The following is a 66,165-nucleotide window of genomic DNA, read 5'->3' on the forward strand; positions in this document are numbered from 1 at the left end:
TAATCTAATCCAGGAACACTTTCACCAGACATGACTTCTATAGCTGATAGCAGAAATTGCTCATTCTACCAGAGACGAGCCAAAATGATTTCTTTTTAACACCTTTTATGGCTCAATGCTGCATAATCGGTTAACAAAGTTTAAATACGAATACAACTCTTGTTAAAAGATTACATTTTGTATTCCAGTTCCAACAGTATACTAACGTGTTATGATGTGTGTTTCTACCTTCATTTATTTCATAATATTTGTAAAACGGACATTATTTTGTATTGTGAGACCGCTGTCCTGTCTGCGAAGGATATTGTCCATATAAGGGCATACGGAAACCATGTAACATGATTAGAAAAAGCAGCTTTTGTAACACCACATATGGCCACGTAAACATGCAACACGTTACAGCAGCTTTTATAACATCAATAATTATAGTCAGCCACATCACTCTTTAGAATAAAAAAAGAAAAGCAACAGCAACAACAGAATACAGAAAAGATCTTTCTTTAAACACGAGGTCTCCTCTGAGATGATTGATGCGTGTAGACGAATCTTCAAAGGACAACGTTAGATCTCAAAGGATAAAGACGACGCGAGCAACGGCGTAGCCAGGATTTCATCTTAGGGGGGGGGGGGGCGGTTAGTCTGCGAGGGAGCGAAGCGACCGAGCCCGAGCGAGCGTAGCGAGCGAGGGGGGGGGGGGGAGGGTGTGGGAGGGGGGTGTCCCCCCTCCCACGGTAAGAAGTTTTTGCATTTTGATGTTGTAAATGGTGCAATTTGATGCATGTTTTTGCGCGTTTTATCGACGTGAAACAGTCCCACTTGTTTAAGGTAGCAGTATATTTTAGTGTAGATTATTATTGAACAATTTGCCTATAAAATGGTATAATTCAAATACACTTCTTGTATTAATTCTTTTCACTGAATATCATGAACGCGACTGAACCCGAGTGAGCGGAGCGAGCGAGGGGGAAGGGGAGGGTGTGGGAGGGGGGTGTCCCCCCTCCCACGGTAAGAACTTTTTGCATTTTGATGTTACAAATGGTGCAATTTGATGCATGTTTTTGCGTGTTTTAACGAGTTGAAACAGTCCCACTTGTTTAAGGTTGCAGTATATTTTGATGTAGATTATTATTGAACAATCAATTTGCCTATAAAATGGCATCATCTAAATACACTTCTTGTATTCATTCTTTTCACTGAACATCATGAACGCGACTGAACCCGAGCGAGCGGAGCGAGCGAGGGGGGAAGGGAGGGTGTGGGAGGGGGATGTCCCCCCTTCCACGATAAGAACTTTTTGCATTTTGATGTTGTAAATGGTGCAATTTGATGCATGTTTTTTGCGCGTTTTATCGACGTGAAACAGTCCCACTTGTTTAAGGTAGCAGTATATTTTGATGTAGATTATTATTGAACAATTTGCCTATAAAATCTTATCATTGAAATAATCTTCTTGTATTAATTCCTTTCACTGAACATCATTAACGTGACTGAACCCGAGCGAGCGGAGCGAGCGAAGGGGGAGGGGAGGGTGTGGGAGGGAGGTGTCCCCCCTCCCACGGTGAGAACTTTTTGCATTTTGATGTTGCAAATTGTGCAATTTGATGCATGTTTTTGCGCGTTTTATCGACGTGAAACAGTCCCACTTGTTTAAGGTAGCATTATCTTTTGATGTAGAATATTATTGAACAATTTGCCTATAAAATGGTATCATTTAGATAATCTTCTTGTATTAATTCCTTTCACTGAATATCATGAACGCGACTGAACCCGAGCGAGCGGAGCGAGCGAAGGGGGAGGGGAGGGTGTGGGAGGGGAGGGTGTGGGAGAGGGGTGTCCCCCCCCCTCCCACGGTGAGAACTTTTTGCATTTTGATGTTGCAAATGATGCAATTTGATGCATGTTTCTGCGCGTTTTAACGAGTTGAAACAGTCCCACTTGTTTAAGGTTGCAATATATTTTACTGTAGATTATTATTGAACAATATTTGCCTATAAAATGGTATCATTTAAATAATCTTCTTGCATTAATTCTTACACTGAATATCATGAACGCTGTCTGCAGTTCAGCAATCAAACAGAAAAAGCATGCACACGAGGGTGTAGATAGGGGCATATCCCCTCCCACACGAAGGTGATTTTGCGTTTTCAGACCTGAAATTCAGCGATCTGGTGCAAATTTTTGGTGCAATACTTTTTCATCGAAGTGTTAAAATCACGGAATTTAGCTCTTATTCCGAATGTGCACCATCTGTGTGTATGTATAAAGTCTAGTGAGGTAGAGCTTAGGGGAAGGGGGATTCCCCCTCCCGCTCGCGGAGCTTTTGCGTTTTTAGAATTGAAATAAAGCGATCTGGGTATAGCCACAGTCTACTTCTATGCATGGCGGAAGGGGGGGGGGGGGGAGGGGCGGGCGAGCAGGGAGAAGGCGTGGGCGAGTGTTATCTCCACCCTTCCCTTCCGATGGAGCTTTTGCCTTTTTAAGGTTGAAATTGAGATATCTCGTTTACGCATATTTGATGGAATCAACATTTGGGAAATCACCAAAAAAAGAAAAAAAAACTGATGGGGGGGGGGGGGACTGAGGGAGGAAAGGGTCGATTAAAAGGGGAAATTCCCCTTATACATGAGGAAACCTTGAGTTTTCGGAATATAAGTATATAATAAGTCTTGTGCACTCAGAATTATTCCTTTTTTTTGTGGTAAATCTAAAAAGTGTACTAAGCTAGGGAAAGAGGCACAGAGGGGGAGGGTTTGGGAGGGGGTATCCCCCTCCCAAGCACGGGAGATTTTGCATATTTTGAATTGAAATTCAACGATCTGGTGCACACTTTGAGTGAAATATTAAAAAAAAAATATCTTATTTGATGAAAGGTTGCAAAGGAGACCCTCTTCATGTGCATGCATACAGTATACACGCATTTTTTTTTCCGCCTCCCAAATCCCCGGTCCAAATCTTAGGGGGGGGGGGGGGGGGCGACCGCCCCCATCGCCCCCCCCCCCCTGGCTACGCCAGTGGACGTGAGGAATTACTATCATACATTTTAATATACAGTATATGTATAGCTGTTACGTGATACTTTTGCGAATACAGGAATACTGGTTTAAGACCTTAAGCCTTGCCACCTTTTCTCTAACTGCCAATAAATAATGTGAACGTCGTAAATGCTGTGATGATACGGAAATTTGTAATGCAAAATCTAAATGTCAAGGGATCCAGTTAGTTATGGAACCGGGAGGTACCGAGGTTACAAGTGATCTGCTTGGATACTCGTCAAGGTATTATGGTGGATTACCTCTCTTCTCTTTTCACGCATAGTCCAGTCTTTTAATGTGATGATGCGGTCTATCATTTGTTTCAATCTGTAAAATACATGTAAATTATTCATACTTGCTTGTTTTAGCGCAAGGGCTTGTAAATATATATATATATATATATATATATATATATATATATATATAATATATATATATGTATATATATATACATATATATAATATTGAGTCCTTCTTTCATTCTCCGTCTGTCCATCGTTTTCATATAGTGAAAAAAAAACCCTAACATATTATGCATTGTAATATTAGATAACGCTGAGAAAAAGTGTTCCAGCGAAATGATATTTTGTTTGTGGCGACCGATCAGTCATTTGTACATTGATATAAATGCTCAAAAACGTGGTTTTGAAAGATTAAGTTATCTCGGAGCACGCGCTTTCGCTTTTGATAACGGTGTTGGAACCGCTGGATGAGGAGACTGCTAGAGTTTATGTCGTCATGTAAGGACAGCATTATAAAGAAAATATAAATGAAATTAAACATAATTTAACTTTTATAGCACAATGAAAGAGCACTCGACTAACCGCTTTCAGAAAGCAGGGAGAATAATTACTACCCTTAATATAATTACACATGGTATGTCAGTATCAATTTAATGGAGTGTGTAATTTTCATGAAAATGAATTTTTGCGGAATTCCCTTTATTTTAGAGCTGTCCTTGAAGAGGGCGCTAAATTGAACGGCGTGATCATCGCCACCATCTTTGCCATCAAGATCGACGATATGATGGTAGGTTATTGTTAGTCAAGGCAGACGCTGTGTAGACGTGTTGCGCGCGATCTTGTTTTTACAAGTTCAACAGTCGTTAACAATTTGCTGTTCGTATTTTTTTTCTATGTGCCTGTTGAACTGGACCGATCATATCAATCTAATGTAGATTGTATGATAATAGTCTTATACTTCCATATTTTTTTTTCCGGCTAGATAGAAAGCAACAATTACAAATTAAACATTCCGTAGGTTTTGGGTGTTTGTTGTTGTTTTTTTGGGCTATACGCGTTACATTCAAACAGCGTATAAATTTGCATTTTCATTACAAAATAAATTATGGGACTGCCATTGTGTCAAATTTCTAATCATTATAGATTACACACATATAAATACGATACACATGAATTGCATTCAAATACTCATCACAGCCATAATGATTACATAATGGAAATCCATAGTGTCAAAAAAAAAATCAAATATATATATATACAATACATGCACATATATATATATAACAATATATACACATACTACATGTGTACATATACATGAACATATACATGTACATACATACATACATACATACATACTAATACAAGTATATACATATATATATCAAACAATACTTGTTTAATACGAGATTGACACACAAGAAAACAAAAATTGACATCGATTTATTAAAAACAACAAATATGGTATTGTCTGGCCATGATCATAGCGCAAGGTACGGGCGAGACGCTCTTTGAGAGCAACATGGTATATGCTGTAGGTCTATATACTTCCACTGAACTCCCTCCCATCTATAATAACTGCAGTATAAAACAATCATAAAACATCCCAGCACATCGTGCAACTATTTTGTTCAGGTGGGGTTTTCACTTGCTAAAAGACGAAACTGACTAATCAATAGACGGCGCTCAGCAGCTAAATAATCATATAAATGGACAAAAAACAACAACAATGTAGGCTATATAGAAATGTTTCAATAGAAACTTTCGACGTACAGTATGCGAAGAGTCCAGTGGCAATCATAGAAGCATATTTACATGCTTGTTTAATCTGCAAATCCTTGCATTATGTCATCAAAATTCAGATAGTGTTATTGGAAAGCTTTACCACCACCAGTAAATGGCATATTGGTTTACATTATTTTGGCAAATCCTTTGGTGTTGATTTCACAAGACTACCACCGACACAGGCTTCTGTTCTATCAAACAACTTCATCCGCAGGAATCGCCATTATGTTATGGTTCATGCATCCTTTCAGCGTTAAAAAGTGCGAGTAATGAGTGCCAAAACAAACTAACTATAAAAGGACATCACACACACAAACCTAACGACAACAATAAAATCAACCACAGTAATGAGACATGTTGTGGGCTTTATGGTGCGATGCTTATTTCACTGTCCATCTTGTGCATATCTGCCTCGTAAGGAGCGAGCAACTCGCCTGTTATCAGGCAAAACTACATATCTCATAGTTACGTGGTTTTGCCACATCATTTATGCTGGCGAGTAACCGGCATTGGTCCGGCAAAACTACGTATCTTTTTAAAATGCTATTTTTCCGAAATACTTGACAATTAATTAATACTCGGAGTAATATGACAAATACATGTTCACTTCTTGTTATGGAACACAATTCAAAGCTACGTAAATGAAGACATGCGAAACGGCAAGCATTCAAAGTCTAAACGTGAATATCTCGAAATCGCCAAAACCGTATTTTGCCAGATCACTCATCAACTCGTCTACGCACAGTGTGATGTCCGTCGATTTTGGCAATGGAGTTTTCTAACATTACACTCCTTATGTAAACTTGTTCGTGCGGCGCCAGTAATCAGACTTTAAACACTGTATTTCATTCAGCGGTGTCCAGATCTTTGCCCATAATAGACCTGTGGAAGTAAAACTTCCCCACTTAAATGAGTCCATTGTGCGAATTAGATCGTACGAATATATATACACTTGTAGCTGTCGTGACATACCCAGGAACAAGAAGAAAACTGTCAAAATGCCTGCTACAAACGGTATTTGAGTTGACTCGTGTTGTAATCATTAGTCCTTTTCAGCCTTGACCGATTTTTCCGGATCGTATGGCGACCTCCGTTCGATGCTAACCTCGTAGTTTTCCAGGTGTCGCCCAACGGACGAATTTGTGATCACCGTAAGAAGGTTAACGCCCTCTTTCGACGGTACTTTCTGAAACGTGTAATTCTGGAGGAGCCAGGTGAAGATGAGAAAAAGGTCCACCTTAGCAACGACCTCACCGAGACAGCTTCGACGGCCAGCTCCGAAGGGGAGAAAGCTGACGTTAGGCTTTCGAAATGCACCTTTCTCGTCGAGGAACCGCTCTGGAGTGAGATAGACATGGAGAACAGTAACTCGAATTACGGTTATCATAGTATTTATGATAATAATGATAACAATAATATGGAAAATACAGATTGTGTAGCGCTTAAGGCGAACATGTTTCAAAACACTTTACAATATCAAAAGAAAACAAACATAAGTCAAATACGAATATAGATAATGAACAATACATTATCAACAGAATTGTTCTTGAAATAAATGGGTTTCGAGTTTCTTTTTAAAAATGTCAATGGAGGTGGAAGACTGAGCATCATGCGAGTCTACACAGATTTCTGACGGAAGTGTTGTTGTTGTTGTTGTTGTTGTTGTTTTTTTTTTTTTGGGGGGGGGGATATCTAATAGCTACTCATGTAAGACAAGTTGGTGTTCCGAGATAAGGCCTTATGTACTAATATTTAAATATAATGTAGAGGATGATTACATTAAATTCCCCCCTATTGATTGTAATAACATTTTGGCCGTGATGCTCCTAAAGAATCACAAAACCGCGCGTGCTTGGGTGCAGGGCTTGATCAAGACGCAGTGTCACATTATGAAGGAATGACATCAGTATATATTTTGCCGGCAAAGTATGTGACACTGATACATATACATTGATGGATGTACCTTTGTACTACATTTAGGCATACGTTTAAATAAAATGACGTGAGCTTGTTGACACAATCTATTACTCCAGCTCTAAGTGTACGGAAAAGAAGCTCAAAAACCAAACGATTGCGACCGTGACCCTGCAAAAGCCCTGTTTAAAACAGTTTGGTCATGTGTTTCTTCTTTATCTTTTCATCGCTCTGTTATCTGCTGTAAAGGCGACGATGCCGATTTAAATAAATGATGCTTATGATTATTATCATACTAAACTAAATGAGTGACGGACGATGATAAAATTAACGATATTGGAATGAATGATAATCATGATACTACTAATACTACTAATACGGATGTACTACTACTACTACTACTGCTGCTGCTACTACCACTACTACCATTTCTACTACTGCTAATACTACTTCTACTACTATTTCTACTATTCTACTATGCTCATAATAATAACAATGATAATAATAATAATAATAATGATAATAATAATAATAATGATAATAATGATAATAACAATGATAATAATAATAATAATAATAATAATAATAATAATAACAATAATAATAATAATAATTACAACAAAAACAAATAGTTGAAATACCAATACAAATCAAAACAATTGAATATTGGGTATTAAACAATTAAACTGGTGTACATTTTCAACCAGCATAAAACGGTAATTGTGTATGCCGTGTGTTTCATGCCGAATAGAAAGACACCTTCTTACCTGGGAGAAATATGTTGGGTTTGTCCCAAACATTGGAATCAAAGTGCATGGAGTGGAGATTACACATGACGACAGTTCCCTTGGGTATGTGGTATCCTCCTGGAGAAGTGGAAAAGATCATTTCAAATATTTCAATTTTTGGAATGAGGCAGCGAAACTCACGAGATCGAAGTGAGCATTAATCACACCTTTTCGGCGACACCGAGAACATTGAGCCTATGAAATTAGTAATTAGTGTGAATGTCTATTCTCATATTTTTTTAACACACATACACACGTGTACACACACACACGCACACACGCACGCACACGCACACACACACACGCACACGCACACACCTCAACACACACACACACACACACACACACACACACACCATATGAGCTCCTTGTATCGTTATCGCAAAATCGTCCTCTGCACCGTAGACGTAATAAGAACCCATATAGTAATAGTATCATACCTAATAATCAGAAAACATACTTGTTCCTCTCACTATGACGGTGACGTAACTGCAATCCGTAATGGTCAGAATTTTTTTTTTTTCTTTTAGGGTATTCGTTTGCTTGTTTGTTTGTTATTTTCTCTTTCCTGTTGTCTATTCTATTCATGTAAATATATTCTATTCATATATAATTCCTAGATGATTATATTCTTTTTTTGAAGAGGAACTGTGCGCTCTACAAATAGTCACTATTATTATTATTATTATTATTATTATCATTATCATCATCATCATCATTATAACTATTATCACCTTATCATTCTCTGTACTTACTAAAGCGTACGTCACAAGAAGTCGCGTGGGGAACAGCAATGGGGAGGATGGAGCTATAGCGCATGACCTCGTATAAGGTGGCCTCCACGAAAGGGAGAGACCCGCGATCGTCGATCACGGGGTTGCGTCGGCAACCGACGACCTCGTCGATTTCCGCCCTGATTTTGGCCTGGATGCTCTGGTACTCCGCCATGAGGGCGATACCCCAGTACAGCGTTTCGGTGGTGGTTTGTATTCCAGCTGAAATTTGGGGACAATTGGTGATTAATGACTGAGACCAGTTAACTATGCATGCTTGAGTAATATGCATGCATGCATAATGATATCATGAATTATGAATATGATATAATAAAAAAACACTGTACTGCACATCTGCACGTTTGTGATTTTTTACTATTTCTCTGTTTTTCCTGCATGTATTTATTACTGTATGTTCGGCAAGCAATGCTTATTCGAGATGAGACGATAATCAAATCAGTGGGATCAAGGATGAGCTAATTAGAGCACATATATAGTTCACATGAAAAGAAACGTTGCTTTGCTAAGTAAGGCAAGGCAATCGCCGGTGGTTATTTTTTGTAGGTCGTCAGTCAAATAACTATCTGCAAAAAAAAAAAGTAATAACAAAATCTGGCAAGTCCTGCAATAGTCTCCCAGTAGTCTTGCTTTTGGGCACATTGCATTATGATGACATCAATAGTAGGTTTTCTCAATTTTGGTTGTTATTGAGGTAAGACTTGCAAGATAATTATGAAGGAATATAAACGGAAGTGACTTAGGAGAAGGAATATGAGGAGAAGGGGGAAGAGAAGGGACAGAAGTGGGGTGGAAGGGGAAACAAGTTGAAGTAAAGGAAGAAAGCTGAAGGAGAGCTTGAAAAGACAATTTTCAGGAATTGAAGGACTAGGAGAAGAGTAGGTGAAGGAGATGGACAAAAAGGAGAAAGAGGTGGAAAAAAAAACAGGAAAGGAACAAGAACAAGAAGTCGATAACTATGAAGAAAGAAAGGAAAGAAAGAAAGGAAAATAAGAAAATTGATATAACAAAAAAAATAAACACTGGGCAACAGGAACTAACCGGCAAACATGTTGCTAACGGTGAGCATCAGGTGAGCGTCGGTAAACTTGTCGGAGTCTGACCTGCCATCGTCGCGAGCTTCTCGTTGAGCAAGCAGCAGCAGATCGACAAAGTCCCCCACGTGATCTATTAACGAATACAAAATGAGTCGGATATTACAGAACAATTGTAATTGTTATAACGACGCCTTGACATAGCCTATCAAAACCCCTTTCAGCGTTACCATAACTCTTGAAGTGGGTCCCACCATTACCATTACGCCATCATTGTAACACACCCATTTCGATATACCACCTTAATCAAAAGGGACAGTGTGGGTATCAAGAACGAGCTTGCTTCGATCTTTGCAGTGGGCCAAAATGCTAAGCGAGGATTTTTTTTTTTACGTTTCGAGTTCACAGCCTCATCAACCGTTATGACAGGGAGGTGGCCACCTCCCTGGTTATGACGACAACAACACGTTAACAAGTTCACCTTCACAGACAGGTGGGTTGAGTGAATGCAGCTATATTAGTAGAACACATCAATGAGAGTTTGAGGAAAATCGGACAATCCGTTCAAAAGTTATGAATTTTTGAAGTTTCTGCTCAGTCACGGCTGGATGAGAAGACTACTATAGCTTGTGCTGTCATATGAGTACAACTATACAAAGAAAGTATAAAGAAAATTCAAGATATTCTCACTTTTCTCACATAATAAAAGAACACTCGACTTCTCTCTTTCAGATGTCAGGGGAAATGATATTACCCCTAGCATAAGTCAGTAACATGTCGAAGAAATGTGCACTTTATTCAAAAAGTCAAGTTTTGTGAAATTCTCTTTTTATTTTCCTTCAGTACGCATGCGACATCATACACTGTAGTAGTCTTCTCCTCCAGCAGTGATTGCACAGATACTTTAAAAATTCATAACTTTTGAACGGATTGTTAGATTTTCCCCCAACTTTTACTAATGTGTTCTACTAATATTGCTGCATTCACTCAATCCACATGTATATGAAGGTGAACTTTAAATCTGATCGACTGGACTTGCTTGCGAAAATCACGGAAAATTACGGTTTCGTGACTCGTCTGTCACTTCGTAATCTTTTTTCTGACTCTCCTGCGAGCATTCACCCGTGATGGATGAACAAGCGATGTTACTGCCCGTATTGCTTAGACATCGAGGAGTTTTTGAGGACCACCGATTTGTATGTTCGTGAAAGGTTTTGTCGGAGTCCCCCTCCTCTGTTGAGGGTAGGCTACCAACCCTCTTCGACAAAAAACTGGCACATCCCAAGGACAAGACTCCAAAACACAAACAGAACTATGTGACTTACTGGATTTGGTGTCAAGGGAAGGGTTGTAAAGACAATTATATTGACGAGACCAATGCAGCTTCTTCACAAACGTCTTTACTACCACCGCAAAACCGGATCATCAGCTAGAAACGAATCAACCGTGCTCCAGTTCACTTGAACAAAGCGGGACAACATTTTTTTTGGACAAAGAAGTTACCATCCTTGACACGGAAACCAGATGGTTTGAAAGAGGAGTCCCTGAAGCCGTATATGTAGACGCGGAAAATTTTTCCTTCAACACGGGGGGGGGGGGGGGGGGGGGGGGACCTCCAACACAACCTTTCACCTACACACAAATCGGTGATTCCGAAAATTCCTCGACGTCTAAACAATGAAGGCAATATTATCGCAGATATAACTCATCCATCACAGGTAAACGCTCGCCAGCCAGTCAGAACTGACGATAAGAAGTGACCCAAATGAGTCATGAAAACGTACTTTCCGTCATTTTCCCAAGTAAGTCCAGTCGAACGGATTAAAGTAAGGCACTCCCAGGACATCAAGTAGGATATTCGACAGCATGAGTCTTTGCGATAAAAGCGCTTGACTTGTAATCACTGCGTTGTTGTATCTTTGTCTATAAATCCAGGTTATTATGATACCGATAAAGATGATTATGATGCTGCTACAACTACTTCTTCTACCAATAATGACGATGATAATTATGATGACGATAATGATAGTAATTATTTCATATCATAACAATGATGATGATAATGAGAAGGATACTTGTACTACATGTAATACATGTACTGCTGATACTACTGATGATAATGATAACGAATTATACCTTCCAAGTAATTTCTTATTCACCGCTAAGGAATATCAAAGCACATTATCAAAAAAAAAAAAAATACAACCGATAAAGTATCTTGTTCACAGCATTGCAAGGTGCTAATATCGGTATGAATGAGATCAGTCTGCTGAAAACGGTAACTGAGAACAGCTTAAAACTTGAATCGAACTAATAACAGACTTGTAATTTTCAAAGTCATGTAATATCCCTGTGGAAAAAAACACAAAATAAAATGTTGGAAAGCCTTGTGACTAGTCTAGACTATCGGAGACGATTACCTCATTTCTTTGTCAAGTAAGACCTTTCCCAGCGGAAAATCCGGTCAGGCTCATGAGTCGCAAGGGCAGACAGCAAGATACATTTGGGGGCGCGTTTCCTATCTTACCTGTGATAACGTACTGGCATTCGTGGTACAGTATCGCGTTTGAGGTCAGCATTATCCCGTGAATTAATCATCACGATGTAGAAAAACAAAATGCAATTTCGTAAACATTGGTTTGACACAGTGTATCAAGTCTTCGGAGAATTTGTTACCGTGGGGGGAAGGCGCTAATGAGAGCGGTTAAGCAACGGTCCCTCGCCCTCGTGAACGAGATCCTAGCTCACATTGTTTGAAGTCAGTCACCATGGTAACAAACTTCTCCTAAAGTAGAGTCATCCTCGCGTCATTATTCCTATCGCTACAATACACCCAGCGATCTTTAGGGATTGTTTAACGAATAAAGGAAACACCACTCCGTATTCACATCGACATCAATAAGAAAATAGTGAAATCACACAAACTATTTGACGTTTCATTACAGCTGACATGGACGAAAAGAGAAAACATCGAACATGAAACATAAAACATGAGAGATGACTTCAAAACTTTCCAGCTAAATGATAACGTGCATTGAAATTCCTTCTTTTTTTTAATTTACAATCCAGGTATTATGACATTTCTCTTGAATTCAACTCAGAGTCATGTGTGCTCAATAAACACCACTCTAGAACACGTTGATGGAAAGGATAATCATAATTTCCTTATACATCTTCGTCCTGCGCAGAGTGATGTCAAAAGGGGGATTAATCGGAGATTTGTGTACATGTCAGAGGGTGGCTTATAGAGAGGTGACTGATAAAATCACCTCATCCAATCTGCATAATTATTTGAGTGTCACTAATATCACTGTTACGTTTAACCCAAACATCGATAGAATACTTTTGTAACTTTTTGGTCCGGTTTGTTGAAACCGTCACTCTTTCGTTTGTGTTGACCCTATATTCCTGTCATGAAAGTCATCGTGAATATGGCGTTGAGTTTTTCCTGATGATACGACCAAAGGAGAAGGAATGACGGATGGAAGGAAAACAGATTACCTGGGTCAAAGTTCCTCTTGTGGCTCTCCAGTTCATCCCAGACAAACTGGTGGAAGACATCTCTCATCCGGTACACCATTCGCACACCAGGAGTGGGCAGGTGTCTCGCCCAGGGGAAGAAATCTGCTGCCACGCCCATTCCGAACTCCTGATTTAACCGCTCGTTGTTTTCTTTCCACTCCAGTAGTTTCCCCTCCATGAAGTCGTAACTAAATTAAGAAAAAATAAATAAATGAACGGCAAATCGAAAAAAAAAAGTTGAGGAGGAGTAGAAACTGAAATGACACTGAAGGGAGCAGAAAAGAAGACGTGTAATTCACCATTATTACAATAAACGCACCCCATCCTCCTTATGATATGAAGCCTAAGATATTCACACATTCACACATTTGCACTAGTTTTGACATAACTACAAAATCATGATATTCGAACCTCCGTGATAGTGGTTTTGCTTGAATGGACAATGTACCTTTGTTGGTATGAAGCTATTTAACGATTGGTTCCAGATTATAACTTCTATGGTTCCAGGGTAGCTATAACGTTTCAGGCTCTTCCATTCCTCATATGATATACAATAGTAAAAATGTTTTGATTGGTTTTAGTAAGTATGAAGCTAAAATGTGCTAGATTGACTAGAATGTTTCCTATAAAATGTCGTGAAGGCGCAGAAGAAGATTATTTCATTTAAGGCTGGTTTTTCTCAGTGACTTGAGTACACGAAATAGTGCTGAATGTCGTAGAACGACTCGGGGAAGACGGTCCGCATTGAAAATAACCATGACTTTGGCTGTTGATAGCTTACGTTGCTTCCATCTTGCTGATAATTCCCTATTGCTTTCATTCGATCCTGGCTAGAGATGACAGGGACACCTCATCAATGAATAGGTGCGTGGAGAGTAAGCACTGTCAGTGCTGGCTGAAAATAATGTATCTAGTGATCGGGGCAAATCTAAAATGCGCTATATATAAAAACCAGCTATAACCATTATCATTATTACAGTGACGGATCCAGAGTCGGAGCGCACCGGGCTCGCGCCCCCTCTTTTGTTGTTGAAACAAAAGAAATAAAAAGGCAAAATGGGGGGGGGGGGATGCGCCCCCTTTAATTTTGTAAAGGCGCCTCCCCTTTACGGAATTCCTGGATCCGCCCCTGTTATCATACGCACAACACAATGTAGGGGTATATTGTCTTATCCATCTCACTTTTTCCCGAAGCACATGGTTGACATGACGTTGTAGAGAAGCAGGGTGATCATCAGCTTCGGGTCGACCGGCTGGCTTTCGCGGTCTGCCACGAAGCTCTCCAATTTGCCGAAGGCGGCGTGTAGCATGGTCTCAAGACGCTCGCCCGTCGCAAACTGTCTACAGAGACAGAAAATGAGTTGAAACGATGAGGAGCTGATAAAATGTAACGTATAGAATCACTTTTCGCATGCTTCTACAACATCCATCTAGTCAACCTATAGTCAATGATTATACATGACTCACAACGATCAACACATCAGTCATACCAATAACCACGGTACAGCATTCATCAAATCATTCGAGTCAATAACCGTTCTACAAGTACCATATCCATTATGTAAAACCACCCAATCCTATCAATGCCTTACAACACAATAAATCAAATCAGTAGCTTTCGAAAAGATCATCTGAATTTTAAATCCAATGGTTTCCATGCCAGAGGGGCATAGGCCTACAGAAAGAAAATGAATTGGGCTCCAATCTTTAAAAAAAGAAAGAAATACAATAGCGATATTTCCAGTTTACTGCAAAGCAAAAATAAGCTAGAGCCGTCAATTTTGTTTCCATGATCGTAACAACGTATAATATGCATAAACCGAGGTCCGCTACCTTCCATGACGTCATTTGGACAGTCATTGCATCGCAACTGATACGCATGCTCTTCCTGTTTCTTGTTAGATGCCTTTATCTTGCTATGAATTTTCAGAGATAACTGTCAATGAAACGTCAACAACTTCTAACTACTGCCGGTATTGCACGCATCGGGCAAACAATGTCGCAGATCGATACCAACAGCGTCAGTTAGCCTGATTATGACTAGGATGACGATAATATCAATAACCTCATACACGCTGAATCTTCATTTCAAGTAAAGCGAAGAGAATGGAGAGCATTTGCGCTAATAATCAACATGTGCCCTAAATTTGCTGATCTTGGACACCGTGTTGCCGGCAAACACCACAAGACATTTAAGAGAAAATTAATCGATTTTTTTTTTTACCTGAGGGCCGAACTTGCCAGCTTATGGTGTAACTTCCATGTCTCCGAAAACGTGCTGAAAATGATATCCTTGAAGCCATAGGTGAAGGCTCCAACTGACAAAAATTATAGCAATGAAAAGATATCAAGGATTATTGAGAATAAAAGCATGTCAACATAAACACACCTTGACTTTTTAGAATGCTTGATAATTCACAACAAAACAAAGACTAGTCCCAAAAGAAACAACATATCACACAGTTGTTATTCCCCATCAAACCCCTAAATATCATTGTTTGATATCATTGGTACATTAATATTCCTCACGAATCATTTGATAAATTCATACAAAGAATATTCACAAAACATAAACACTTTTGCTATAGTTATCAAAACACCGCATAGGCAGAAATGGCAGTTGTAAAAGGAACATAAATACAAATTATATATCACAAAGACAGAGAAAGAGAAAGAGAAGGGGATATGCAGGAAGAAAAGAGAAAGATTCGAGACAAGCGTGAGAGAGGGGAATAACCGTTTACATCGCAGCAGATCGTTATGCAGTAAAAATACAGTGCGTATAGGTCTAATAATCAAAACATGTCACCTCTGAAACACTGTCTGAGTGATGCTATCCTTTTCCGTTGTGAGTCGCACTGAGGAAGGTTTTCCTTTATCGTTTAATAGTCCTGATCACTTTTTCGATTTACCATTGATTGCAAAGGGAAGGGAAGCCAGACTTCTGCTTACACACACTGGAGAATTTAATGCACTTGCCAACTTCTCGTGCAACCGCGGCCGTCAAGGAAATTCCAAACAGATGTCACTCTTAGTCAAGCTTGCATGTTTTGAAATAGATCGCGGAGTTGCACTTTTGATGACATTTCGTTATTCTTATCATAATATGAGACGTACAAGGGTTAAAGTCTCTTCATTGTTTGCTAGAGAGAACTTTAAATAGCAATGAATAGTGCCATGCTTCAGTGAAACACTATGAATTATTATTGACATATGACACTCACGCCGTATATCGTATGGATTTTAATAACAAATTTCGCGTAGACAAAAGAAACGGTTGGGGAAGAATGAACTGATAAATAAAGGGAAGGAAAAGGTCAAACGAAAGAAGTGAAAATGAAAGATGGAATGATTGAAAGACGTAGCCTCTGTGAACAGGGGTTTATCTAACAAACTCCTTCAGTTATTTGTCCTTTTTTCCCTTTAAACCAGTGCAAATATCAACTATATTTAAGGCTTACACGTTTGTTCCGTTTGTTTCGGTTTCGCAATGATGACTAGTATGGTTTAACACCGTAATGCAGTTTTAGCTGTTACCATATATTATTATGTTGTGCCACGGACGATCGCTTGCTTGTCTACAGAACCCCCCTCCCTTCTTCTTTTTTTTTTTTTTTTGTTTTGTTGCGAAACGACATGTCCCTTGTGTTGGCGAAGCCAGGTGACGATGTCAGAGATATACAATCAGGTAAACAAAAAGAACAATTGAAAATACAGGTGCAGCCGCAATGTACACGATGCTCACAAACGAATACTAGTAATTAAGTTAGCAAACAAGCGATAAACTTTTTTTTCGATTATCAGGAGTAAAAGGTCGCGACCTTACACGAAAAGAAATCCGGTCTCCCGGCAAACTCCACTCCGTGCTTGGTGAGAGCTTCCCTGATGGCGTCGTGACGGTTGATGACCACGATCCACCGCTGGCCAGCCTTGAACCCAAACACGTCGCCGAACTCTTCTGACCATTTCCGGAACACTTCCTCGGGACTCGCTGTCATTGCTATATAAGATGCACTCAACATAAAAGGAGAGGTAATAATAATACACAGAGATATAGCAATAAAGAAATACCATAACATGAGCCATGGAACTACTAAAAATGTATTATATTACCAAATATATACAGAGGTAGAGAATAGAATTTTATATTACATACACGCAGAAAAGATATTAAGGCAGAAAAGAGATATATAAATGGGGGGGGGGGTTGAGAAAAAGAGTTCATTTATGACTGCATGGTAAATAGTCATCACTTGGAAAAAGAATTAAGTGGGCTATTTGGGATGAAGAACTGAATGTGGCCATTTCATTGCTGTAAGTGACGACTTCAACTATCTTATAGATTTGACCCCCCAAAAAAATTGTCTTATGTGCAACAGACCTTGTGCTTGTATACGTGGATATCAAGATTTATCTGGAACACAATTACAATGTAGTTATATTAATCAATAACTGTCATAACACTGTACGACTATATACGGATATAGGTGTTTCCGACGGGAAAGAGTAAAAATAGTACAATGTTTACGTATCATTAATTATAAGTAAATGTAACCTCGACCGGAAAGAATACAATGTTCCTAAGCCAAGAGTCGCTGAGATTGATGACAACAGTGTGCCGAACAGACTGGGACGATACGCCTCTTTCATAGCTCGTAAAGCGATTATATCAATTTAACGATTTTTTTTTCTGATCCCTAGATGATTCCATAGATTAAATGATTTATTTCTCTCTTTTTGTACAAGTTGAGGGGAAAGAGGTCAAGCAATAACATTATCGCATTCTGTTATTACCAACCGTTTTGTGGATTCACGTGAAAATCGTTTCTTTTCTCCTTAAATTCATGTCTTCCTCGATGCTTTCACCGATCTTTTTGTTTTTCTCTGCTCTTTCTCTTTTCTGAATAAACTTTACCATTAAGTGGAGCTTCCCCTTTGAAGAATCTAAGATCTCTAAGAAAAACGAAAACAAAAACAAAACAAAAACAAAAACGGAAGTCAACCAAGCCTTACAGAAAATGCTCCCGATGAACGGAAGAGGGCGTGGTCCGGGCGGGAACCCCCTTGGGCGGGCGCTGGACCACAGAGCAAGAGACAATAGGCACACAATGGTGCAGACGACAAAGAAAAACGTCCGGTCAGTGGACTCCAATAGATCTGTAACACTCGCCATGCTGGTCAGCTGCACAGACGACACGCTAGATGATGTTCTGGACAGAAAAAAAAAAGGTGGGGGAGAGAAAGGGATCCAATCTCAGCATAGCGAACCCTTTTGAAATAGGTAAATAATGACGACCTCTCAATGGCAAAAAATTATGAACGCGCAGGAACAGTTCGTGCTTGACATAAAACATTTTTCGAATGACCTCTTACTCTTGAGAATTGGGAGGAAGATATCTCCCTACCAGACTCCGTGCGAGACCCTTGTGTACAGCGACAGGACTGTGTATACGGTTAGGAGGAAGAGAGAATTTCTCAGTTATATGAACTCTTTCATAATTGTCTCGCTGAGTGGGTGGGATCACGGAGGTGTCTCACCTTACTGGTGAGATCAGGGGAGAGTATACGCTTCATATCACGAAGGTGTCTCACTAGCTCACTTTCCTTCCTGTTCATATGCAATACAATGTACAGTAATAATAATAGTTTCAGTTAGTCCAGGACGAGATAGAAAGAGACACGTACAATATATACCCACCTCACTTGTTTTATAGTAACATTCAAAACCATGGTTCATCAGTTCATATGCTATGGGCATTTATTCAAACTAATCGCAAGGGTCAAGCTGGTGTTGCGACATAGCAAATTAACGATTCCTATACATGATTTGATAAGACCTGTATACTATATGGGATAGCCCATTGGGTATTCTTACCTCTTCCAACTGATGACTTGGGTGAGATGATGCCGATCTATGCATGTAATTCACAGGAGCGAGTGAATTGAGTTATCACCACCTCATTGTATTATGAACCGCGCAAAGTAGACCATTGAGCTGCACACATGACTTACTTAACTGATAAATTCGCAACTTGATAGTCAACACATGCAGCTAGACAGTGTCACAGACCGACTCTCGCAACTGCTAAAATGATGTTCACCTACCTTACTCGTCAAATGTGCACGACAGAAATGCCTGAAGTTGTCAATGTTGAACACACTGTGTCTCCATCGCACGCATTGCTAATAAACGGCGGGTGTACCGCGTGAGCTGATATCACTGAACAAAACGCACAATATCCACAGTTTGGTTAACGGCCATCTCACACGGAGTTTTTGTGTCCCTCGACAAAGGCAAAGAACTCTGACCCCATCCAAGACTCTGCTCACACCCCAAGGGGGTTATCAGGAATCGGTCTCCCTCACCCCCCCCCCCCCTTTCTTCTACTTGTGCGTGAGCAACCAGCAAATTATTGTTGGCACCACGGAAAAGAAGAACTGAAAAGAAAAAGCAACAACTTAGGCCTACAACTGAACGAGAAAGGAGAACGAAACTGTCGTTGGTCTCTGAAGTAAATACATGCAGTTAATGTGCATCGAAGATGTTTGCATGACTTCTACAGAAATCCCTAAGCTGTAGTAAAGGATTGTTAAGCCTCACGCCATGATATCATACGTCATCGATTTAAGAAAAGAACCTTTATCGTACGCTATTTCCAAACTTCAAATTTCCTGCAGAATGAAACAATCCTCTCAATTAATTCATCTTTGTTTGTAAATACCAAGTCATTCATCAGTCCTTACTTGGGGGTTGATAAGAGAGATCTTCTTTGCCTTCTTTGCATGAGGCACCATGTTAAACACCTGCACCCTTTGTCTCAAAGAAATCTATAATTTGCAGCAGAATTATTTGATATAATTATGACAGATATGAAACAAATTGCCATCGTTTTACAATAATGTTTTTCTTGTTATTATAATTCTTATTTTTCATTGTATCATGATTTTGCAGCCACATCCCTAACATTCTACGAAGCTGTTATAGCTTAGTGAAACACATCAAACAACTTCACCATAATTTAATACGAAGGATTAAATTTCCTCTTTTTAACTTCACATACTAAATATCATGTAATGATAAATTGATTGCGAGAAGGCGTAGAGGCGTTTCGCTACAATTAAATTAAATTAAAGTCAATTCAAAAGTTCATTTCATTTCTCAACTAAAACCAATTACGTTTCACTTTGTTTGGTAACAGAGAATAAGATAACCAAAACATTGTAGAATGAAAAGACTATATTGTGGAACCTTATAGTAATTATACATTGATATGAAAACTGAAGTGATCGAAGTGAATAAACAACACGCAAATTGCGAAAAATGGAGATTCCGATTAAAAGACAGAGCTTGTAGAATGTGTGCCCTCTGATAAAGAACATGAATAGAAAGATAATTGAAGTAAAGAAAAAAAAAGGAGTCTGGAAGCCCTCTAAAAAACAGAGTAACAAAATAATGGACACACGTACACGTATACATTCACTTGTGTAGCTATGCCTGCCAGAGGGAATTAAAGGATTACGGTCAATGAGGAATTGTGAAGACATATAGATGATAAGTACAATAATTCATAGACGGAGAACCTTGTAAAAAAAAAATCCTCTCTTTTTCTTCGTGCACGTAAAGATTCTCAGTTGTTGAGAACGAGATCAAGGTGAAAAGACCGTGATTCTTCTTCCACGCCGTGACCAATCAAGCGAGTCACTTATATCACGTGACCACTTCTTTAAGTTTCAATGGGTGGATTTGGGTAGTCGCGCATTCAGTGTATCAAAGTGTGCAAGCAGAGAGGTGGCCCACACAGACTATAATAGCGAACGGACGAGAAGGAGGAGTAACCCCATGAACAGCAGGCTCTGGAAAAAGAAAATGCCTTTTAGCTGATCACCTAATTGGACGCTCATTAAACTCACCCAGGTAAATCTAGCTTAAGTCGGATTCCAGCTGTCTTTTATTAATAGTACAAGGTCCCGTTTATATTGGGTATTCCTGTATTGATGGACCGTTGAATGTTCGCCAGGAACTGAGGAACCTCCCATCTCTCGTGCACACAATTTGATTTTTGCTGGGGTATACAGAAAGAAATTATCCATCATTTTTGTGGGAATCTGTGACGGTGCGTTTCACACGAGAGGACGAAGAAGAAGGTAAAGAAGAAGAAGAAAAAAAGAAGGAGCTCAAGAAGAATGAACTTGGATAAGAGCACAAACCTTTAATGCATGGTGTTACAGCTTTACTATCAAATTCTGTTAATCAATAATTATCATTATGTCGTGGATAGTATGGAGCAAGCAAATATTCAGACCATAATGTTGTATCTAAGCTGATTTTGAATAACACCTGATGTTCCATGTCAGCCGTTTATAATTTTCTTCAATCTTTACTTTATTGGGCTGCGGTTGTAACTCTTAATTCAATGATTTTCCTGCCGAACAATTTGTACATCCTGCCCTTGTACTTATCCACACATTTTGTATATCCGTCCGTGTATCTGCCAGTATGTGCCTCTATAATCGTACTCCCAATCTGTCTGTCTATCTATCTATCTATCTATCCATTTATCTATCTATCTATCTATGTATCTATCTTATCATATCTATCTATCTGTCTATCTTTCTATCTATCTATCTATCTATCTATCTACCTATCTATCTATCTATCTCTCCATCTATTTATCTATCTATCTATGTATCTATGTATCTACCTATCTCTCTGTCTATAAATCTATCTACATGTATTTACTATTCTAATTAGTTTTTTCCGTTATTTGAGGAGTTGTGTGTTAAGTAGATGCATATACATTATCTTCAAGGTGTATAATATCTGCAGGAGGCAACTTTTTGTCAGAATGAATAACACGCCCAAGTAGCATGAAGAAGAAAGAAGATCAACGAGGGATCACCCCTGGGCAAAGAGATGACAAAGTCGACGTCATCCCGGCACCGTCATTACCATACGATCAGGGACTCGGTAACGAACTCCTGACCGCTGTCGATGTCGGCGACTTACTGAAGGTAACGTACTCGTGCTTCCGCGTCTTCGGCTGATGGGAGTTTTCTTTTTTAATCAGTTGTTCACTCGTCTTTCTCTATCTTTTTTTCGTAATGTTTTTGTTGTTTCCAATTCCCGGTTATTTGCAGCACTCACCAATTTCTGTTCAGAAACTTTCCATGTTATCAGGAACGTGGCATCACCAATCAGCAGTCGTAAATTGCCTTTCCCACGTACGGTGGGGGTGTAGAGAACTCGTCCGGTTGAACCCTCTATTAAGAGCTAAAAATAAAAGCAAACACCCACCAGAACATTGTCGTGTGACCTGTCGATATCCACAAATTATGTCATTAGATTTTTGGCAACCAGTACGAACCAGGATGGCATTGACACTTGCCATGTTTAGGCCCATGATTCCCCTCCTGGTTAGGTCTTTCCAAGAAATTCAATTGGATATCGTTTGACGACTAAGTACACTTTCCGGCCGCTTGATTAGTAATCCTGTCACGTAAAACCTTTATCGAATAGTCAATTCAATAGATTTTGTTGCTGGCAGATGACTCCACCACACATTTTGGTTAGTATAATCAGTTTGTTTGTTTGTTTTTTGTTTTTTGTTTCCTGTTTAGTAGACGAGCTTCCGAATTACTAGGTAAATCAATACTTCATTCAGGAATTGCGCCTGATGAATTCACATGAAGTTGCTTGTACATTGTAGGAGGATCATTTGACAATTATATAGAAACTTCTATAGGTAATGAAAATTCAAATGAACCATGTAGTGGACATAGAATGTATTGGGTTATCTCTGTTTCATTTGACCCTGTAAAAAAAACAATAAGGAAGAAAAAGTAAATGGAGTATGGAGCAGCTAATGGAGCCTTAAGTTGAGAGAAACATGTTATGGATCGACGAACAGACCAAGTCATGGATGGAAAGTGATTTCCAGTTTGATTTCGTTCATATTATGAATAAACAATCTCTCTGAAATTGAATCAAGGATCTACACTTGGTAAAAGCGGGTGTCACGAGGACAGAGTATTTAGAGATTTCTTATTCCTTGATCTCAAGTCCTCCATGTCTTTTTTTCTAGGTGGAAGACCTACTCACAGAACTGAAGTCATCGGGAAGAAGCTTGGATATTCGGGACAATGAGGGACTGAATGCGTATGCCCATGCTATCAGTGAAGGTTTATTGTGTAAGTAGATTAACCATAGAAATACACTTTCTTTGGGCAGAATGTTAGTCTGTCGGTTATAAACAGGATCTCTATGCAACACGTTCCTCGCGATCGTTCATATATTCCATTTCGAAATTTGTCTTTGTAACTATACATACATTTATTTATATTGATGACTTCAACTCGTGTGCCACAGAACGTGATGTCGCAATAGAATCAAACATTCTCCATATTTGTATTTCTTATATCCTTGAGGAGAAGGATATCATATTATCGAATCAATTCAAGGAAACGTATTGAGATCGGACAATGAATGCAAGCTAAACACACACATACACCCACTTGCACACGCAAGAGCAAATATCGTCCCATAAACCGCCCCTCACGCAGAATTAACGTACTTAAAAGGAATGAGACCTGAATAAAGGTCCCAAGCTATAATGCCGCTTTCAGTCGTACCACTTCATTATAACGCTGTTTCCTATAGCAAGGCCAGCATGCTTATGATTTCCACTGTAATACATGCACTGAGTTCGGCCTTTAGTGCTGAGGGCGCGCCGCGGCGGCCGCTGAATTGTCTCTCGAGGTTGTGGAGAAGAACCGACCAGCCCGATCCCTTTGTTGGATCATCACGTTGGCTCACTACATCCCATGCGTTTTGGCTGTTTATTGAAGCTATTGTTAGTTGCAACGCCCTCTTCACATTTCCTTTGAAATCGTATTTGAAAGAACCCACAGCTGCAGTCTATATGAATAGCTTTCGTATAGTACTCATCCGAAACCAACTGAATGTTTTGGTTACAGACTCATTATTTTAGTTTAATAGGAAGGATCCATCCAGTGCGTGTTCTAGTAGGTCCTATACCTTCTGTTCTCAGAATATAGCATTTTGACATCGCATAGTTTATCAAGGAATTATCGTGTGTTTACTGTTAGGTCCCAATGAATGAGCATGGGATAAGATAACAATCGCGAAATTTAGTAACAGCATGTGGTATTCCGCAGCATGTGAAAAAAATAGGAAAATCATTGTATGAATGTGTGCATGATGGTTGTCCCAATGTCTGCGCAAGACGACGAGCTTTTAACGGAACCGTTATCAAATCATTGATCGTGTATGTATGCTAAAAAAATATACACTAGTTAGGCCTACTTGTCTGGTGGTTTGGAAGATAAATGTATACAACCTGACCAACAGACAAACAAGCAGTGAAACAACACTAATGTACCTCATTTTGTAGTGATCATCAACATACTGTACAGGGTACCGCATGTAGTTATGAGGTTGAAAAATTCAAACGCTCTTGTTGATTTTCTAGCTCTTGATCCGTGCTTCGATTAACATCCTGGTCGGATTCAAGCAAGGTCAACGTTTGAATAGAAAACCATTGACATGATAGAAATTAATGAATGGCATCTCCAGATGAAAAGAAGAAAACAAACTTTAACTCAGAAGTATATAGACCATTTTCAAATAAAGGGACCAAAATATATGTTTCGTATTTCCTTGAAATATGTTTCTTATCAACGATTGAAATAACTTGTTTCATTTCATTTTGCTTAGTTGTCAGTTATTGTAATGCCACGTGAGGCATTCGATTTGCTCTCGCCATCAATCATGAATCATATTTATGTTGTGTTTCAATATGGAAACAGCGTTTTTATTCAAGATATCTATGTAGCCGACGTCAAGTTGAGTTTCCTTCTCTCTTTCTCATAAGCTGTGGTGATAAGCCTTCTGAGGGCGAAGGCACCACTCGGCGATGCCTTACTCCGAGCCACCGCTGCATCATTTGAAGACGCGGTGAAGGTCATTTGTTCATATACCAAGACTCTTCCCAAAGAGGTACGTGTAATAGAACTGGCCCGTATTTCAAGGAGAGTCAAGAGACGGAAGCGCTGTTAGTCTCAATAGTTTATTTCATGTTCACGAGACTGATTTCAGGGGCGGATGCAGGATTTCGTAAGGGGGGGGGGGTGCAAAAAAATAATGGTTTATTTTGATAATATTTCTAAAGACCGAACGTGATTTAAATTTGAAATGTAAAACTCATAATAGAGTAAATATTACTCGAATATCGAATCCAGAAATGACTCGATGAGTGTTTACTGTACACTCCCTGAATAAAAATAGGCTAACATGACAAATGCAATCATTAATATTCTGCTTCCTACAGAGCATTCACTTTGCTCTCCTTGGGCATGTTGGACAAAAGAGGAAGGGGTTTTGGATAAATGTCTTGATCAATTAAACAAGGGCCTTCAGGGGTCGTTACTACAGTAGAAAATTCTTGTTTAAAACGCGTTGAGCAATCCTAGTCTCGACCAGGTAATATGACACCTTTAAGCGAGAGGACGCGCAATGTCAAATGCTCTTTTCTTGCAAGTTTAAGAACCACTTAAATCTTTATGTATGGGCCCAAAAATATTTCGTTTTAGGAGCGAGAGGAGATTCTGGAATGCCACTGTGACAACGATGATTTCCATCGCTCCATGACGCCCCTCAAGATGGCGGCCATCAGGAATAACTTCGTGACAGTGCAGGTAAGTCCAAACGAATTGAAACAAAAATGGAGAGAGACGAATGTAGACAATAATGTACTGTATAGCTGCTAAGTGTTTAACATCCAATATTGCGTTTTATTGACAGTACTTTTTGTTGTTGTTGTTGTTGTTGTTGCTTATTGGAATGGGATCTATTGACAGATACGCATTGATTCAATTGCCATATCTTAGGAGTAACAAAAGCAGCTCTTAAAATTAAAGAGTGGAATATCCGCAAACCTGATCTTCATCTAATCGTTAAAAAAAGTATGGCGATTTTTTACGGGGCCAGTTTTCATATAATCCCATGTTTTGTACCGAAGTTATTCTGTAATGTATTGCACTGTAGACATCACAAACCCATCTTTCAAGGGAACACCTAACACCGTTATGTCGAAACATTTATATTCATAAATAATTGAAAATACAAAATCTGTTTAACTTAACTTAAACATCAAACCTACACTTTATACACGCGCTCATGTCCAGGGCCCCATTCATACACAGCCTGAAATGCATGCAGTATAGTATAGTTGAGCATAACGATGCATTGCCGAAGAATGTTCAGGATGCATCTTTGAGTTACAGTTATAGTCTACAACAAGTTGATGTGTCGTGTGTTCGAAATTACTTTTTATGACAGTCTTTTATGGATAATGCCACACATGTCAAATATCAAACCCATGACGTAAAAATTGAATTGATTGTCTTAACAGTTTTGAATTTACACATTTCTGTCAGTTGCTTCTCTCTGCTGGAGCCCGTCCTGTCGTCGAGCCGAAACTAGAGGGGTTGGCCGATGCGACCCTGTCCGAGGTGGTCGAGTATCTGGACATCTACCGGGCTCTGTCGAGCGAGGCGTATCTCGGGTTGGCCTACCAAAACGCTCTAGGGAACGCCTTCCGTCTGACGGGCAGGCTCCGGAAGATCGCTGGTGTCTGGGAGGCCGTCAACAGCGAGTTCTACGCCATGGCCGACGGGGTAGAGAAATTTGCAGCCTCGCTACTCGACTACATCGCAAACTCTTACGAGGTATAGGTTGAATTCGATGGCAAAAGCTTATCTATTCTGCAAAGAACATTATGTATTTCCTAAATCAACCCGAAAAATAATCATAGATTTTCCATCACCTCCCTTTGAGGTTTTTATTATCATCATCGTCATCGCCACGGTATGGATTAACACAAGGATGCTATATTGACTGTATTGCCTAATTCACATTGCTAACTATAAATATCCTGTATTGCATTTTCATGTGATTATTTTTTTTTCCTTTTCTCCTTTCTATTTACACAAGCTCCGCACCTTGTTCAGGCAGAGGGTTCAGAAGAACGTTACTCACGAAGTCTCACAAATTCAGACTGCAGTCGATTATCAACAGAAACAGGCGAGTCTCTATAATCAGTGATACCATTTGGCATGAAAGTGGGAGTTTACACGTGTGTGTGTGTGTGTTTGTGTGTGTATGCGTGTGTTTGCGGGTGTGTATGTGTGTAGTGGTAAAGTGCTTTTATTTTGGTAGTTGTAGTAAAGTAGTATACGGATAGGAAGGGTAGTGAGGTCAGCTAGGGGGAATTGTTTTTAAGGGATGGGTTTTCATTCAAGATGTAATGCACTTCCATTTTTTTTCCTTCGGTAATTGCTGTACTATTGCCATTTCTATTTGTTGTATTGAAACATAAAAATGTATTACTATTTCAGTTACTTTTAAAAGAATTATTCTCTCATATTGTGCAGTCATACGAAAGTTCAAGTTCAAGTTTAAGTTTGTAAAACATTTATTTTCCATCTTTTTCATGCTGTAAATCACATACATAAGGTTGTACAAGGAAGGCAGAACCTCAAAAAGCAGAGCTTGTGGTGAGCTGCCTAACAAAAATACATGAAATCACAAACACAAGAAACAACAAAAGCACAATATAATAGTTCCCGTGGCAGTATTAAGAAAGTTAATTGATGTTTTTGTGGAAGTGAATAAACATCATTTGAAAGAAAAAGTCTATAATTATGGGCGCGTGAAGAGAGAGGGAGAGCGAGAGAAAAAAAAAAACATCCAAAGATGCAGAACTATCGGTGGTATAGAGCTTCCAAGTTTCCTACACTGGTCCATACTGGTCTTATTGTAGTGAAAAATTTGTGCATGGCTTGTTCCCCCATGCAGTTTGTGGCCCATGCGTACACGCAGAAGATGTTGGGAAACGCCTACTATCGATCCCTGCAAGCCATTGGTCCTTTCCTCCTGAAGCTGGTCACCGTTTTGAGCATCATAGGGTATCCCTTCATCTGCCTGGCATATCTCCTCGTGCAGGGAGAAAAACTGGAGGCGTTTCTTCGCATACCGTAAGTTCATCATCTCAAATTATTTTGAGACCACGTCCATTTGCATAGTTTGGTTTAAAGTACGTGTATATTACGGTGTAGTGTAAAGCTGACTTCAAGAATAACAAGAGACCTGAAAACTCGGACCTAATTACCAAATAGAAATGAGGTAAAGGTCAAATATTATCATCTTATACATTGTTTTTATTTCATTTCATTCCATTTCATTTTTTATTTTCATTTCCAAAAATATATATCAATATTACAAACCTCAGTATATTTCATGTGACATGATTCATATAGAAAAGCATCTATCTTGTTTGTTTGATACTGATAACTTTCTTAATCTCTCGTCAACTATCTCACAATATTACCTGACTTCAACAGTGTTCAATCTCATTTCGATCACAAATCTGAAAATAATAATTAATTCTTAGACATGGAACCAAAATCTTTTAAGCATTTCTATACTATTCACATATAATTAACATCATCATAAAACAAAAATGAGTTTGTAACACAAATTTGAAATCTATTCTGTCCCGAACCTCTTTTTCGAAACGCACGCTGCAAAATGCATGGCAAGCTACGTCCCCATTTCTCCACACTCTTCCCTTGACTCCAAGAAGCACCGTCAGCAGCGGCTTATTTGAGAAATTGGGCAATCCCAACTGGCGACACTTGCCATCTTCCTCATTGTATCCCTTTGCTTTAACAATACTTGACCACCACTTTCCATTGTGGTGTTGTCCCAATGGAAGTGATGTTGTTTAATGGTCATTCCTGATGACCAGTACGTGGTTCTAGAACTTTCCCCCCTTCACAAGCTCATAATGTAGCCTGACGTATATTCATTATGAATTAATTAATTGAATTCATAATATTTAATTATTTAGCACGTCAATCATATTCTGTTTTATTTTAGTATCTTAATTTCCATTTTCTTTATGTAATATGCACGATTTCGTATGTTTTGCTTTTGTTTGTTTGTTTGTTTGTTTGTTTGTTTTGTTTTTTCGTTTCCTATACTATGTATAAAACGTAATTTGTAATTGTATGGTTTTTAAACTACACGGACTCTCAGAAGAACAGCCATTGGCTGAAGTGAGTGACCCGTGGTGAAATGAAATAAACTCAATTCCAACTCAACTCAATATCTAATTTGTCTTCTTCGTTTTTCTGTGTACAGTAATATAAAACTACTCATAGTTGTAGCATGATGCATAAATCCGAGTCAACATGAACTATCCCAGCCAAGTGATTCGCTGTTGAAAATAAAACACTTTTGCTTGGGTTTAACGGTTTAGAGAATAACTCCATGTGTATCATATGGATTCAGTTGGTAAAGGAAAAATGTTTTGTTTAATTCATATGCCGTTATTTTTGGGTACTTAGGAAGGCTACAACAGGTCGTGATGTCGCAGTGATGAAACGATATACAGACAATAATAAATAACTAAAATTCCTCACAATGATTCTAATACTTCTAGCAGCATGAGAGACCTTTCGTTAAATTCCTCAAGGGCAGGGGGAATGAAAACCTTAACATAATCATGCCATTAACATATCAATTGAATTTGAACTTTCACCAAACATAAAATTTTCTTGAATTCTGTTTATATTTTCTTTAGATCGTTTTACCATGGTGACATCACATATTGGTGTAATCGTCCATCCAGGGATAACAGCACATGGACTTAAAACTTTAAAAATTAGGCTCCGAACAGTTTAGTTGCCCTTCTGATATTTCTGCATCCGCTGAACTGAATAATTGTTTTGTGCAAATTTCCCTTTAACTCAAATTATTATCTGCATTTCTGTGACAGACACGTCAAGATGTGTCTCTTTTTCGGAGCGGACCTCGCCTTCCTCGCCTGCACGTCGGCCGTGATCGTCTCCGACGAGGACAATGTCCTCCTGTTCCTCCTGCTCCTCCTCTTCTGTCTAGGTAAGACAACGACGTAACAACTAGCTGTCATGGCTGTTACACTGCTGGACACTTTCCGCCAGAGTTTGTGGCTGCTGCAGAACAGGCGGGAATGCCACTGGCTAAAAACCCATCTCTACCTTAAATCTACTAGGGTTTAAAAACATAATGATTTAGCAACAATTACAACAACAGCAACAATTAGAACAAGAACAACAAGAACAATAACAGTAAAAAGAAGAGCAAAAAGAAGAACAAGAAGAAGAAGAAGGAGGAGGAGAAGAAGAAGGAGGAGGAGGAGAAGAAGAAGAAGAACAACAACAACAACGACAGCAACTATACAAGGCTTAAGCCATGCACTCGGATTTTACCGGACGCACGGCTCAGTGTGGATCACATCAGTAAAAATCAATGCATGATAATTGTGATTAAAGTGATCTCTTATCTTCGCGTGTAAGCTTGATTTATAAAATAGGCTTTAGAATCTCAGTCTGCAATCTGATTGGTCAATTATCGTGCATTGATTTTCACTGATTTTTAGTGTGGATTTTTACTGTTTTTAGTGTGGATCACATCAGTGAAAATCAATGCATGATAATTGACCAATCAGATTGCAGACTGAGATTCTAAAGCCTATTTTATAAATCAAGCTTGCAAGCGAAGATAAGAGATCACTTTAAACATTTCGTTGTGATTATGTAACGTGTAATGCACAGAACAAAGAATGAATAGCCAGTGTGTCTAATTACGACTATGATAAATCACCCGTGACATTCTCTTAGATTGTTTAAGAAAAACAACTTTTTGAATATGTGAAATATTTCGGCAGCCTGACGCCTTTGAATGTTCCAAAGATAAATGACCCTACATAAATACCGTTGATCATCATCATCATCATCATCATCATCATTATCATCATCATCATCATCATCAACACCATCATCATCATCATCAATATCATTATCAACATCGTCATCATTATCATCATCAACATCATCATCATCATCAACATCAACATCATCATCATCATCATCATTATCATCATCATCATCATCATCATCATTATCATCATCATCATCTTATTGTTGTATGTACCACACAGCACTTAGCTGGAAGCACGTCTGCGCAATGTTCCAGTTTGGGTTGGCGGACGTCACTGGTGACCCGATGATCGGGCTTGAGGTGCTTCTAGTTGGGATGACCTACGTTGTCATGATGTGCAAGGGCATCAGCGGGCTCATGGTACGTTTGCAGGGCTGGTGCACTTTTAGTTGAGACGGGCCTTGAGGGTTCCAACGTTTTTTTATAATTATTTTTGAGATAATGAAACACTTCTTATGCTACTTGAAAGAGCATTATGAGTTCAAAAGGAATTCAAAGTTGATTTGATGAAAATCGGGTTTAAACTGGCTGAGATATCCAAAACAAAGCAATCATTATAAAAGGTGGGACCCACGTTTTACTAGAATCGCTTTGTTTTACTTTGTTTTTGGATATCTCATCCATTTCAAAACAAACTTTTTAAAAATGAACTTTGAATTCCTGTTAGAATAATTATTGTATGCTCGTTATCAGTTCATACAGTGGTTTCTTATCTGGCAAAAGATCAAATACTGTCTTCTCACCTCAACCAACACTATACCATACCATCCATTTAAGTGCAGTTGAGAAGAGTTTATAACGAGAGAGAGAGTGGGGGGGGGGGAGGAGAGGAGGAGGAGGAGGAGAGAGAAGGACCATTGCGAGATATACATCGATCTAATAATGGCCGCAGCGCATAGAGGCATTCATATCAGGGAGGTGTCCCCTCCCTGTTTATATCGAGTGCCATTATGACATCAAGTGGAGACTCCTGGTTTTTGTTTTAACGAGAGATAGACCACCATGAAATATTGACAGTGTGGGAGTGTAAGGAGTATCTGTACACAGATATACAAAATATACAGAATGGGCAATTTTCCACTGAAATGTTTTGTGCGAGCTCTTGTGGCGTCCACAAGGGGACGCTAACTTACATCAAGCATTTTTCTTTTTGTCGTTTCTCCAGGATATCTACCTCGATCGAACCCAAGAGCGGTATGACGATCGTTTGTCGTTAATCGTAAATCGCTCTGTGGTATCAGCCGCGAGACGCGACTCAACGATCCAGGCTAGCCTGGACTGGGATGATCCTAACGTCGTAGCAAATACCGTCTTCGGTGAGTGCATCAGGCAAATGGTCGGTGTACACATCTACTTATTCATATACTGCTTATAGTATATACAACAACAACAACAACAACAACAACAACAACAACAACAACAACAACAACAACAACATTTACAATTATAACATGACGGTGATCATTATAAAACACCTTCAGTAACAGGAAAAAAGTGATGGTAGGGATGGATGGCAACATTAGTAACTACAATGATCATCAGAATAAGCTACAACGGTGTTGAAAACTGAAATTTGACAATTATTTTTTTATCTTTTTTTAACGGAATAATAGTCAAAGTTTTAATCAAAGTCGGGCTTAAAACGAAAGCATTCTGAAATTTTAAGATTTCAGGGTGTTTTCACTGAATAGTGGCATTTGCACAGTCACTTACTATGCCGAAGTTTTTTTTTTCACAAAGAAATTTTATTCATATAAACATTCAGGTACAAAATAAATGTTACATACAATACATGAAGACAAATGATCAAAATTAGACAGGCAACCGCTAAACAACTAAATAATGTAAATGCGATTCCAATTGATATTAGATATTAGACATTTATTTCTTGATGCATGTATTCATGGCTCAGGTGTAGTGGTCATTCTGAGCGTGATGCGGGCCTTCAACACGATTTTGAAGACGTACCACGATATGTTCTTCATCTGGGAGGCGACAGTTGGCGCTGTTCGCGACATCGCCAAGTTCCTCATCATCTTCTTCGCCTACCTCTTGGCATTCTCTGTCGGGCTGTTTGCAGTTCACTCCGTGCAGGTTAGTTTCTTTCACGTCGCTTTTGACTCGGTATCTCTCTCTTTCTCTATGTCGCGAAGTACTACCTTTAATTCGCTAGAGCAGACGCCTTAACGAAGTGTCAGAAATGTCGAAGAAATGACACAACCATTGGCACAACATGTCACAATAATTTACGGACTGATGCAAAAATATGATAAAAAGAAAGGATAAGAAGCCACCTGACAATACCTCGCAGCGTTGATTTCCGTGGAGGATAATACGTATAATTTCTTCTGGAGCTCTGTCTTAGTGGGAACTTGAACATTTACGTCCTTACAAAACAGGCTTCATTTTTTGTGACTACAAAATGGGATTAACGCCATTAATTAATCAATAAAATCAGTAAGTGATTCTTTTATGAATGGCACTCCCACTTTCCAAAAGAAGCTATAGCCATGAAGATTCCTTCAATTTGACGCGGACGATGAATTCATTGTTTTCGGAATAGAATGTATAGTAAGGAAACTGATCTGGACGCCCACTCGGAAGAAACTTGAAAATTGTAAATGATGACTCTGCCTAAGGAGCACAATTTATGCAAATATCAATATTGCCGTTGATGTTGTCATGCTTATCTGACAGGTAGTCCTGGACGATTCGAGATGTGACGACAGCTATGAATACTGTGGACTTGCGGACCCTTCGTATCGTAGGTAAGTAGTGTGTGAACAATCTGATGAGCTTATCGCTCTACCACTCCCTCTCTCCCTCTCTGCTGGTCTTTCTTTCTATCTTTCTATCTGTCCGATCTTTCTTCAATCTTGTATCACACTATTATGGAGAAGTTTATTTACATACCGGGTATATTCATTCATTTCTTTTATTTCATTCCCAACGCACCAAAATTACAACATTGAAATATATTTACATAAATGACACGAGAATGTAATAAAAAACAAGCAAACTGTGAACGGAGATACAATAATGTTGTAAAACTTATGACAAATAATAAAAAAAAACACACCACATATACAGAGCTCGACATTATCGATGTTCCGGGGCCACCAAAAATTGATGTCGGGCCACCAAACTTCCAAAAATAATCAGCTCTTGGTGGCCCGATCGGACGATTAAGATTCAGAATGGATCATTGCTTCCTTTTTTTTTCCGAGCCACCAAAATACACTGCCTATTGAAAAGATATTCAAAAACGATGAATGTCTCACTGAATGGATGAGATCTGCCATGAAAGTGTTCAAATTATTTAAACAGGACTGCCTGTACGACTGCAGGTTTGTGTTTAGGGTTATTTCTAACCTTTCATGGTCCATAACCTTCAACATCGCCACATTGTCGATAACTTTGTTACTATCACAAAGGCTAACCCATTATCCATTTTCTCTCTTCATATTCAAGATATGGTTTGTCACTGCGAGCTACGTGTTGAATGTGAACAGAGAAAAGTGGACTGTGTGGGTTGACCTTTGTAGGAGTGACCAATTAAGTTATCGGAAAGGTGGCCATGTTAAAGATTATTGACCACAAAATGTTAATAGAAGAAACCCTAAACACAAATCTGCATTCGTACAGACTGGCCTATTCATTTGGCCACTATCACTGACAGAACTCATCCATTCAGTGAGACATTCATTGTTCTTCACGATAACATTTCAACTTGGAAAAAAAGTGCAATTTGTCATTGTTGTCTTTAAAGTTCATGTGCTCTGTCATGCAAGGCATTTGTCAATAACAAGTTATGATAAGTTATGATAAGTCATAAGTTATGATGAGGTATCAATGGACAGAGGAAGAGTTTTCCCTTTCCTCCCAACCAACACTGTGCTATCTATAGATGACAGTTATGAAATACAATTTAGTAACTCTCCAAAGTTGGATTACCATTATTTTTGATACGCACTGTATATATGATAAAGGTAGTATCCAAGACAGATTGAACATACATTATCATACATTTAATGAATACAATTTCTGTGTATGTTCCTTTTGTAGCATCCCGGTGTCTATGCTGACCCTCTGGTGGTGGTTGAATGGATTTGGTAATCGACCACCGTGGCTCACCAGCGATCTCATCGGCGTCATCCACGTTGTCCTGATTCTCATCTACTTGGTCGTCGTGCTCGTTCTCATCAACACTTTGGTCGCGATGCTGGGATCGAGGTTCGCGGAAGTTGAGGTCAGTTGGAAGGTGGTGGGGAGCGAGAAAATGATGCAGCATTCGAATGATGAGATGCCGACTTTGAACATTGTTATAAATAGGAAATACCCCATATGAATTAACTACGTTTTCTGTTAACTCGATGTCATTAATTTACAAGAATGCTGTTAAACGATCTCGATCTCTCTCTTTGCCCCTCTCTGTATATATATATATATATATATATATATATATATATATATATAAATGTGTGTGTGTGTGTGTGTGTGTAAGTGTACCTGTATAGCGTATATACATTATACACGTATAACATAGGCCTGGATATCTCGAATAATATAATCTAATGTGTCATCATATGTTTTTGACACTATTAGTATATAATACATTCATTTGCTATAAGTCAACCTTACTCCTGAAGCCAATAATAAAAAGAAGGAATGTAATCGGAAAAAAAATGACTAATTTTGGACAGGGCAATTCCCAAACGGAGTGGAAATTTGGGCGAACGAAGCTGTGGCTGCAGTTTATTCAGACCGACATCTCTATCCCACCACCGTTCAATCTCCTGCCCACGTCAGGGTACGTCATCCGACGTCTGAAGAAATGCTTCACCAGCTCGAGTATTAAAGGAAGCAGTAAGACCGAACCGGAGGTGAGATATGTATTCGTATATTATGTTGTTGTTGTTGTTGTTGTTGTTGCTGCTGTTGTTGTAGTAATATCATATTGCCTGCCCATACAATCAGTCCAATCATTCCTTCCGTCTCAAAGAGCATATTCGTGCCATGACCGTGCTATCCTTGGTTATGACGTCACAAACTGCACCAACTGCCTGAACAACGGAAACTGGGGCACAATCTCGTAGTGATTTGAAATGGTCAGAAATCAGAATATTCTGATAAACGGTCTGTTACCATCCGTGTAGAATTTTTTTTATGCCGTGTGTCAATTACTGAAGTATGGGCGAAGAATTTTTTTTTTTGAATGGGAATCAGTTTCATGCAACAACTGCCTGAACAATGCAAAGTGGCAAATGGAGGCATATTCTTCTATTATTTGAAAGGTAATGAGTTGTTACATGGGACTGAGATGGACTGTCCTACTCCCAAATGACTGAAAGAGAAGTGGCCCATGTCTCTGACTAAAATCTAGAACAGCAACAACAACCACAAAATCCAGAATGACAGAATGACAAAGCCGTGTCCTGTTTTTCTCCTCTTGAATAATTCCAGAAACCATCAACACATTCTGACGAGGGTGATCCCAGGGTAAGTGTTGACTGCGGTTGGTATATCACCTCATTCTCCCCACTCTTTCCCTTTCCTCTCATCGTTTTTTGTTCGCTCTGAACGCGCCAAAGAATCGCAAAAGATAAAAAGCAGATAGTGACAACAATTATTCCTCGGATTTTCATGGATTTTTGCCAGGTTGCAAAGATAAATGAAGAGCTGCAAATATACAGTGAGTCGTATCCAACATGATGATGATCATAAAGATTATTCGACGAGAAAAAGTAAAGAGCTGCCCTTGTGCACTTTGATGATTAAGAGAAATTAGATTTTAACGGCAAAGCTAGATTGATATATTGTTCCACATCTATTCAATAATTACGCTAATTCATACAACGTTCACTTTGACCTTAGCAAAAAAAAAATATAGACTGGCGAACAATATGGCAGAAGTTCTATCAAAATCTCAAATGAACTGAGATCGTAATAATTCTTCAGTTTTCACTGTAAAGATAAGCCAGATATTGGTTGCCACCACACGTACAAATTGCAAGGATCAATGACGCCACTACATTAGAAGTCTCCAAATGGGCTGAAGTTCTTTTTTTTTTTTTCATTACATTGAGTCAATAGATGGTACTTATTTTTAGATACAATTTTTGGAAGATATTTTTTCTTGTAAACGTTATATCTATTTTGTGAAAATGCAGAAATCAAATCAAATCGAATAAAAAAGAAAAGTATGTCCTGATCTGACCGCTTCGTGAAATCATTTGAAACTAAGGACTCATTTTTTTTTCTCTTCATTCCAGCCCAAATGATATTGAAAGTAAAATCTGAGATAATTGAAAGAGAAAGAGGAATTCGAGTTTGATGTTTGATGAAACTACCTATACCATTCTGATCGTCTGATTCAGCTCTATGTAAGCCAGCTACAGCCAATTTAAACCTGGAACTTGTCCTTTAAAACCTCTCCTTTCAGGCCGTGATGAAGTTGATACTGAATCGATACAACACGACAAACATAGAGAAGCCAGCTGATGACGATTGTATCTCTACTGATGACGTCAGAGCCATCAGGGAAGACTTTGTCACCGTAAAGTAAGTAAGACCATAGATTCTGCCAATGCGACCGACAAGTCCCGCTGCATTATAAGTGGCAATGGTATCAATTAGGAGTGCGCTCGCAAAGGTTGAAAACGGTCCTGGGCCCTGTTTCATAAAGCTGTTCGCAAAGCTACGCATGGTTTTATGAACAACTGGAATATGAAGTGCCAATATGGGTGCCCATTTTTTTCCTTACCTTTCAACGAAGTATGACTGTCAATATTTGTTTACATTGGGGCAAAAATACACTTTCAACTATGTGCTAATATGTAATGATAATCATAACCATCTTCAAATTTCAACTTTAGCTATTGAAATAAACAATGATTAGGAAACTCACTTGGCTTGTCATATTTAAGTCGTTCGTAAAGTCCTGCGTAACTATACGATCAACTTTATGAAACAGGGCCCTGGCTTAAAGTCATTGCATGTGATAATAAGGATGACATCTGAGGAAATGAAAAGTTTCTCACTCACTGACATTTGCAGTCGAGGTATAACTGGGACCAAAGAAATAAGCATTTACACGCTTGTCTCGTAGTTTATAGAGCTTATATGAGTTTTCGAGAATACACATTATCTTTATACGTATAATTGGCTTGCATTAAGTTTTGTGTGGGAGGGGAGGGGTAGTCACTATGATTTTAGAACATTGCAACCCACAAAAACTGTATCTATAATTATCTCATACTCTTACAAGAGCGCTGCGAGAGCCGAAGCAGAATAATCCCCAATCATGTCCGCAATGTCAAATATGCTTGTATGAATACACAGCGGCGGAAGATTTGCTCTAACTATCCTCTGTCTAGATTCTGACCCAACCTTTAGCCGTGGCGAATGTACCACTTGACTCAACCATCTTTGAGGGAGAGAAAGGAAGAAAAAAAAGAAGGAGAGAGAGAGAGAGAGAGAGGGGGGGGGGGGGAGAAAGAGGGAGGGAGGGAGAGGGAGAAAGGGAGAGAAGGACAGCAGTAATACAATAGCAACAGGAAAAATTATTTGATAAAACTTCTCACTTCGCTGTTTCAAAAGACAGTAAACCGTCAAGAACGATTTTGCCTTGTCTCTCTAAATTAAACTATGTACAAACATGTAATCACATGACCTACTTGTAACTTACTGGTCAAATCTTTTCTTCATATGTAGCCTAGAATGCTATCCCATTGGCATGATTACTTCCAGATCTTATCGAATTCTATAAAAACTTCTACCCACAAACATTGATTGATATGACACACAATTTTGCAAATCTAAGTGTATGTGGCATTTGCGAAGGTGTCTTTTTATAGTTCGTTTTGCTTTAGATGTTCTTCTGTTTGTCTGTCGATAATCACCAAGGTTCAACATCCAAACGCAACTCCGCATCGTGGAAGAGATGCTGACGGTCATCGAATTCCAGAGCGACGACGTCCTCTCGACCCTGCCCACCATGGATGGCATCAACGACAGATGCGGGTCGACCAGGAGTTCGCTCGGCGATATATACAGTCACGAGTACCCCGTCCTAGATGTCGATATGGATAACATTCAAGAGGTCATTTTGGATGTCGAAGAGGAGCTGATGTACGAACCCAAGGTCCCAGTAAAGGTTCCGCCGCCAAAGGACCCGCCCAAACGAGTCAAATCCTTCCAAATGCCACCGAAGAAGCCACCGGAGCTCAAACGTCATGGATCGCTGGCACTGCTGATGGCTTCCATGTTTGAAGGGGGTAGAACGATCGACGTGGACCATGTCGTCAAAGAAGAACTAGAGTTGTACAGAGAAAAGGGCGGCTTTCAGAGCAAACCGTGAAAGGAATTGTTGTCTCTGTATAAAGATGATGACAGTAACTAATAATGAGCACTTAAGAGCGCAATATCTACTTTACTTTCCTGCTAAAAACCGAAAGTATTGGTAACGCTAAGATAATGAGTTGCTTGCCTTACTGCAATACGTCTCGTCAGTCCCTTTGAGTCTTTTAATACATTAAAACTGTGGTGCATGTTTTGTTTTGAGATGAAACCAAGTAGTTTGTTTTTGTTGTTTCTTTAACCCAGGTAGTGCTTGCCATATATTTCTAATGTGTTCTTCATTGACTTGTTACTTTTAATTTTTATCGGAGTGAAAAACTCTTATTTAGCTGGGGTATCTACTTCTATCAACTTACCGGTATACACTCTCTTAAATTGGCCTCATCATTATCATCATAGCAATCATTCAACTCTGTTCATCAAGTGTAGAATTCGAACTGCTAAGTGTAACATGGCGCTCCCACACAGTATGTGTGTCCTTCAAGTAGAACGACGCTGTATTGTAAACCTTACGAGTGTCTTTGACTCATATACACGTTAGTTTTCTACGAAACATGATTGCATTTACCATGATTAGATCACAGTACGGAAGATTTCAAGGACCATTACTTGCGAACATCCGCAAAAGAGTTTGGCACGTAATTCTGTGTCCGCTGAGGAAAAAAATGATATCTGGAACTGGGGATCAAACAGTCTTATGCAATGATATATATATATATATATATATATATATATATATATATATATATATAATATATATATATATATATATATATATATATATATATATATATATAATATATATCATATGTGAGATATGAGAAAGGAAGGAGAAATCGGTGCGTAGCTTTGACATCATTATTTCTCTTACTGTTTCTCCTTTTCGGAAAAGCGTAAGAGTTGAAAAATTGGTCTCCGCCGGGACTCGAACCCGGGTCTTTTGGCATGGAACGCCAACGCCTTAACCACTCGGCCACGGAGACGTCATAGCGGTACAGGCAGACCCAAGCTCGAATACCCGACGGACCCCATATATATTCCTTTCTTATGTCCTTTGCAATAATATCATAATATTGATGATGATCCACAGCATTTGTATGGCGCCACATATCTGTTTTAAAACGCAAACTGCTCCAAGAGAGTTAGCAATTAAATGCCTGGTGAAAAATGATTATTAAAAAAAAAGATAAACTAGCTTTTCAATCTAATGTGTAAACAATTACCTACATCCAAACACTCCAATTTCTTGTCATGTACTGTCACATTATTACATGTAACAATTACATATCCATGCCAATCTGTCAAACTATATTTAACATACACATAATTATATCAAAACAGTCATGTACATTATACATCATGAAATTAACTACAGTAACCTAACTGCTTCTGAAATAATTATTAGATAATACAGGGAATACAATAATCCAGCTATGAGAAGACAATGTCTAAACCATAACTATCCAACCGGGTGCTCTCTGCATGTCAGGAGTTTTTTTTTAATTTATTTCGAATGAGCCTAATTTTTTCTTTGTCATATTTCAAGGAATGATATCTTAGTTGAAACGATTGATATTCCGGAATGTCAGCGGGTTAGGGTTAAGAGTCATTACTCTCAATAAACGTACATTATTTGAACAACAAACTATAATCTCATTCAGTTTCACTATACGTGTCTGTTCCATGAGAGTTAATTGTGTTGGATGATGACCTATAGCTCACCGCTGGATTTGTACTCGCTTTACTACACTTGAGCGCTCCTATAATCAACTGTGCCCAATTTACCGTGGACTAAACAGTTTGCGCATGAGCTGAACGGTGTCGTAATTATGCCCATATAGTATGACTTTAGCCATGTCAAGAAAACATGATTTAGTTTGCTGCTTGCTTTGATTGCTTCATTCCTTAAAAGGCAAGCTTCCCGTTTTGAGAGAATTTTGAATGATTATATGAAGATGAATGTGACCATGTTTTATTTTAAAATCACAGTGTTATGAAATTGTTTTTGAACTTAATCGGATAACAGCTACTGGGAAAACGTGCATGCCGCATCTTGACGTAACGTCATTGTCACATTGTGTTATTTCTCTTATCTTCCGCCATTTATAGGAAGATGTTTCTTTTCAAAAGACTGATTAGTTTGTCAGCACGCAGCGTCATTTGTACAGAGGAGGTATCGTATCGAAATATATAGTTCAAAATAATACAAAGAAGGCGGGAGATGCAACAGAGGTGGTTGCAGAAAATAGTTGGGGACATGGGAATAGAGGGATAATGCTATTGTGATGGGAACGTTGATGATGATGATTGCCAAAATAAAATGTAAGTTTTATGCTGTGGTTTCAGCCGTCAAGCTAAGACAGAGTAAATTGCTGTTTGTTTGGTTTTACACTCAAAATGGGATAATGCACTACATTCCGATCTTATTCAACTTGCATACATTTTTTGACTGCAAAGAATTGAACAAGATGTTAAAACTGTCTAAAAGAACATCTTGATTTTGTTCGAGCCACATTTCATGATGATGATGATGATGATGAAGACGGTATTTTCTGAAGTTAGAGTTCGACGTATACACTAAAGGGCTTTTTACACTTGTAAATTTTTGCTTAGTCCCGTACCAACGGTGGGGCTAAGGGGAGGGGGGGGGCGGTCTTAGCCCCACCGTTGGTACGGGACTATCCTTAGCCCACTTTCTGTTTACAATCGTTTTTGCCAAAGTGGGCTAGCCCCACCGATAATCCCGTACTATCTGGCCCTGCAAAATAGCAGGGTTAGCAAGTGAGTGTAAACAGAACGAAAAAATAATCCTGAGCTAAGCGACGGAGACGAAGTCCGACCCTCACTGACCAATCAGAAACGAGGTAATCAAGTTCTGCCGGTGCGTGCGTGTACGTGTACAGTACACAGCGTAATCATGAATATTCATGTGGTTTGGAAAGTACCGGACTAAGAAATACGAGTGTAAAAAGGTCAATTTTCTCCTTAGCCCCGGACAAGAGCTTAGTACGGGACGAATTGGCGAGTGTAAAAAGCTGAAAAAATTGGTACGGGACTAACGATAGTCCTGGGTCAGAGAAAGTCCGGGGTTAAGAAACACAAGTGTAAAAAGGGCTTAAGCAAGCAAGGCCCACGACACCGACACATAAAGCCCCCTGTTGTATTGCCGAACTCGTGGGCTATAGTATCCAACCCGTAGGCCTCATTTGCCTAGTGTCGAACTCATGGGCTGTATGACTCGTACTAAGTATGACTCATGGACCTTTTTTTTTCTATGTCGAACTCGTGGTTTGCATGATTCGTTGGTGTCAGTCTCGTGGGATGACCCAAAATTAAGTCACAAAGCCTTACTTGTGCTCTTAGTTGACCATGATAGTCTTAATTTCTTAAGTTTATTTTCATCCTTTGACCTGTTGCAAAATTCTGATTGAATTATGACATGACACGCACACACACACACACACACACACACACACACACACACACACACACACAGCACAAACGCGCGTTGTATGGCGACTCTCGTAGATATGTATTTCTGCTTTGCCATTTCCCGAGAATAGAATATTTCTCGTGCGCTCCGCTATTCAGCCTTGTTTTTGTGTGTCAGAGTCGATATGTTCAATCATGGGAAACTACAATATGCTAAACGAGTAGGCCTTTTTAATTTTGAAATTATGTGTTCATTACTCAACTTAAACGACAATAGAATATCAGAATTGAAAAAGAAAAAGATAAACCCATAATCATACAGCATGTAATCGAGAGGCTAATAGGATCGCATTTTTCTTCTTTGAGTGCCGACAGAAATTAAACTACTAATAACTTTTTATTTTTATATCGAGGCTATTCTTTTTAGGAATTTATGAATAGACGGTGGTGATATGGTTTGTGTGAACACCATATAGAAACGATTATCGTAATAGCTTTATCATACTAAAGTGAGAAAGCTATATATATTAAAGGACAAACAAACATAGTAATGCTCTTTAAGATAAATTATAAGATTACACTGGTGATTGATTTTATATGACCCGTTAAATTTGCCATTTGCTCAGCTATTCATGACAAAAAAAGCTTGAAACTAATCAATCATAACATGGCAATTTCCCTCAGAGGGGCAAATAAAAAGCTGATGGCTGTGCTTTCGAGAAATCTATTATTTTTCTTTGTTCTCCGAAAGCAAAATGCTTTCCTTAAGTTTAGCTTGCCAGTCATTACAATCATGGTGAACAGAGTTTGATTTGAACTGCGTATCTGTATCTACATATAAGGCCGAATATATTACTCGCCGTAGGTAGATCGAGAAGAATATACACACCTCAACCATCGTTGACCATCAGGCTGTGTGCTATAAGTTCGTCATCGCACTTAAAACCTCCGACAAGATTTTTCATGGAGGTGGTGGAAGAACACGTGACTGATGATAAGGTCACCTCTGTCTATGACGTGGGAAAGAAATTGTTCGCCGCGCTCGGGGCCGCTGATATGCTTCGCGCTTCGGAGCTCATCGGCGAAATCGAGAGGAAGAATCTGCAGGGGGATTACCGCGACGAGATCGGACGCTCAGTCTACGAATACGCCATCGAAGGGGGGTTCACTGGTCAGTCCGTCCTTGAGGATGCAAACCGTGTAATTATATCCTGTAACCTGGTCATCGTACTATCTTCATTCGTCTCGTTGTTATGGTGTCCTTTAGGCCTAATAGTGGTATACTATTATCGGTGCTTGACTGAATCTTACGGTCACCTAACACTATTAATAAAAATCTTCTATTCTGTGGAAAATGTTCTGCCAAAACGCTTGTAATTGTCTGTTCATCGCTTGTCCCCGTGTAGTTTCACAGCGCGAAAGTAATGTCTTCAACATCGCTTATTCATGTTCAGATTACCTAATGATTGATAGATTTCAAAAGTCAGTGGTCATTGTGATATGTGCCTGTAATGAACGACTTTCAGTTTATGGCGTTTTCAGACGTCAGTACCTTTCGCACACCAATTTCACAAAGAAATGCAAAGATAATGTTTTCTTGGACTACAGTGTTAATGATACTCCTATCCCCAGCCCTGGTTCGTATTTAACTTGTGCTCCAGAACTAATCATTGTTGTTTTCTTCTTTCTTCTTAATTCTTCTGAAATAACTTTTTGTTTATCATAAAAGTGTGAGCTCGTAGAATATGGAGATGAAATCATTATGTCAGTGGATTTTATGGTTTGAAGCGGTATAGAAACATAATGATCTAGAAAACGTATTATCATCTTGCTGCAGAAAGAGTCGTAACGTCACTTCGTTTCCTGAATACCATTATATTTGTAACAATTATGGAAATAAAACGAATGAAAATGATTATTGTTAGGAAACCCCGCGAAATATTTTAGAATAGAATCGTCTTTTCAACATGCAATTTTAAAGAAATACGTTGATTGCCAAATGTATGTATGTTATGTGAATACGAAGGACAGCAGCTTAAAGACAAGAATTTTTGATTTTCTTGCTGTTGTTACCTACATCCCCCTTTTTCAGCACTGTTTGTCAGCATGTTGACTGCCGGAATTCCCTTACCAGATGTAGCCCTTCTCCGATGTGTTGCCGCGTCCTTCGACTCGGGTGCGCTCGCGATTTGCGAGTATGCGAGGACACTGAATTCTGAGGTATGCACTTTTGCGATGATGTTGGTTCATTTCAACAGAAAAATCTGTTCTTGTTATCACACATCAATTTCTTCATTACGCTGTTGATTTGAGAGCAGAAGTTGTAGTAACATTTGCTAATGAAATTTAATTCATTATAATGGGTTTTTTTCTCGTATTTCTAAAAAATGAGAAAATCTGTAACCATAGTTTCATGTTTTGAACGGCACAGTCCTTTTTATTTCATATCTTTATATCATTTCATGATAAAAGAATTTGCTCAGCCAGTGGCTGTTAACAGTGGAAACACTTCACAAAGAGTATAGATAACAAATGATAATCAAAAACAAAATTATGAAGAAAAGAACATTAAAAAAAGATATGTACAGAACATGGACAGAATACGAACAGAGACAAAAGATTGACATGAAACAAAACAACGATGGTAGTCGCCACATAACATAATTATTAAACTTTATCGCAATGAATACATGCATCGGACTAAATTTTGTATAAGTACGTTTTGAATGAGACTTGAAATTACTGAAACCTATGATTTGAATATCATCTGGAATTTCATTTCATCTTTACTCTCTCTGTATTGTTAACTTCTGCACACAAAATTGGTCGAGGATTTACATAACTCAAACATTAACGTGCATGGCGAGTGTAAAATAACAAATTGTATGTTTAAGTGAAAACAACTGACAGAGCCTCTTGGGGTAGGCCCTACAACCATTTTATGCATTGCATGTATACTTATGTCTGTGTCTCACTTCAGCTTTATGAATACTTTGTTGATCATATACTTATTTTGTTGCATACCTCCATGACTGACGTTCAGAACAGTATACGTAACGACCGGTTTTGTAATCTTTGAGATTTGTAAATGAACGTTTTGCCACAATTATTTCCCCACATGACTATGATCACAATAATCAAATCTTTCTTGTATAATCCTTCTAACTCACAAATGCACTCATCACATTTATTGGGAGCAATATACCAATATCGAATGACATATGAAACAGGTTTTTGGCTAAAAGAGAACTATATGATTTGTCAGTTATCTTGATTAAGGTTAAAACATTTCAAAAGATATCTCCCCCAAATCTGGTGTTGATTTCATTTGAAATGAATACAATGAACTCAAAAAGGGGTTATTCCGTGTCGAGATATAGATGGAACCAACCATCTTTATGCGTGTGTGTCTTTGCTTGCTTGTGTATATAATGTTTGTGTGCCTTACACAAAGAAGGACAGAGAGGCCATTTTGAACAGTCGCAGCAACATGACTGGGTTCCACTCAGGCCAGTCAGCATTGCTTCTTGCGGCGATGAAGAATAACTTTGTCATGGTCGAGGTATGTACGTGTATAGATCACAATCTTATCATATTTTTGTCCTCGAATGTTAAACCTTTACGATCTCGCCAAATGCCTGTCTAACATTATCTTTATGCAAAAGATTAACAGGAGCCTTGTCTATCAATATTCATGCCTCTATCACGATCGATCGCTATTGGCAGAAGCTGTATGGAATTTCGAATCGAATAGATTTCTTCCGAATGAACACTTGAAGTTATAGCCAAATACGGCCTATATTCAACCATAGACGATGCCATGAGATGGACATTCGTGTAAAACAAGTTGTAGGCCTACACGTGAACAGTTCCTTCGTATATAATAAACGCCTAAAAAAAAGTCAGGCTTCTTTTAAACTCCATTGTTCAGTCTGATACTTCTTGTAGTTGTTGTTGTTGTTGTTGTTGTTTTCAGTAAAAAAAAAAAGATAGCTGAGGGGATGACTTTCCTTTAATGGTTCCACAGAATTTGCTAGAGGCCGGCGCGGCTCCTTTGTGTCGACCAGGCAGGTGTGAGAAGTCTTCGAATGATCTCACTGACACTGTGAAACTGCTAGAGTATTATCGCGCAGTCTCGTCCCAAGCCTACTTGGCCCATGCTCACGTTGACCCACTCGGCAACGCGTTCCGGCTGACTCAGGAGCTCAGAGAGGTGGCCCGCGACTTGGAAGAGTTCAACGCTGAGCTATTCCGAATGGCCGAAAATGTTGAAAAGTTTGCTGCCTCGCTATTAGACCAAGCGTCATCCCCTACCGAGGTGAGAGAACATAAACAAACAAACAAGCAAAAACAAACAAACAAACAACAACTATAAGCAATCTTAAGAAATCCAAAATGAAAATGTACGTGATTAAATAGACTCGGTACGAAGATGATTGCTTTTTCATACGGAAAATAGAAATGAAATGAAGTACTTTTGAGGATGCACGATGTTTTCGCAATTTTAGACGAATAATTCTGGATGTCTTAACGCCTTGTAAAGTGCACTGCTCACGACGTACTTTCAAGTTTGTCAAACAAGCTCCTGGAAAGAAAAGAAAAAAAAACACAACTAAACCCATCATCCGTTTGGTCCTTTGCAGTGTCAATTGGGATGTCCTCATAGGGAACGGGGTGATTGCACTTCTTATGTAGACAACGAGCTACTCCCTCAGGATAAAGCACACAATAGATGTTTTTCCATCTAGGGCTTGCGGCAATATTGTCTGGCCATTTGGGTGACTGTAAAGCACTCATATTATGATTAAAAACAAAAATGGAAATGGAGTATTTTGACTATAAACCGGTAATTAACCCCTGTAATTACAAGAAAGTACATTACAGAAGAATGTGAATAATACCAGATGGGCTTCTCTGTAGGTTAAATCTACAGCGACTCAGTCACGAATGCTTTGCTTATTCAAAAGATGTGTGAAATAATTTGTTTGCCGTATAGTTGAATAGGTCGATAGCGTGTTAAAACTGTTCATGTATTTCTTTGTGTATTTAATGAGGCCCTAAATATTAAACTCTGCTCATCGGGGATCCTCCTGTATGGTGTACTTTGATTTTTTTTTATCACATCTCTGCCTTCTCTCACAATGATTTCCTTACCTTTCATGTGCTGAGTCAGCCATGGTTAATGATGAATGAATGTGTATGTGTATGTGTTTCGTTGATTAATTGTACCATGCAGAAACAACGAACATGTGACGAATGAATGAATGAATGAATGAAAAGATGAGTAGCATTAAATCCGTGAGAATTTAAAAATTTTAAACAAATTTAAATTTGTTCATATGTTTGTTTGTTTGTTTGTTATTATCCTTTCAGCCCAAGAGGTAAAATGTTCAAGCTATTCAACTACCGTGCAAATCTTCACCATAACCACTTCATATTTCCTACTAGCTAACAATTATTGTAATTCAGCCCTCGTATTTGATTTTCTAACTGCGTTTTTTTTTTCAGATTTATGTCATACTTGTTATTCAAGTTTCAGTCAATTGTTTTCTTGAAGTTATCTTTTGATTTCGATGTGTTTTTACTGTTCTTGTATATATTTCGTACTTGTTATTCAAATCTCACTCAATTGTCTTTCATTAAGTTATATATAATGTGATATAATCTGTTCTGGTGTTGTATTTTTTGAACTTGTTTCTTTTCATCGTAATGTTGCGATTGCATGCTCAGTATTGATTTTCAATTGTTTTATCTATTCTTTGGATTTGCTTTTGAATTTTTATCATTTACTTATGATCTTAACCTCATGTAAATAAGTATATACATTGTATGCAATCCGTATCAGTTAACCCGTTGAGAACGAGTCCCCAGTATACTCGGGCAAGCGTCTATGGGAAATGCGTGTTGTAGCAAAATCAAATCGTCCTCAACGGGGTAATAATATTTTATTATTTTCGTTTTTCTAACAACTCATGACATCTGAAATTTTGAATCAGCTCTCCAACTTATTCCATATTTCAAAATATTTCTTAAAACTTTTTACAAATTGCACTTGTTTTTATCCATTGAATTATTATTCTTTGATTTCGATAAAATCATTATATACCTCACCGTTAGTTTTCCGTAATTGACATATCACTTGCCACGAATTTGACTTTTCTGAAATTGTCATAGATTCATGTAAGCATTTTACACAAGTCTCCAGTTACTTTTTGTTTCGTTAGTACGTATTTTTATCCAAATTTATCAAAGTAATTATTTTACAACAATCTGTTTTTTTCTTTCACTGCATAGATATGTTTGAGGATTTTATTTTCAAACACTCCATTTTATATCTAAACATATTCTGATTTGGTCATTGTTATATCTAAATGCCTTTAAGACTTTTCTATTATCGGTTGTTCTTTTTTCTCTCCCTCATTTTACTGTATGTGTTTCCACCTGCATGTTTGTATAATTCGTTTTGTAGGTGTCCATAATTATTGTACTTATTGTATGTGGACCCCATGGAAGAACAGCGTTGCCATGTTGGCAACGCTGAATATGGGCAATCCACCCGTTTTTTATTTTCATACGGAAATAAATACCATACCATACCATACCAGTACACGACAGCAAGCAAATGTTATGGCGATCTGTTTCCACTCTGAATTTTAATATCTTTCTACCGCCATAGCTTTTTCTCCTTTAATACCTCGAATATCATCTTGTGTGCATGTTCTCTATGATCTTGATCGCCATAGCTTCACGCCATTTTCAAGCAGAATGAGAGTTTAACGAGCCATCCACTTCCGCTGATCAGATCGGCAATCGCCTACGAACAGAAACAGGTAAGTAGCCCGGGTTCTGAGGGTAGGAACAGGTTGCAGTTTGTATAACAATGAATTGGATACAGAGTTAAAGGTCAGTATTCTTCCAAAATTAGAATTTCTCTCCATTTTGTCTGCTTGGTATTCTTCCAAAATTAGAATTTCTCTACATTTTGTCTGCTTGGAGCATCTCGGAGCATCTTCTATCTAAGAAAGATGTAATGCATTTGTTCTTGACAATAAGGCGTCATAACAACACGTGTGTGAAATAGAGAGACAATCGATACACAAAATGAGTCATCCTTCTGTCTTTTAATTGCCGATTTTTTTCTTTTCCAGGGAAGATCGTTTATCGTTTACAAGCAAATTGTGTTGAGCAGACAAAACCCTCCTGATTTGATTTTTAATTAGTCCTCTCTCGTCCTTTTCTTCTCTTCTCTTTATTCCGTGTCTCAAGTTTGTTGGCCACGCCTACTCTCAAAAGATGTTGTCGCTGACGTACTTTAAATCCATGAGCGCGGGGACAAGTTTGGTCACCTTTCTGGTTGCACTCACAGTCGTCGTTTTATACCCGTTCATCTGCTCTGCATACGTCATCTACCAGGCGTCCTTTCTTCAAAAGTTGCTTAAGACACCGTAAAGAACATCTTAATTATAGTGTTTTGGTTTCCACTTTTTGAAAGACTTAACCCAATTAAAAAAAAGAATCGACACTTCAGCACAAACATATCACAAGCTGTTGTTTTATTCCACTAAGGTACAAACCGTTAATGTTCTATATCATGCAATTCTGAATAGTATATTACAGTACTTACAATAAGAACCATCATGCCTTAAATAAGAACGATAGCCAAGATATAGTTTAGTTTGAGAAAAATAACGGAACCATGAGTTAAACATAAGTTGAACTGAAGCGAAATGTCATTTGCAGATTCTCAAGCTAGAATAAGAAGCCAGTAGAGGCTAAGAAGGTTCATGTTCTCGTTTTCATGGTTACTTCTGGTATTCAGCAAATAGTCTGGTGTCCTCAACCGAAATTACTATAATGCTCTTTCCCAACAAAAATCGAACTGCATCGTCGATAGATTTTTCTTGATCTTTGGCTCTCCGTGTAATTGAGGCTGAATATGATATTGTCACCTCAATCAGACAAAATTAAGGGGTTATCTTTCCAGTGATTGAAACGGATTGATACATGATAATGCATGAAGCCGTCTTGCTTGATAATCTTACTTTTTTTTTGAAAATTAATGCAGATAAACAAGAGGGTTTTTTGTGATTTTCCTCAAGGTACATCAAGATGCTGATGGCTTTTGGCTCTCACGTGATGCTACTCATTCTGGTAGCCATGTACCCGGGAGTCCGTGAGAATGGATTTCATTCAGCAAGCGTCTGTTTACAAGTTCTGATCTTACTCCATGCAACGGGTAATCAAAGACATAATTTCAAACACAAAACACAAGGGAAGTAAGAAATAAATGTAAATATGCAAGAGTAAATAGTAAAGTAAATGTACAGTGAAAATAGCTTTATTAAGATCCCGTACCTTTTCCTCGATTAGGATAACACTTCACATAATATTATGGACTGCAAGAACCATCATTTAGATCAAATCTGTCAGATCTTTAGTAGGCGAGATGCTCCATTTCAAACTGAAGTACGATGAATCATTCATATTTGTTTTACAGGAATGGCTTGGAATCACATTCGAGAGCTGTACAGCAGCGGTTGCCGGCTATTCAGCAAACAGCACACAAATGTGCTAGAAGTGGTCATGATCATCGTCTGCTACATAGTTGTTGCCTGTGAATGGATTGGACGAGTGAAGGTAAGAATTTAATATTAGCACTTCATGGATTAAATCATATCAGTGACAGACCAAAGACTATTTTTTTTTCTCAATGGATTCCACTCTATATCATTTCCCTCCTTACTCCATAATGTATGAAAACTCATAATGTCCATGTCTGACAAAGTTAAAAAACAAATCAATGGACGTCAGCCAATATTGCACGAATGTCTTGCGTTATCCAAAGTACAATGTAATTGTTGGAGAATTGTGCCTAGAAACGCATAGGGTATGGTAGAACGTTGCTCGAAATCATGACGAGCCAGAAAGAAGATGGTATCAACGTAACGTATATATCAGAGATAGAAACAATCATCTATATTGTAATCGTTCGTTCTAGGTCTTTCTCCTTTCACATAATTATCACAAATATACCATTACCATTCTAGTACAACCTTGGAAAGGTACCTACATTCACCCTCCCTTCCCCTTTGAAAAGAAAATAGATGTATTGCAGGGGCGGATCCAGGAATTCTGTAAAGGGGGGCGGGGGCGTAACTAATAGTTATGATGCCATTTCCGGGTTTCATTTCATTTTTTTCTTTGTATTTCTTTTGTTTTTAACGAAAAATAAAGGGGGGCGTGCGCCGGTTGCGCCCCCCTCTGGATTCGCCACTGCTATGTATCATTTGATTTACTTGCAAGAGATAAAGCAAAACAACATGAACGACATTTGTCACTGTCTAACTTTGTCATCCACAGCACACGGCCGTTTCATCAGCACATACGGCGTTACACAGTTTGCACTGGCAAGATCCGACAGTGATCTCGAATACCTTATCGGGTGAGGTGTAGGTTCCATGATCTCGGTTCTTGTGATCACACTGTTGATGGTGACAATTGACGGATGATATCGTAGGTTACATCGCTATGTTTAAATTGCTGTATTTGAAAGACTTTTTGATACTGGAAATAAAGTTTGATTCAACTGAAATTAATAGAACTATGTCTTGATGTAATAGCTTATGATAACAAAGAGTTTAAAATTCAAGCAAATACACATGTACCCAAATTTCAAGGACAGATTGATAAAATCTACACGTTTTTAAATGATAATTTTCCTTTTTTTTTCGTATAGTGTATACATACATACATACATACATACATACATAATATTTTGTATATCCTACATACATTATTTCTCGCAGGCGTCCTAGTAATCCTCTGCATACTGCGTGCTTTTCATACGATCCTGACGAGTTATCACGCCATCTACGTTATTTGGAAGTCAACTATTGGCGCCGTGAGAGTATTGGAAAGGTTTTCCATCATACTGGGATGTGTACTTCTGTCGGTGGCAACAGGAATGACTTTCCTACATCAGTCAGAAGTGAGTTCCAAGAAAAAATTATCATACAACATCAGTTGCTCAACATGTACTGCAAGGAGATTGAATTTCAGTAATGTTTTCTTTCGCCAGAATAGTTAGTTTCATCATTAGAAAATTCAGAGATACCTGACTAATGGCTTTGATAATATTGTACTTCCTACAAAACACACACACACACACACACGCAAACACACACACAGACACAGACACATCCACAAATAAAAAAAAACTGATCATGAGTGACAACATGCCAAAAGACATACATACGCTATTCTTTTATTAGAATACGCTGAATATTCTATGAGTGTTTTAATCTTTTGCTTTTTCTGTAAACTAGTCCATGCTTTACATAATGTTAGCGTCCGAATACGACAAACTTGCTGCTCTCCACTGAACGAGTGAGTTGTTGTGTCCATTAGGGTGACATGCACAATATCGACGCAAACTGCAGGGAAAGTGGTCACAATGACATCATCATAAAAGTGAAGTGGAGTTAAAGTCAAATGGCATTGGCATTTAAGTATCGATATTATGCCCATCACTGAACACTCTCCATGTAAATTCGTTTTCCCTCATCAATGCAGCATGGAACTCGATCCGAACTTTGTGGCCAGGACGCTCAATACGAACGATGTTCGCAGGCGCACAGCCAATTTCACACGTAAGAAACGCGGCAAATCATGTCACAGCCAACTTTTACGACTCTAAGAAGACAAAAAAAGAAAAGAAAAGAAAGAGTAGTCAAGGCTGCTATGCTTCTCTTAAGTATTCTAAGATTACAACGTAGTCAAGGCTGCTATGCTTCTCTTAACTATTTTAAGATTACAACGTATCTGTAAGATGTTCATGACATACCCACTATGAAGCTTCATAACATTGATGTAAAGAAAGGTATTGTGTCCTATCTAGTAACAAGCACTTGCTAGAAATGATCTATTGACTGAGATTGATTGAAGAAATTTTGAACGTACATATAAAGATACGAACTTTAGAAATAAAGATAGACATAAATTGTACGAAAAAGAATCACAGAAGCTAATTTCAAGGCACGAAACGCAAAGAATAACAGAACAAATGGAAATACATAAACAGTAGATAAATACATTTAACTGCAACATTGTAATCACCTTTCGTAGTTGTACAGTTGCATCTCCAACATGAATGAACATTATTTCTGTCTACTTTTTAACACGACAACGTCATCAGTGTCCCGAGCTCAATCCTAACTTTGTACTGGAAGCTGTTCGCGAACCCAAGCCGCACGGTGTTCTTCTACGACATAGACTCGGACAACATGGTGCTCACCTACACCTACGTCTACTCTCTTTTCTTCGGTCTCTTCTTTGTCTTGGGGGTCATCGTACTCTTAAATCTCTTCATCGCCCTCATGTCAAGTCAGCTCACTGAGGTCCAGGTATCTACTTCTACTGTTCAAAGTTCACATTTGTTTTCATTTTCGTCAGATAAACAGAGAAAAGTATATACAATGTACAGTGTAAGCTGAACATATTTGTAATAACTGCAAAAACGTAAATCGACAAAACACGTGTGATAATGAGTTACGAAATGAAGAAAACATAATTGTATTTCTTTTCAATACACACATATGTGCAGAGTGCAAACTAAATAAGGATGGGAATGGAAATGGAGGGTCCATTTAAAAAGCAAAATTTGTATGATATGGGACCCTCAGAAAATGCATAAGAGAACGAATAATGAAGTAATGAAACTACAAACAGGTATAAAACAAAATCAAAGGAATCAATGCCAACTGACATGAGAGCAAATCAGGAAGGAAAAAAAAAGATGTTGCCCTCCCCCCCCCCCTTCTTACAACGTCAACGTTTTCCCTAAATAACCCATATAAAGGTTCGAAATTGTTGGTACGTATACTTCTTTCCTTTCCCTTTCTCTTTCAACAACCTTCCTTCGTATCAATCACTTTCAGAGCTCATCTCATCTCTTTTATCTCTTTTCTCTCTTTCAATTTCGTACCCTCTCTTTTTTTCTATAATCATCTATCTCTGTCTCTCTCTCTCTCTCTCTCTCTCTCTCTCTCTCTCTCTCTATTTGAAGGTTCAGTGATCAGATATACCATTCCTTTGCACTTACTTCCACTTTCTGACACTTTCAAAGCAAATCTAAAATGCTTTGCGTGGCGCATTTGTACTGATTTATTTTCGCAGTAGTTTTAAAATTGCTCGCGAGAATGAAAATAAAGGAAAAGAGATAATAGCAAATTAAACTAATACAAAATGAATGCCTAAACATTAACGAAAGAATCAGAAATGCATTTTCTAGAATGAAAAGTTCCCAAAAAATCCCCCCAGATATGACAATAACGCGAAGTGGTGACACAGCGTGCAAAAGACATCCACATTTTTCGCTGTCATATAATCGAGATTACATTAGACAGTTAGAGTGCAAGCAGCTTCTTCCAACTAAAGTGGTCGCAATCGTTACTACGGGTAATATATCCAAATTTAAAACGTTTAGTGCAATTCGGCTTTATTTATCGTGATGCGTGGAACTGCATTATGAGAATTTTCATGGACGTTTTGCCTTTCCATTTGTCGCATTTCTCGATGAAATAATGGCAGTTGGAATGGCATGAATGCCTCTCATATTTGGTAGGAAATGTATCAACAATTTATTTCCCGCGGGTCATAGCTCCCCAGACAATAAGCGCTGTTTCTACCAACCCCGCTTAAGAGGTGCAAATCTTGACACCTATACGCTGTTAGTAGCGTGCAATTAACGTGGGCTGTATAGAACACCCATGCGTCAGAAATTATCACCGGCAATCTTCTGCATCATTAGACACTGCAGAGCAAATGGCATGTTAATGAGTCTATTAGGTGGTTTTCCAAACCATTAATTTTGACAAACGAGACGCTTTATATCATTCTCTGTGTGTCTCTTTATTTCGGATATTGTGATTACGTCAAAAGGAGAAATACAAAAACGTACGCTTTATACTTTGCATTGTATTTCTTTGTGTAGGACAAGACGAGATGCAAATGAAAATAATGCAAAGTTAAAATTTGTGAAGGATATGAACACAATTATCTTGTGTAAAGGCCTTTCATTATCGTTTTTTTATTATCATTATTATTATCGTTTTCATTATCATTATTTTTGTTATTATTACTATTATCATTATCATCATTATCATTATTGTCATTATTATCATCACACTTACTACTACTATTGTCTTGCTATCATGCCATTATCATTATATCATTCTTACTGTCACTATCCTCCTCATCCGCCTCATCATCATCATTATCATCATCATTATCATCATTATTATCATTTTATCTACACGGCAGAAAAATAGTGACACTGAATGGAAGTTTGGCCGAGCACAGCATTGGCTCCACTTCATGAAGCCATCAGGGGTAGCTCTCCCACCGCCATTCAATCTGCTCCCTACATCCGGCTGGTTGCTAGGCTCGGCCAAGCGGTGCTTCAAATACCGAAATGCCACGAGAAGAGACGAGGTATACACTGTAAATTACGTCGACATCGACACAGACATCACCAGACATAAATGTTGTCCATTTACAGTAGTATGTGACTAAAAATACTACATAAAGAAGGCAGAAAGGAAGCGGTGCAATAAAAAACAAAACAAAAAACAGATAGGACGTTGAGACAGAACGAGAATAAGAATGAGAGAAAAAAAGAACAAATTATGCTAATAATTATAAAACAAAAGTGAAGAAGATGGAGAAATAAGAGAAAGGTGAGGAGAAAGTAAGTTAAGTCGATGTTGCTAAAAATCACTCGAAAGATATGGATATTGAATAGTAATATTACGTCCTATTACGTTCATTAACAAATCAATTAACCACCATATTTCTTTAGCATTAATTATTCTCAGATTTAAACTTTCATAGATTGACCACTACATGTATGTTCCATGTGTTTGCAATATTCTATTATGCTTCCTAGGTGGATATCATGTATCATTTCATTTTGTTATATTTGATGCATTTTTTCACCGAGAAATATTAAAAAAGATTGAACTTGAAGTTGGAATTGAAATTAAAAGCAACGAATTGCAACGATATGTGAGGTCAGCAGTTTGGTTAAATCGTGTCTCCGACCCGTTTGTTTCTCTAACTCGAAAGTTCAAGGGTTCACTCGTAATGTCAAACATGATGTAATGCAGACGACGCATTGGTCTATTGACGATCATTGCTATGTAAGAACATAGCTGGCATATTTCTATTTTTTCTCCTCTCAAGATGGAGATGACCTCCACGCGCCATGTGACAGCCGCAAAGGTAATTAAACATAACACTTTGTTTTCTTCTTCCCCCCCCCCTCACAACATGTGAAGAATGATTTGATAAAGCTCTATGTAGCTGCACAATAACTGTCAATTAGGGACCGATTCGCAGAGTCAAATCGTAAACGTGAGACTTTCGGTACATACCAAAGCGTGCCTCCGTGTCATTCAGTTATAAGACTTCAAATGCTAATGGTGTTTTTCAGCCTGACCTTCGAAGGACAAGATGTATGTGCTGGGCTCTGAGGTACATTGATGATAGCTCAAAACTCGTAGGCAACTTCGATTCCATTGCAAAGACTGTGGGTCTGTTCTTGGACGGGTGTTATCTCTGTAGACACTGGTGTTAAAAATACCAGGTAATACCTGGGTACTCATATAGGGAATTCTGAAAGAGAATTGATAGCACTGTTATATCCTGGCCAAAGATATACCATGATAATTATCATCAGCATCAACATTTCTTTACAGGAAAAAAAAAACCCCAAAACAAAGTTAAGTGGGAAGGACCCCTATCTAGCTGTCGTTTCTTCCCTCTCCCCCATTAAACCCATCAATGATCTCAGACCTATTCCAAATAATGAAGGCAACTGCACGGAGATTTTGCCTGTGGCCATTACTTCATACATCTCTATTCAACCATAAATGCATGTCTTTATAGGGAAATACATCACCATACTGTTTGTGTCGTGCTTTATTGGTCATGAAGATCAATTATTCCAGTTCTTGACGGCATACTATGGCGAGAAGAGTGGCACAGTTCGGAGACGAAAATTAATCGGTCGATTTAATTTCTGACTCATTTATCAATGGTATAACGGGACAGTAACAGTAAGAATAAGGGATCAAAATAAGCCCATGTACAGAGGGAAACAAAATACAATTTGTAATAAACTCTCTAGGACAGAGGGAAAACAAAATATAGTTTGTAATAAACTCTTTCTGACTCCAACCTAATGTGAATCTGTCTTATTGCAGACGATCACCCTGACGTTGCTTGATCGATTCAATGAAAAGAGGCGCCATCCTCTGACGGAAGACTTTGCAAGTTTGAAGCAACAGTTCATTTCTTTGAGGTAAGAGAAAGTAAACAAACAAACGTGAAAACCGTTGGCAATGGTTGAAGAAGATCATCTGATTTAGCAGTTATCATGGATACTTTTATCTATTCAGTCCTATCTCTCTTCATTTATCATGACTCCATCTGTCTATTCATCTGTCTGTCATACTGTCTGTATATCATGTTCATATGGATGCTAGTGTTTGTGTTGTGTGTGTATACTGTGTGGAATTAGAAATATCTGACTTTACGCGCAGATAAAAATTTCTCTATACAGTACTCGACTTTTTTAAAATCAATATGAGTGGGGTGGTTTTTTCTTATCAATGAACCCCGTTGTTGTTTTTAATAAGCACAGCTCCTTTTGATCTTGTTGATTATTGCCAAGTTAGTGCTGTTCTGCAGATGCCTTTCTCACACACGTGCATAGTATTATTCGATTTGAATTAAGTTTGTTGTTCTGTCAAACTCCTCGGTACCATCACTTAGAAAAAGAATGCATTCAAATCCAAGGTTATGTCAGTGTAAACCATTCGCATCCATTATGTAAAGCGATATGATATAACATATTGGAATCAATAAAACTCGCAAGCGTTCGAATGCTCAAAGCTTAATGGGAGACTATCGGAACCTTGAATGTGCCGAAGAAAATGCTCAATATGCAATGAGTGATGTGCCTTTCTTTATTTCTACATGTTTACCCTCCCGAAGACGCCTGACACAGCAGAACGTGCGTTGCATTGAGCACATGGTTGCTGCCTTGCAGGACACCGTCGACGCTCTCGCATCTCGGGTGACGAAACTCGACGACATCGATTCCAGACTGGACAATGTCGACGGTGCTCGGCTGCGAATTCAGGAAGACGACATGGAAGTCATGACGGACGACGTCGAGCAACTGAGGAAGGCCGCGTCACGAGCAATGGCGGAGGCGCAGAAGACGGACCTCGTGCTACTGATGGCAAGCATGTACAGCGAGGGGAGGACGGTGCTGGACGACGAAGAAGTTCGGAGCAATCTAGAATCATACCGGCAAGACTTTAACTCTTACGCTGCCAATCTCTACGCGTAGGAGGGTCGAGAGGACAGATTTCTTGAGATGGGGTAGGATGAATGAGGGCAAACAGCAACAATTTATGTTGAAATCGGATTCAAGTGTTCCAAGCATACGAATACCAATAAAACCAGCAAGTTATTACGATTTCAATCGAGGGGTCACCTACACTTTATATTGTCTCGAAATGGGTATTTGTGTGATTGATTTACATAGGAATATGTAATTGAAGAGGACGTTTCGGAAGACCTCGTACAGGGAACTGCAAATAAAACTTTTACGTTTTAACCTTCTTGTGCCCTAATCGCGTCCCTGTGGCAGTCATCTTCAAGCACTGTCAAGTCACCTCAGGACATGGCCTTACACAAGGATCTAAGGTGAAGCTTCATGGTGAACCACACCACTCTTACCATGGAATAATATCCAATCAACACGCGTAATGAACTCTTCTTTCACATGAATACACTTCTATAGTATAGAGTATATAGTCTAGAGTGCAGTCTATGCTTACACAAATATAATTTTTCATCGATCTTTGCCATCGTGGCAATTGAGCTTAAATTGACTTCAGTGATACGTACGACTTACATCATTCTTCAGGTCTACAAGGGTTTCGTTTGGTGTTTTTTTTTCTTCAAACTGCATGTATCATCTTATATGTATGTATGTATGTATGTATGTATGTATATTTTCTGTACAACATTCTATATTATCATGTCAATAAACAATGTAACACGGGAAGCCTCGGCTGTCACCTGAAATAAACAGGAGACCAAAGGCACAGACAATAATGAGCTATAGTCGTTTACAAATCATCACCAGGTAAAGAGGAAAGATATGATCAAAGGAAGTGGACGTGGAAAAGGAGGGACAGGAAGAAGTATGAGAGGAAGAAAAGAGGATATATATATATATATATATATATATATATATATATATACACACATATATATATATATATATAACAACAGCTTCCATCCTAATCATATTAAGAGGTCAATTGTGTACAGTCAAATGCTCCGCTACAGACGAATCATTTCTGATCACAAGGAATTTCTGGATGCGTCTTTGAAGCTGGGGCAAAAATTCGTTGCAGCGGGGTACCCGTTAGACATTGTGCAAGCAGGTAGGGACCGCGCGATAGCAAAAAGACGCTCATCCTTACTACATCATGATAATCTGAAACCCAAAGACTCACACACACGCAAAGTCTTTGTAACAACATATCATCCCACATCACAACAGTTCATGAAGGAAGTGAGGAAAGAATGGCCTACTCTCAAACAAGTCCAATCGGTAGCTCCCGAGTTAACAGCACGTCCCTTACATGCACAACGACAGCCACGCAACCTGAAGAGTTTGCTTACACGATCTCGAGTCAACAGAACAATCAATCCTACTTGAAATCATAAATGTGGAAACAAACGATGTCAAATATGCGCTCACCTAATCACAGATACAGATATCACACTTGGCTCCGGCCACACCCTCCATCCGACGTCAGGGGACTGCAACAGCAAGAATGTAGTATACAGCCTTACATGCAAGCAATGTCCCCTGGCTGTCTACATCGGAGAAACAACAAATTTTAGACAACGTTTCAACAATCACAAAAGCACAATCATTAGAAGTCAAACACAACATCCAGTCGCACAACACTTCAACAAAACAAATCACACACTAACAGATCTGCAATGTTGCATTTTATACAAGGACATGGAAGCATTTGAAGAAAGACACGTGAAAGAACTAAAAACAATCATCCGCACACGAAGCTTCCAGGGACAGGGCATGAACATAGATCTATCATGGCTCACGAACTACACTTTTTACAAGTAGGTGCGCCTCTTATTGTTGTATGTTCTCCCGTTTACCCCGCTGCAATAGATCTTATCATTATATTGCTTGAGTGATATAATGCTGACGCTCCTTTTAACCATTTCTTGGAACCAGTCTTTTTTCCACTCCGAGACGTATTGTGACGTATCTATTTAATCAAAAGAAGAAAAATATGATTTTTCACGTATTTCATATTCATGCTATAGTCTCAGATTATTTAAAGACTATCTACTCACCAGAATTTGGAAGTTAATGTATGTGTATGCTGAAGTTTGAAAGGAATGGTAAACTGCTTGCACATATTTTGCATAACCATCAGTGTGACGATTCAGTTTGATTTTAAAAAATCGAATGTTTATATTGATCATGATAATTTCAGATTATGTAAAGATTATCTATACACTAATATTAAAGTTAATTTATGTGTATGTTGAATTTTGAAAGAAATAATGCACTGCTTTTACATTACCACCGCAGCTGCGTATTCAGAGGAATTACTTCTGTATCAGTCGTGCCAAGTTTTTTTATGTATGCTTTATACTCATTGTAATTTCATTATGACGTAACATTGTACTGTTGCCAGGATGCGCGCTGGGTTGAAAGTTGAAAGTTGAAAGTTGAAAGTTTATTTACTCACAACCCAAACTCTGGGTATCGGAGTCCAATGAAAAACATATAGCACATTATAATATCAATAAATAATAATTGCAAATAACTCTGAAAAGTGTACAGAACAACTATAACAAACAAAATAAGAATGAAATGCGATTGATGAAAAGAAAAAAAATGTACAGAAATATACAATATATACACGATATATAGTGAAAAAAAAACAAAGAAAGGGAAATATGACGAGAGAGAGAGAGAGAGGAGAGAGAAAGAAGGGATATATGGAGGTGAAGAGGGAGAGTGAGAAGGACACAAGACTGGTGAATTAACAAAGGATATACGAGTGACTTTTGGTTCAGGAAAAAAAGAAAAAAAAGAAACAGAAAAAAAAAGAAAACACACAAAGACATATGGAAATGAATTCATACGCTAAGTGAACAAGAAGGAAGGAAATATGGACGAGAAGAAGAAGAAGTAGAGAGGGGAAGAAAAAAGGAGGAGAGAATGAAAAGACAAATAAGTTACAAATCAATTGTAAAGAAGGCACAGCCTGTAAAAAAGGCATGTAGTATTTGCAAAAAGGATAAAAAATACTAATAATCTAAACATGTGTCATTATATAATTACAAAACTTGGATAAATTGGAAAGGACTGTTTTCTTTTGACAATTAAATAATTGATCCATCTTCATAGTGTTGGGGTATTTCCAGTAATATTTTTTTAAGTATTTCTCTCGTTGTTCATTAAAGAGTCTACACTGAAAAAGGTAGTGAAATTCATCACCAATTTTCTCTTCATTACAATGGGTACAAAATCTTTCGTTTCTTGGAATCTGATTGTATCTTCCAGAAACAATTGGCAGTTTATGATTAGCGCAACGGAATTTACATAAAATTTTTGCCTGTGAATCATTAAGGTGTCGAAAATACTTCTCAAAATGAAGATCCTGCTTAAAAATTCGATAATTTAAACATTGAGAATTTTTGTCTACATTACTATGCCACTCTTGTTTATAAATATCATTTAATCTGGTACTAACTAAACTTTTGAAGCCAGCTAAAGTGAGATGTGCTGCTTGGCTGTTCCAAATTGCAGTTAGACCTAAGTTGTTAAATATTTCTTTTATCCTAATTACCCATGTCATCGAATTTTCTTGCCTCGCCGATAAAACATATTGAAAATTATACAAAATATGCGCTATCTTTGACATATTACTGTTAACAAGTTTAAACCAAAACATTAACATCCGAAGGGTCACTGTTTTTTGTAATCTATCTTTACCTATTTCTCCGTAAACCATACAATTCGGAGTTCGCTTATGTAATCCAAGAAGTTCCTTACAATATCTACAAAAGAAAGTTTCAATTTGGGCGAGGTCTTCAAAACCCCAAATTTCACTGCCGTAAAGCAAAATAGGCATGATCAAACGTTCAAATAGCTCTAGTTTTACGTCGATTGGAAGGAGGAGAGGTAAAATTTTACTTTTCATAGAATACAACGCTCTTTTGGCTTGGGTTACTTGTTTGTTTATAGCTTTCTTAAAATTATTATTATAATTGAACGTCGTTCCTAAGTAAACATAATCATCGCAGACACAAATTTTGTCATCTCCGAAAAGAAAGGTAGGAGCTGTTCTAACTTTTCCACGGGAAAAAATAACTATCTTAGTCTTAGCAGTATTAACGGTCAGATGCCACAATTGGCAATAATCAAATAAAGCATCAAGAGCTAACTGGAGTTCCTCAGCATTTTCAGCCAACACAATCGTATCATCTGCATATAGTAATGTGAATAAATCAACAAACATATTCACTTCTTCGGTAGAACACGTTTCATTGATACCTGACGAAAGAAAATCCAGGCCAGGGTATCTCTGAGACAGAAATGACGAAAAATCGTTTAAATACAACGAAAATAATATTGGTGATAAATTCTCACCTTGTTTTACACCTATGTTACTCTTAAAAAAATCTGATTTAGAATTGTTATAACAAACGCAGGATTTTGACTTTCTATAGATATCCTTAACGACCCGGAGTAATTTACCATTAATTCCATGGTCAAACAATTTCAACCACAGTGAAGATCTATCAACCAAATCGAATGCTTTTTTGTAATCAACAAAAGCTGTATACACCCTTTTCCTTCTCTGTAAATAAAAATCAAGAATAGCATGTAATGAAAATACATGGTCCATAGTTGAATATCCGCATCTAAAACCAGCTTGTTCCTCTCCTAACAGACATTGTGATTCTACAAACAAAGTTACTCTATCATTTAATACTGCCGTGAATAGCTTCCCAACACAGCTCAATAATGTAATACCTCTGTAGTTGTCAACACAATCTCGTGAGCCCTTCCCTTTATACAATGGTTTTATCAAACCGTTTACCCAATCTGTTGGGACAATGCCACTGTCAAATATAAGATTAAACAATTTGGTTATCAACTTGACCAGATTTTTTGAACTATTCTTCAGAAGTTCATTCAAAATCAAATCAAGGCCTGGTGCCTTGTTATTCTTAAGTCGTTTCATTTGATTGACAACTTCCGATATTTCAATCTCTCTGTCTAATTCTTCATTTGACATATCATGAAGCAGTGCTTCAATACCAGCATCATAAGATCGTACGTTACCACTACCCAAACTTTTAAAATGATCATAAATATCATGCGATGATAGTTCTTGAGATGTTTCACAGTATCTATTCTTCCTATTAATCAGTTTCCAATAATCTTTCGGATTTGAACTTTTTAAATTCCTTAACGCTGAATTTAATTGCCAGGTATGATTTTGCTTCTTTAAACGGATAACATTTTTGTACAGCTTACTTTTACGTTTCATTTCACTCTCACTGTGATCAGTTTTAGTTCGACGGAAGACATTTCTTGCTCGTATAAAATCTTTTCTTGCATCAGAACATTCCTTATCAAACCAAGAATTTGCGTGAAATTTGTTTCGGCGTGCCTTGAAATTCTTTGTTTTAGGATGCCTAGCATGGATGCGTTAAAGCGCGCATCCTTGGTAACACGGTTGCAATATATTGTTATGGCTTAATTTTGTTATTGTTCTCTCAGTATCAACACTTGAGAAAGGGCGGCGAGACGCCCGAAAATTTGTGTGAAGAAATAAACCGTTGGTGAATACAGCATGAACTTTGTTGCAGCTTTGTTACTTATCTTTTTATCTTGCCAACACGTGGACTACCTTATCAACATATATATATATATATATATATATATATATATATATATATACATATATATATATGACCTTGCCTTTCAGTATTTGAGAGCTATGCTCCGTTTTTAAGATCTTCAAGATCTAGGATTTATTATTATTTTTTACGGCGTTCTTTTTCTACTGATTCGTTTACATATATATATATATATATATATATATATACATATATATATATATATATATATATACATATATATATATATATATATATATATATATATATATATTCTTCTTTTGATTAAATACTATGCTGACGCTCTCTTTTTAACCATTTCTTGGAACCAGTCTTGTTTTCACTCCGAGACGTATTGTGACGTATATATATATATATATATATATATATATATACAGATAGAGGGGGAGAGAGAGGGAGATAGGGAGATAGATAGGGACAAAGATAGATAGATAGATGGACAGAGAGAAAGATAGACAGATGGAGAGAGAGAGAGAGAAGGGGAGAAAAAAGAGTTAGGATTGAAAAAAAGAAATTAATACAAATTGAGAAGGACCTCCCGTACGCTGCGTCTTCTCCACGTACACACCAAAGGTGACAGTGCTTTCTGGATTGCAAACAAAATCCACGGGCCTGCTGATTGCGGATCAACACAGATCCCAAATGAACACACAAAGCACGTGCTTCCGCCAGGCCTTTCCCAATTACTTGCCCTTCTCCTTATGTCGTCGCCTCATTTTCTTGATGCCAAGGTGTACTTGATGAAATCCCCCTTCCGAAAGTCTCGCGCCTGATCGCCAGCGAAGGGCGAAAAAGGCGCTGGGCATGGGGCTGGTCTCCAGAACACACACATAACCCCGCCCAAAATCTGTGAGATTTACTCAGGAACCCTTCCGGCGTAAAAATGACATCTCATTTCAGTTGAGAAAGCCGCTACACTATAGATGAACGCACGTTTGGATATACGTTCAAAATTGAGCAGGTCTTAATATTGTCAGAAGGCAATTACATTTTACAGGCGAAAATGGGGTATATATATACAAAATATGATTTCCTTGGTCGATTTCTTAAAGAAGGATTAGCGTATCAATAAAGGAGGGTTGTAATTAAAGGGCTGAATGTATTTTAAAGTTCACATTCAAAGAATGGGTGTCAATGTCTTCGCAGAGATTTTGATCGACACTCGCCATCTCAGTGCACTAAGATAATGATTTCAGGATGCAAGACTGTGTGATCTTGACTTATTACTAAAGCAAACTATCAATATTGTGTGGTATTTCCTGCCTTTGAAATATATATATATATATATATATATATATATATATATATATATATATATGTGTGTGTGTATACATAATGTGTGTGTGCTTGTGTGTGTGTA

General features: G+C 38.3%; 3 protein-coding genes across 3 annotated transcripts; 2 read left to right on the plus strand and 1 right to left on the minus strand.

Moving 5' to 3' along the window:
• Positions 1-6,101: 6,101 nt before the first annotated feature.
• Positions 6,102-18,281, minus strand: LOC139720550 (steroid 17-alpha-hydroxylase/17,20 lyase-like). The gene is made up of 9 exons (XM_071631902.1): positions 18,122-18,281; positions 16,935-17,108; positions 15,333-15,426; positions 14,291-14,449; positions 13,088-13,296; positions 9,594-9,719; positions 8,517-8,756; positions 7,741-7,839; positions 6,102-6,397 (listed from the first exon to the last, which is right to left on the minus strand). Exons 1-9 carry the CDS (start codon positions 18,279-18,281, stop codon positions 6,102-6,104), a joined length of 1,557 nt encoding a protein of 518 aa, XP_071488003.1.
• Positions 18,282-21,976: 3,695 nt separating this feature from the next.
• LOC139720551 (transient-receptor-potential-like protein) lies at positions 21,977-39,309 on the plus strand. Its single transcript, XM_071631903.1, has 17 exons — positions 21,977-22,120; positions 23,191-23,296; positions 25,000-25,124; positions 25,718-25,822; positions 26,564-26,854; positions 27,120-27,209; positions 27,984-28,162; positions 29,968-30,089; positions 31,171-31,310; positions 32,116-32,266; positions 32,863-33,044; positions 33,648-33,718; positions 35,016-35,199; positions 35,654-35,833; positions 36,414-36,449; positions 37,393-37,511; positions 38,856-39,309. Exons 1-17 carry the CDS (start codon positions 21,977-21,979, stop codon positions 39,307-39,309), a joined length of 2,679 nt encoding a protein of 892 aa, XP_071488004.1.
• A 4,394-nt stretch (positions 39,310-43,703) lies between these two features.
• Positions 43,704-59,157, plus strand: LOC139720553 (transient-receptor-potential-like protein). Its single transcript, XM_071631904.1, has 13 exons — positions 43,704-43,911; positions 44,833-44,960; positions 46,195-46,302; positions 46,768-47,058; positions 49,484-49,570; positions 50,007-50,185; positions 50,840-50,913; positions 51,238-51,377; positions 53,969-54,142; positions 56,061-56,231; positions 56,982-57,020; positions 58,004-58,101; positions 58,797-59,157. Exons 1-13 carry the CDS (start codon positions 43,704-43,706, stop codon positions 59,155-59,157), a joined length of 2,058 nt encoding a protein of 685 aa, XP_071488005.1.
• Positions 59,158-66,165: the final 7,008 nt, after the last annotated feature.

This window comes from Diadema antillarum, unplaced genomic scaffold (genome assembly GCF_040938485.1).
Source record: "Diadema antillarum isolate AM-2024a unplaced genomic scaffold, OU_Dant_1.0 scf00000129, whole genome shotgun sequence".
Taxonomy (NCBI): Eukaryota; Metazoa; Echinodermata; class Echinoidea; order Diadematoida; family Diadematidae; genus Diadema; species Diadema antillarum.

Coding starts and splice junctions, on each gene's coding strand:
- LOC139720550 (XM_071631902.1), bottom strand. CDS start 18,281: ATGGCGAGTGTTACAGATCTATTGGAGTCCACTGACCGGACGTTTTTC. Junction 14,450..15,332: donor CTGGCAAGTTCGGCCCTCAG/GTAAAAAAAAAA, acceptor CTGTCTCTGTAG/ACAGTTTGCGACGGGCGAGC. Junction 13,297..14,290: donor ACCATGTGCTTCGGGAAAAA/GTGAGATGGATA, acceptor TTCTTAATTTAG/TTACGACTTCATGGAGGGGA.
- LOC139720551 (XM_071631903.1), top strand. CDS start 21,977: ATGAAGAAGAAAGAAGATCAACGAGGGATCACCCCTGGGCAAAGAGAT. Junction 22,121..23,190: donor ATGTCGGCGACTTACTGAAG/GTAACGTACTCG, acceptor CTTTTTTTCTAG/GTGGAAGACCTACTCACAGA. Junction 26,855..27,119: donor ACATCGCAAACTCTTACGAG/GTATAGGTTGAA, acceptor TATTTACACAAG/CTCCGCACCTTGTTCAGGCA.
- LOC139720553 (XM_071631904.1), top strand. CDS start 43,704: ATGGAGGTGGTGGAAGAACACGTGACTGATGATAAGGTCACCTCTGTC. Junction 47,059..49,483: donor AAGCGTCATCCCCTACCGAG/GTGAGAGAACAT, acceptor TGATCGCCATAG/CTTCACGCCATTTTCAAGCA. Junction 58,102..58,796: donor CAACAGTTCATTTCTTTGAG/GTAAGAGAAAGT, acceptor ACCCTCCCGAAG/ACGCCTGACACAGCAGAACG.